The sequence below is a fragment of the Coenobita brevimanus genome, chromosome 50 (assembly GCF_032717465.1).
Source record: "Coenobita brevimanus isolate Jiangsu-jjx chromosome 50, ASM3271746v2, whole genome shotgun sequence".
NCBI lineage: Eukaryota > Metazoa > Arthropoda > Malacostraca > Decapoda > Coenobitidae > Coenobita > Coenobita brevimanus.
This window is the reverse complement of record NC_137003.1, coordinates 55105446-55177534: the sequence shown is the minus strand read 5'-3', so window position 1 is coordinate 55177534 and position 72089 is coordinate 55105446. Positions and strand designations below refer to the sequence as shown.

General features: G+C 42.2%; 4 protein-coding genes across 5 annotated transcripts in view; 2 read left to right on the top strand and 2 right to left on the bottom strand.

The window, feature by feature from the left end:
• The window catches only part of LOC145399801 (proton-coupled folate transporter-like), a 16557-nt gene extending 7499 nt beyond the window's left edge, over positions 1-9058 (bottom strand). The window contains exons 1-4 of the mRNA XM_080272350.1: positions 8773-9058; positions 4457-4667; positions 1526-1674; positions 945-1141 (exon numbers count right to left, since the gene is read on the bottom strand). Coding sequence (XP_080128476.1) covers positions 945-1141; positions 1526-1674; positions 4457-4667; positions 8773-8877 — 662 coding nt within the window. The 5' untranslated portion in view covers positions 8878-9058. The remainder of the gene's footprint in view (positions 1-944; positions 1142-1525; positions 1675-4456; positions 4668-8772) is intronic.
• Positions 9059-14081: 5023 nt separating this feature from the next.
• On the bottom strand, positions 14082-26703 carry LOC145399675 (facilitated trehalose transporter Tret1-2 homolog). Of its 2 annotated transcripts, none has more exons than XM_080272217.1 (9): positions 26656-26703; positions 23130-23236; positions 22674-22809; positions 22183-22391; positions 21687-21919; positions 19794-19899; positions 18413-18692; positions 17534-17733; positions 14082-16341 (listed from the first exon to the last, which is right to left on the bottom strand). In XM_080272217.1, exons 2-9 carry the CDS (start codon positions 23166-23168, stop codon positions 16090-16092), a joined length of 1455 nt encoding a protein of 484 aa, XP_080128343.1. In that variant the 5' UTR covers positions 23169-23236; positions 26656-26703; the 3' UTR covers positions 14082-16089. The 2 variants fall into 2 exon arrangements, with proteins under 2 accessions (XP_080128343.1, XP_080128344.1); XM_080272218.1 differs by having other exon boundaries at positions 23130-23209; positions 26656-26683.
• A 3247-nt stretch (positions 26704-29950) lies between these two features.
• On the top strand, positions 29951-34393 carry ND-PDSW (NADH dehydrogenase (ubiquinone) PDSW subunit). Its single transcript, XM_080272216.1, has 4 exons — positions 29951-30086; positions 31669-31804; positions 33242-33381; positions 34127-34393. The coding sequence occupies exons 1-4, from the start codon at positions 29999-30001 to the stop codon at positions 34243-34245; spliced, it is 483 nt and encodes a 160-aa protein (XP_080128342.1). The 5' UTR covers positions 29951-29998; the 3' UTR covers positions 34246-34393.
• An 8483-nt stretch (positions 34394-42876) lies between these two features.
• On the top strand, positions 42877-63462 carry Sse (extra spindle pole bodies like 1, separase). Its single transcript, XM_080272215.1, has 11 exons — positions 42877-42979; positions 46042-46168; positions 47025-47143; positions 49926-50059; positions 51658-51807; positions 53507-53668; positions 54974-55183; positions 56257-56352; positions 57671-57876; positions 59810-59977; positions 63153-63462. Exons 1-11 carry the CDS (start codon positions 42877-42879, stop codon positions 63388-63390), a joined length of 1713 nt encoding a protein of 570 aa, XP_080128341.1. The 3' UTR covers positions 63391-63462.
• The last annotated feature ends 8627 nt before the right edge of the window (positions 63463-72089 follow it).

The following is a 72089-nucleotide window of genomic DNA, read 5'->3' as shown; positions in this document are numbered from 1 at the left end:
CTGAGAGTGCAAGTGACTTCCAGTGTGATGTTACAGTGAATGGAGAGAGATAAACATGGTGAGAGAGTTCAAATAAGTGAGTACAGTGATAGAAAAGAGAGGAAAATGTGCAAAAGAAGTGGAAAGCAGAGTGACACACAGAAGGAAAGTATCTGGTTCAATGAAGGCCTTGATAAGAAACAGAGGCTTGAGTGTTCCAGCTGCACAAGGCTTACATGAAGGAGCGTTAGTGCCAACTTTAATATATGTATGTGAGACTATGGTGTGGCATGAAAATGAAAAGTCAAGAGCAAGAGCAGTGGAGATGGGACTGCTGAGGAATGTATGTGGAGTACAGAGAGTGGACAGGATATGAAATAATGTGATTCATGACATATATGGAGTGAGGAAGTCTGTGGATACCAGAATCGAAGAAAGTGTATTGAGATGGTATGGTCATGTGGAGGGAATGGATAACAATAGCGTGGTGAGAAAGGTATATCTTAGTGAATCTGAAGGAGGGGGAAGACGAGGTAGGCCAAGGAGAAGGTAGAGCGATATGTTGGATAAGTGTGTGCGGAAGAGAACTTTGGAAGTTGGTGAGGTTAGGAGACTGACAAGAGATCGAGTTGGCTGGATGAATATTGTGAGGAGAAGCCCATGATTAGGGATTTGGCACCCCTTTTTTACATGACAGCATCTGGACTGACTCTATTGGATACATTTATGTGAAGCTACAGTACTTGTTAAATGTTTTTGGTGTATCAGATTGAGCCAGGATTCCAGGGGCTTGAATGGTGAGTGAATGGAAGCGTGGCCCATTGGATTGGGCAAATTTGGGCTGTCTGGATGTTGCTACTCCTCATCCTGCCCCAGGATGGGAAAGGAGGACCTGATGATGATGATTTATGTTAGTTCAGAATAATTTGCAAGTACTGTAGAGTCCAATGATGCATCAAACTTACCGTGGGGGAATGTTGCGCACAAAGATGATAATAAACATAACTATAGCAGCATGGCATGACAGAATAACAGCAAAAGTGGCAGCTCGACCCCCACTCTTTGTAATCCATCCACCCAGCACTGGTCCCAGTGTGCCTCCTAAGTATGACATCCCCTCCAGCACCCCTACACGCATGGTCCGGCTCTCACTGCTGCTGGCCTGAGAGGGGAGGTACAGTGAAGTTATACAACATCAAATGAGGCAAAGAGCAATTAAATTAACTTACATTATACTTAAGACCTTTGCTATGAGGGGGTTTGTCTTTTCCCCCACCCTTGAATAAAATCATGTGGCAGTGAGAGCATTCTATACTGAATAAAATCAAGCAACAGCATTCCCATTCCCCTCAGGAGTACCACCCTGATTGGCTGGTGCTACAGCCTCCTCCCTATATTTACTTATTCATGTCTAAACTGTCATATTCCTTCATGATTCTGAACACTTCAATAAGGTCACCCCTTAACCTGCGATTCATTAGGCTACATAATTTGAGGAGGAGGAGGAGGAGGAGGATACTTTCAAACTGATGGGGATACTCCTGACCTGTGCCACATAACTCATACAGGTCAAGATGCATGATGAGAATCCACCACAGAGTCCAGCAATGAGGGATGCCAGTATAACCAGCGCCACATGGGTCTGGTGGAGCTGCCCTGCCATCACAACATACACCACGCTGGACAACAGGCCACCTGGGGGCAAGAAGCATTATTGCCATTATACTCCACTCAAACAGAATGGTCCAAAAGCTCCAACTCTGACATACTGAGAGACGAAGTAATATTTAAGCATGGTAGTGATATGAGTTAACATGATTCACTGTTTGTGCAGCCTGGCATGAGATACAGGGAAAATACCTGAAGACTGGCTTAATTCAGTTATGGTTCCTCTATCATTCTGTATACAATAATTCATTTGTATGATCAAGAAGAATTTAAGACATTTTTCAATATATGCTTGCATTTTCGCTTATACAATCATTACAATTACTGTATATATGAAACCTCACTAGTTGATGTACAACTGCCAACATGTACACTTACAACCATCTGTTTGTTCCAAGATGGCCTTTGAACTTTGTCACTACACTCAAGTCTCGAATAATGTGGTAATATAATTATAGACCTGACATGGGCCACAGTAATAAAAACTGTGTTACTCAAACAGGATGTTTACATGCATACTTACACAACTTATTCTGGCCACTTTCCAAACATCTCACTTTTACCCCATTTGCCCATCCTACTCCACATAAACGACCTGAGTGACACCCACCATCATCTAATCACTATAGCAACATGTGACAATTAAGGAACATTAACAGCTCAACAGTAACAGAAGTTAGGCTGCATACTGATTTGATGCTGCTGCATGTCTCCCAAGCACTCTCCCTCCACCCCCAACACCAATGTTGTTGTCACAGCATGGATGAGGGTCACTGACCTCTCTCAATACTTACAAACAAAAAAACACACACCACAATAACATAGCTAGACCTTGGTGAGACGTAAGGGGTGAAGAGAGAGTGAGAGTCCCAGGGCTGCTATTTTTCTGTCGTGTGTTATGACATCACATTCTGTACATTCTTCTGTGACGTCTGCTGACGTAGGAATATTATTATTGGTGGTAACTGGTGGTGACCATCACCCACTCACTTGATCTAGTGCTGCCTACTTCTTCCTCCACCTTTTTCATTTTTTTCTGTCTGTTCTCCTCTCTTCCAATTTCTCCCATCTTTCCTGTAACTTTTTTTTACTCTTCTTTCCTTTTCAGGTGGCTTTACATAGAGTGACAAGCCTAATGGCTTCCCATAAGCCAGGAAACCATTTACAACACTGGATGGTAACCATATAACCAACCCATATGTGCTCCCTACATGTCAACAAGTGGGTTGGTGGAGGGTTTGTGCCCCTCCCCATAAAACAAGTAACTCAAAGACAAATGGTCACCCCTTATGGGATCGTGGCACCTGGCTATAGATAGATAGATACTCGTATAGTAGTGTATCATAATGAATAGATAAGTAACACCACATTATTATTTTTTTCTTAAATTTGCTGGAATGAGACATTACCATTTCTAAATGTCATGTAATAATGAAAACTGATACGAGTATAAAAATAAACTGGTTTCTTCTCGTGCTGTTTACTAAGATTAATGACAATGACCCAATGAATATCCTGTGATTACTGTGCTGTTGGAAGTGGTTTGATACACTATGTTAATAACATAATAAGCAACTGTGGCATACACATGCTGGGAAAGTTAGGCTGGTGTGCATAAGAAACAAAAATATTGCTATTTTTACCTACCGTAAGTGCTCGTGAAGCCTTAGTATGACATACATGGTACAGTATATTAAGCTATTCCAACAGGTGGTGTGGATATTAATTCATGGTAATCATGCAACTGGGATTGTCCATGTACTGGGACTGTTAGTTACCTCTAAACATTTAAAGCAGAAAATATGCCATGACCAAACGATGCAGAGAAAATGTGTACACAGTAAACCAATGTATTATCATATGGAAATATCAGATGTTGTATGTATTGGACAATAAAGGTCAACAGCCAATGGACCTACCAAGATGTAGTGTGCAACAGCTCGTAGATCATCCAGGCACGGCTTCATAAACAACGTCTCAGGTAAGGCACTGTACTCTGCCATGGTACAGGCAGGAATGGCCTAGAATGGCCACCCTCTCCTCAACAGTTAAGCCACATAATTCACACACACTGAGTCACATGTCAATTACAGTGATGAATAAAAATACGCAAAAGCATATTATACTTTATTTACATTTATTACCATACACAATTAACTCCTACACAGGACCTCAGGAGAATATTTTGGAATTTTCCCGACTCCCTGGAGGACTGCACCATGGCATTCCACCTGTCATTGACTTTCATTTTTTTCCCAAGATGGAAGATGATAACCTACTAAATGGCAGCACTGAAGGGAACTAAAAAAAAAAAAAAAAAAGGGGGGGGGGGAGCAACTTCCAAGCAATTTATAGACATCACTCTAAGTTCAAGACTGTGGACACATCAGAGGTGGGAGGACACAGGTAGATGCAGGAAGGTTTTCATCACTGAAACTTGCAGAAGTGGCAACAAAGACAGCATGCAAGTGCAAGCAAGAATGCAAGCCTACATGGATCAGGTGCAGGATGGCTTTCCAACACTGAAACCTATAGTAGTGGTTACAAAGGCAGCAGACAAGTGCACTTGAGAACACAAGCCTGCAAGGGTCAATGTAAGATGATGTTTCAATTAGACACTATATTTGGGATGCATGCAATACCCAGCACCGCGATAAAGCATTTATTACACTGCAGTAGGAAAAGACTGGAGAAAAAAAATTAAAAATCCAACCACAGCATTTACTCAGGCTAGCCTCTGGAACCCAGTTGCCTCTGCCCACCAACTTTCTGCATGTCCACAACCAAATACATTTCAAAAACAACTTACCAACAGGAGGTAGTAACATGGGTATCTTGCGGCCATAGGTGTCACTCCAGGAGCCGAGGAACTGTGCTATGAGTATTGAGGGCAGAGCCAGAGTGAGGGTAGAGGCAAGAACCCAATGTGAGGCATTTGTCTGGGTGAAGTCGAGGGCTGCACTGTTCTCTGGGGCATAAAGGTTATCACACACTGCCATGCCATACTTTTCAAGGCACACCTGAGGACAAGAAAATATATACAAAAGCTACTTTGAAAAAAGATGTGCATAAACACATGAAAGTTCTGAAATAAATTCAGGCAAAAATAATTTACAATTAAAGAGGAATATTTTCTCTGATATACTGTAATGCAGTGCTTCTTAAACTATTTCGGTGTCATTCACCCTTGATTCTTTATCAAGATATTTAATTATTTCCTTATGTTTTTGGTCATTTTTGTCTTGCCTTCCCTTGTGTGCAAATTTATGTATGCTCCATTTTCTCTCAGGAGCACAAACAAAAAAGAAAGTGTATATTAACTCATTTCTTTAAGTTTTGGTTTATACAAGTTTTTAGTCATCCTAAAAATACACAAAGAAAACTACGAATGGCAAAAAATTTTTAACGCACAACAAAGTTCTTTTTTTTCGTCTGGTCTTCATAACAAGTCTTAAGACTTAGAGTCTTTAAAAAAAATGTTTTCTTATTGTGTATGTTTACCACACATCGTAAATGACATGCAAATTCTTTTACATTTATATGCACATTTTAGATCGTCAATGACTATGATTTTCCTGCACTTCTGTGACAAGCTTTTCAAAAGTAAGGTTCGGTTTCCCTCTCCAAAGCAACCTGCATTACTGAATCAACATAATGAAATTTCCAGCTCCACTGCCATTAAAAAGCAATAAGAGCTTCACCCCTCTCCTTTCATTCATCCCCATCATTATTTTGCTCACTCCTGGATGAACCACACACCAGTTTAAGAAGCACTGTTGTAATGTCTCGACTGCAATTTTTAGTTAACATTATATTATATGGCCATCGCCCCTTCTATGTGTTCACAACATATCCTTTTCTCTTATACAAGGCAGCCTCAATATGGACCAATTTTACTGGTCCCGCCTGCACGAGCTAAGCCCAGTGGAAAAAGGCTATGGCGTCATGGTAAATTAGCCTCATTCACAATCCACAATGCCATTAGCTAACCTCAAGTCTTGCATTATGTGGTACTGTACATGGAACTTGTGTCACCCAGCTTCACCATGTATATTTTGTGCAATCCCTGCTCTAGTGTTACTGAGGTGGGTTGGGTGTGTTATCCCATGTGCATTATGGTGTAGAGGAGTTGGAGGTCAGCCTCAGCCCCAACTCCTCAGCTTCAGCTATTCCCCTTAACACCAAGCCAGTCACCATCTGTCAAGGTTATGTGCCACAACTTGTTGCTTTAAGATCTCTAATGTCACCCTTTTATGTCCACTTTACCTTTCAAAAGAAGGTCCAGGTCTCCCTCATTAACGATGAGCGTAACGTTCCTAAGATGCTCTTGATATAGAAATCTTGCTGATACCGATTTTCTGATATTTACCTTCATGTACCGTACCGGTAATCATTATATAATTCTTACATGATGACTCATATGTTAACTTGATTAATAACTATTAAATATGCACTTCCTTCATATGTAGGTCCTTCAAAAAGATCCCTGCCTCACCCAGAAACAAGAGGAATAACCACAATTTTTGGGTATGACTGTATACTACAAAGCCTTATATGACTTTGTCTTTATTTGTTTGCAGGTGAGGCCCTTTGAAATTCAGCTGGTCAGAGCAAAACCCAAAAATGGACAAGAAAGAAGCCTGTGCTGTGATCTAATTTCTGAGGGAAAAAAAAAAAAGGGGGGGGTTATGACCCCTAAGGAAATCCATAAAGACATGGTCATCAATTCTGGTGACTCTCCTTGCTATTCCACCATAAAGAAGTGGGCTGATGATTTCAAGCAGGAAAGGGAAATCACTGAACATGACTCATGGTCAGGACACCCAGAATCATCGACCACAGATGATCAAGTGGAGGCCAGTCACCACATGGTCTTGAATGATGGACGTTTGTGCAACAGACAGCCAACATCATGAGCATCAATGTTGGTGCAGTGCACACTGTTCTGACTGACATCTTGGATATGGGTAAGATATCTGCAAGACCAGATGCTGACCAGATCTGAAACTTCAAGGACACTTTTGTCTCTTTTCCAGGCTGGTCCAGCCAATTTCTTCGAGATTTGTGGCCCAGGATGAGAAATGGGTTTGCCACTTTGAACCTGAATCAAATAATCAATGCAAGGAATGGAAAAGCCAATGTTCTCCACCTCCAAAAAATTTTTAAAAAGTGGTATCTGTTGACAAGGTGATGGCCTCAGTGTTTTGGGACACTAAGAGAATTCTCATGACTGACTACTTGCAAAAGGGTCAAACGATCAATGGGGCCTATTTTGCATCAGAATTGTGACAGCTGAATGAAGCAATCATAGAGAAATGGAAAGAAAGCTGGGAGCGGACATGCTGTTGCTCCAGGACAATGTTCCTGTCCACACGCCACAGGTGGTAGTGGCTCTTGAAGTCAACTGTGGCTTTGAACTGTTAACTCATGCTCCTCACGCACTTGACCTGACACCATCTGACTTCTAACTGTTCCCCAAACTGAAATCCTACCTCTGTGGTCACCATTTTCAGAGTGATGATGAAGTCATCCATGTTGATGAGGCATATTTCGAGGCTCAAGATGTGACCTTCTTCCGTGACAGAATATTAACCTTCAACATCAGTGGACCAAGTACACTGAACTTAGGGGATACCATGTTGTGAAATTTCTACAGGAACAATCTTATTCCTGGTGAGGTTGAGAACGTTTTGAAGGACCCACATACATAACATTCCCCCATAGGCCTGTATCATTCACACTGAATACTTGTTCAGGTACAGGCACTAAGAATAGTGTTATCTGATAAAGGTGAGAAAGATACACAGATGGAAATGAGTAGAGCCAAAAGCAGGCACCCAGCTACATACGAACGGTAACAATGGAGACAGACTGGTACTGCCTGGTGCATACTGTATTTAGGTAAAGAATTTATCGTTTTTCACAGAAGGAGCTACAAAGACTAAGAATTATTTTATTATTTATTAACAGTGATGAAAAGATGCATAAGTCTGATGGAAATGAGTAAAACTGGGCACAGTCAACTACTTATACATGTGCACAGATGCAAGGTGCACATTAATGTAAACATTTTATTATTTTTCATAGGAGCTACAGACACTAAGAATATTTTGGTATTAACTAAAAGTGAAAGTGAGATGCGTAAGTCAGATGGAAATGAGTAGAGCCAAAAGCAGTTGATTGTACCTTTTTTTCTCTAACTTGACCTAAAAATGTCCTCTCTCCATGTTATATGCAGAGATGTAACAATAAATCAATGTCAGAATGATGCTAGTCATGATAAGGTGCTATGAAAACAATGTAGACCACAGTACAGTACTGTCTTTGCCTGCCACTAAGCTACGTGAAATAAACTCTAAAAGGATGAAAATCTAGGCCATATTAGAGTAAAAACAGTATAGCTATATATGTATGGTAAGAAAGAAGACAAGCTGGCACTGACTGGTGCATATTCATATAAACAAGTTATTATATTCCACAGAACAAACTACAGACACTAAGACTATTTTGTTACATGTACATTAAAAGTGTAAGTGAGATGCATGGGTGGAAATGGGTAGAGCTGAAAGCAGGTGATTGGTGAGTTGGTGAGAAGACACTGCCTGTGCTAGCCTTGGAAATAACACACAAATAATTTCAGGCAGGGAAAAAATATATCTATCTGTAGATGAAACCACTGAATAAAATCCCATCAATAATATGGGAGTACTGTTTGTCTTTAGAGAGTGCATCAGCAAGCATGCTGGGGATATATATGGTTTATAATATGAAAATGGGGGTAAGGCTCTATATTAACAAAAAATCATTAATATAACCGATATAGGTAATGGGTTAAAGGGACCAAGTTGTATATTTTGTGCATAGGCTAAGTGGGGAGCCAAATTAACACATTACCAATGTAAATGTGGGGAATGACTATAATGGGTACAACTAACTCTGCAGAGTCTATCTATTTATTACCTAAAGTAACATGCTGTGCAGTCTGGCCTTGACAAAATGAATATGATGCAAAATTAACTCAATGGTAACCCCATTTTCCGCAACACAAAATCCTTCCTCACACAGCTACTGTTTCATTTCACTGAAACTTGCAGCGAGACCGCTAATGAAAAAGAGAAGCATTACCTTGACATATATAAGGTCCTGTAATGCTGGTAAGAGCATAAATGTAGAAAACATGAAGAGGAAGAGCACCGGCTCCACTGTCACTTTGTAGCTGCACCTCACCATCACGCCACTTTAGATGAACCGTCACTCCTGTCATATGCCAAGATATGAAACCACTCTGACCACCTGTAGCCTGGCCATGCATAAATCAAAACTATTTAAACCCCTTCACTACGCAAAACTGCCGACATAGTGAATAAAATCAATGTACAGTATCAAGCAAAAGGTGAAAAAAGAAAAAAAATACTGCAGTGGTTAATGGTGAAAGCTTCTATCACTTTGAGGGGTCTCTCTTAAACTGAATATTAAGTAAAGTGCACAGCATTCCATGAGGAAAATCTATTTTATCTACCTATCATCCAATCCTTGAGTGTTCCATCAAGAGCAATAGGGCACAGCACAGTAGTACTACGCTGCTTTAGTTCATAGTGCATTATTAGATAAAAGTTTTCATTCCACTGTTTTATTTCATAAGACCTGGAACTGAGTCACAGAACTTGCATCCTAGTCACATAACTCGCTACAGCCTGATGCTTCAATTCCAGAATCGGTAGAAACAAACAAACTTCCTCCATGTCACCTTGTTTTCTGTCATAAGGCTGCCCTCCCTCTACACTGCTTGATCTCTAGGAGTCACTCTATTAATTAATCAGTTGCCTTCCCCTGAGTGGAATAATGTGAACAATAAACTCCACATGGTCAAATCATCTCAGCGTACTTTTCTGATGTAACATCAACTTATTGCATCACAATGGCCCCAAAGTTCCTCATTGCCTCTCTCTCCAAATACCTCCACACTTTTCAGCACATCAATAACTATTTCATTATCTAGTTACCAACCAGTGCAATAAATACAGTGGTTTCCAAAGTTCTGGGAATCCATTTGATCGTCATTCAGTGTAGTCACGTAAAGATACCACAACACCAAGTGAAAGGATGGTGGGTGCCTCCACCGACTATTACTATCTATCTATTGCCAGACACCATAATCCCGCAAAGGGTGGCCATTTGACACTGAGTTAGTTGTTTTACAGGGAGGGGCACCAACCCTCCACCAACCCACTTGTTGACACGTAAGGAGCAACCTTGAAAAATCAAAATGCAGATACAGGACATATACACTGCCAGGACTGCCACCTAGGCCTACATGAAGACAGAAGGCCAATGCAATAACAGTGTATGCAATATTTTTTACACCGGCCACATAAACAGATACTTCACTTCCTTTTTCAGCATAATATTTAATTTCAGTGGACATAAATGCTTATGCTACTCCATCCACCTATTCTTGAATGTCTCCACACTGTTAGCACTAACAGTTTCTTGACTCAAGCTGTTCCATACTTCTGTGACTCTGGCAGGAAGGAAGTTTTCCTTGATCCTAGTTGAAGCTGTACCAGTACTTTGAGGTCATGGCCTCTGGTAGCAGTACTGAGTGATGGCTGGAACACTGCCTTGTCCCAATGGGTGAACTCCCTTCCGTAGTTGACCTCGTCGATGTTCTTCACAATCTTGATGGTTTGAATGACATCTGCTCATTGTCACTGAAACTGGAGTGTAGGGAGTTGGAGACTAGCGAGTCATTCAGAGTGGGGACGATGAGACAGGCTGCTTACCATTCTTGTTGCATGTCGTTGGACCTGTCCTAGGGTATCTCTATCCCTCTTGAGCCTTGGACACCAAACTAGAGAAGCGTCTTCTAGGTGAGGCTGAATTAAACTTTTACACAAATGAAGAAAAGCAGTCTTATCTATAGATGAATAGGTGTGTTTCAAGGCTCCCAAGACCTGGTTGGCCTTACTAACTTGTGCTTGTATGTGTTTAGAGAATTGCAGCTGCAGATCCACAATGACACACAGGTCTTTTTCTTTGTCTGCAACCAGCAGTGTGTGTGGTACGTTGTTGGCCACAGTCATGTTATAAAGGGGCTGAGGGCTGTCTGGGTCCAGATGCCTGACCTTGCATTTTTCTGGATGAAAGAGCATCTGCATGTTCTGTGCTCAGGACTGCAGTTTCTCAATGTCGCCCTGAAGACTGTTGTGTATACAGTTTCGTGCTCTTCTATGACTTTGTATATCTTGGTATCATCAGCAAACATTGATATAAAACTCTCCAGGAGGTCAGGAACACTCTCCCAAAAAAAGTATCGGCACTCTTACAGCACGTACCTATCATTCTGCAACATGGATGAAACATTGTGATATTTGGGGCATCCTGTAATTATGTGCAAACATTATCTTTGGAAATTATTAGAACTCAAAATTGCAGTATGCTTTGAGGCACCACATTTATAGACATGTGTGTCTGCGGAAGTTGCTCATTTTCAAAACCATTGTACCCAAAGGTGCCGAATAATCTTTGTGCGGGTGTACATCTGAGACAAATAGGATAAGAGCAGTGGTCCCAGGACTGAGCCCTGTGGGACGACACTGCTGACTTCAGATCACTCCGACACTCATCATTCATTTTCAGTCTGCCCTCCTCTCTTCCTATATCTCCCTTCTTTCCTGTCACTTTTTATTACCAGGTACTCTTCTTTCCTTTCCAGGTAGCTTTACACAGAGTGACAAGCCTAGTGGTTTCCTGTACGCCAGGAAATGATGAAACTATTTACAATGATGGGTGGTAACCATATAACCAACCCATATGTGTTATCTACATGTTAACAAGTGGGTTGGTGGAGGGTTAGTGCCTCTCCCTGTAAAACATCTAACTCAGAGTCAAACGGCCACCCGTTAGGGAATTATGGAATCTGGCTATAGATAGACAGATAGACTGCCACTTAACCATGAGAGACCCTGAATACCTGTCAGAGGCAAATACCAAACTGAGTCATAACTTATTAAATCTAATCTAATCAGAAATATCATAGCACATTCCAACATAACCCATCCTATCCTCATTTAATCAACTGGAATTATCCAAACTTATCCATAAAAAATTTGAGATTATGCAAAAAGCAGTAGTCCTTCTGGAGAGTTTGGAAGCAAGTTTTGCACTTGGTGGTAACTTCACTGGAATGATGGTATGTGTGATATGAACATATTTCACAGGTAAAATTTAAAAAGGCCTAGTATCTAAGGTACCATAATCTATGAAGCATTATAAGTAACCTGTGAAAGACATTTCATTAGGAAATGTGGAAAAGCCACACCCATGTGGCAAACTATTGATCCAATTCAACCCTAACTTCATCACACATGTGAAAATGGATGGTGTAAACTTGTAGATGAATAGTTCTCCCTCATCTGGGTTAAAGGAAGAAAAAAATGAAACAATCTATTGAAGAGATCTTGCTTAGAACAACATAAAATGTCATTATTCCTTCCAGCCTTCATTGCATGCGTGCAAATCCAAACAATACTGTAATTAGGCTATTTACTCTTACAGGGTTATATTACCACTTCATTATCTAGCGCTTGTATGTTATTTTCCAAGTTACCGTTGGACTGATGCTATCTGCGGTTAATAATTTGTCTAAATCAGCAGACGGTCTAATATACGTGGCTGAATTTCACATGAAAAATGAATTTTGACCTACTTACCTCAAATTAATACAACTGACAATAACCACAAAATATAGCATTGACATCACAATGACGGTAATAATTTTTCTTCACAATCTTGCGCAGTGCATCAGTGTCCCCATAACTGTATTTATCAGTTACCGTGGATTTGCTATTTTCTTTTGGACTGTCACTAGTGTATGTACAAGGGAATGCGATAAGGGTGAATTGTTGTCCATTACTTTTAATAAACACCTCAACACGGAAATCGAGATAATACAAAATTTGTTATGATCATCAACATGCCGTCTTCGTTTTAGGAGCGTCACATAATTCGCCATTTTCTTACAATCGTCTTCCTGTCTTTACTTTTCACAAAAAATACTACGTCTCCTATAATATTATGTTGCTTACTGCGTATAAATATACCTGTTGAAGATGTGTGTGTGTGTGTGTGACAAGACCCTATTGTATGTGTAGAGGCAAGTTTTGGCGGAAGAAAGTTTAATCTCGGATCGATCCCGGATCGAGATTAAGTCGATCCCAACAGCTGATCCTGTTTTGGCGCGGCACAGTCCTGCTCCTGGATTGGAGAGATGATCCCGGAAAGATCTGAGGCAGTCCACTCGGGGAGGTGGACTGAACTAGGCGATCCTGCATTGTGACGTCACACCAAAAATATAGCGTCAGCTCCTACATTGTAAGTGCTGTATTTGTTTTGTTTTGTTTTTTAATAATATCCCGATAAAATGCTACTGCCAGTTACTATGGTGGGTATGAGGGGCTCGGCCAAGGCCGTCTTGGCTCAACCGTGTCTGGTTGTATCAGTAATGGGACCGTAATGCTGAAAATGAGAGCAGAGTTACTGCTGACCGAATCATCCGTCTGAACTTTCATCCGCCATCGTTTTCTTTACAATCAGGTGGGGCACTGGGATGTCGCCATGGCAACTGGACTGGACTGTTTTGGTGTGACCCTTCTCAGCAATCTGCCTCGATCCTAATCCGATCCCATTGACCCCCCGTTTCACACACTCGGGCTTCAACAGCAGTAGTGCAGTGTAGTAAGGACGTTGCCCAGTGAGTTGTTCTTCCTGTGGTCAGCCTTTTGGTGTACAGCACACAAGATGAGCTCAGGCGTCGTAAATAAACACTGGCTTCTTAAGCGAAGCCAATAATCTTGAATTTGGCTGTCTGGTATCTTTATAGTTTTTTCTTGGAGGGAACAATCTCGCGAACTTCTGGCCTTCGGTTCCTTCTTCCTCGCATAAAAAAAAACTACGACACATTTAACTTTCCATTGAGGTTACTATACCCAGTGTTTTCATCTGACGGAACTAGACCACTGCCACGTCGTGGCTGCATAGCATTTGTTGAGCCTATAAGAGGGATTTAATCCCCGAGCTAGGCAACTATAGGCATATAGCCCCGCTAGGTTACAGGAACGCGCTACCACTCCCGGCACGGCAGTTCCGGGCGAGGCTCGAACTCGCAATCCCCCGATCACGACTCCGATGCTCTACCACTGAGCCACCGTGCCCCCTGAGCCTACAAGAGGCTGGAACGAGTTTCCATAGTAACTAGTCAAATAATTCCTCCAATCTGGTTACTCTTGGCTATTAGGTGAGCAGAAAAGGGGTTAGAGATCTTTGTCAGTCGAAGCAGGAGACGAAGAAGAAGTTGGAGGAGGAGACTTAGCACTTAGCATACGCTATTTCAGTACAATTCTCACTACAACAGTATTAATACAAAACATAGCGTAATGCATACCGGAAAAAGCTAAATGAGCATCAAAACAAAGAAATAATGTCATACCTTTATTGAACAATAAGCTAAAGTAATGGGAACAAAGGTGTCATTGCAAACTGTCATCTTCAACTACATCTGAATTTTGCTGCACAGTTATATTAGTTACAGCCACACTAATATTCACCTAGTTATATTTCTTGCAAGATTACATGTGCACCAAAAGGAAATATATATATACCGGTATATATATATTTTTTGTTTGAATTGAGAAGGAATGTTTTGTGAGGCCTAATATCCGTTCAGTCCGACTATACATTTTTCCTTTACATTTCATTTCTGCTGTCTCCAGGCGAAATTATTAACTTCAGAAGAGACGTCTATTAGGGAACAGATTAATAAAGTGTGTCTCACATCTACAATTTAAAGTCTCTTCTACAATGAACAAAATCGTCTGAAGGCAACATCAGTAAAATAAAGTCATATTAATGAAGGAGTTAACCTGTTCTACCCATTATGCCATGTCTGTTTTAACCCTTTCATCATGGTGCTTTTTTTTTTTTCTTTCTTTTTTTTTTTTTTACCATTATCATTTCCAGAACAATATTATGCAACTTTGTAGAGACATTTCGAATTAGTGGCGTGAGCTACAGCTTTCAATAACCCATTCAGTGCTGTGACGCTTTTCGGGGCTGATGAGAATCGTCTGGAAACGGCAAGAATAAAAAAAAATCAAGATAGTTTAATTGAGCTTTGGATGAGTTTCGAACGGGATGTGTTACATATGCCACTGATTAACTCCATCCCGAATAGTGTGCTCTCCTTGAATGAATAAATGCATCAGATGGTAGCAAGAATTATCTTTAAAAAAAAAGGGGGGAGGGAGCGGGAACCAATGAAATACGACACCGGAATGAAGGGGTTTAAATTTGAAAGAACGATATTGTACGTCTAAAGTTCAAAAGTGAGGAATAATAGGGTATGAAATGTGCAAATTTCTGTGCAATGGTGTATAGTATAGTCGTTTAGAGAGATCATTGATTTTAGTGTGCGCCAATCAGTCGTCCACAAGAAATTTTTTGTGAAATGTAGCAGTATGTTTAGTTTCTGAAAGTACATCTGTGGATTAATGTAGAATTATCATCAGTATAATAACCAGCAGGCTTATACTTCATGAAAGTAACTCAAGAAATGTAACAATGCAAAACATGATTACAATACGAAGCTCGTCAGTTATAGGCTACCACCATCGAAAAGCACTCCACACTTCTATGTTCTTTGTATCTTAGCATGTTTTATAATTCTGATAGTGTCTTGTATCGCTAATAACGAATACGGAGAAAGCTGTCCATAAAATCAGAGTTTTATTTCAGTATTTTCAGCGAGTTGTTATTTTGATTCTCGTCTTCATCATGATGGTTTTGGGTCACTCCGCTTTTTGTCGTGGCGGGGTGACTGACTTTCCGTTCAATGGGTGAATACACAGAACGTCATCCACTGAAGAGTATTGTGCTGGTGGACTCAACATGGAGGAAAATTAGCTAAAGGTAGAAGGCAGTACTGGATACCTGTACATAGTAGGAGGTTGTCTGAAGACTGAGAAGGAACAAGAGGCTGACAGTGAAGAAAATATCAGTAGGAAAAATTACTATTATTTGAAATATTATACAAAGATAAGTGAACTGTAAATGAGACAGAGGTGCCAGAAGACGACAAATTAGGTCCAAATGACGAGCAGGTTTTGAACGAAACAGGTTCAAGAGGTTAAGGCGTACATCATAATGCAAAAATATAGAAAGGAAGGTTCAGTAGCCGAAAAGGAGTAAGAGAGAGAGAGAGTTTGGGAATCCATATTATCTGGGCACAAACTTACAGTCATCTTCCTGTCATAACCCAGATTTTAATCTGCAGGAAGTACAGGAGATATAGGAAGGTTTTTCACTATCCTTTCCACGTCGTTGCTGGAAGACAAATCGCAAGTACAAAAGGGAGGTGACTATGTGTATGTGCGGGGCTCGGACCCCCTACATCACTTTCTCGGTAGAGGTGGAGGGGAAGGTGCTGCCGTAAGCTGGCGTGTACCCCTGGCGCGAGGCGTGGGACAGAGGCGTGGTGAGGGTCTCACCGCCCACGAAGGCGTGTTGCAGCTCCTCCAGGGTGCGGCCGCGGGTCTCAGGCAAGAAGAGGAAAGTAACGATAGCCAGAATCAGCTGGAAGACGCCAAACATGATGGTCGCATTCTGCAGCCCCATAGCCACGGTCATGTCGGGGAAGGCCTGGTGGAAGGAAGCCATCGTTACTCTCCTGGTTATCATCATCAATACCATAACTGTTATCATCATCCTAGCATTTACTGTAACCGCTATAATCATCACTGATATCGTCACCATCATCATAACTATCAATATCATAGTCATTAATTTCATCATCCACCCTGTTCCCACTATTATTCAACATAAGGCATCATCATCACCATTATCATCATCATCATCATCATCAATCCTATTAGAAATGCCATTTTAAGATATCATCTTAAACTATAATATACTGAGTGGTTAGGATCCTTTCAAGTCATTAGAGTATCCTCCGTATTCGTATACTGTGCACTTTCAAGATTTCAGTGAACCTTTGAGGTCACATTCGCCATCCTAAAGACCTGCGACAGAGATTAACAAAAATATAGTGTTCAAACTGCCCTTTTAAGTTTTTTATCCTTCCACCTGTGCTTTCATCTCGAGTTTCCTCTTTGGTTGTTCAATAGTCGCTACTGTAGACGGTCAGTGTTCCAAAGCTATCATTAGTGGTGTTCCTCAGGGTTCTGTCCCTTCACCAACTCTTGCTTTCCAGTTCAAGAATAACCTTTTGAGCTGTACATCATCCTTTTCACTCATACCCTGATGACTCCACCCTTCGGTTTTCCACCTGCTTCCCACAGCGTCCACTTGTACAATAACTTTAAGAATCACGGAACGATGCTTTGCCCCACTTGACCTCTTTACCCACTTATCTGTGACTGGAGCAAAAGAAGCCTTGTCATTTTTAAGATCTAGAAAACTCGATTCCTCCATCATTCAGCTCACGCAATCTTCCACATAAATATCCGTGTACTATTCAACAGCACAAAACTAAATAATTTGTCAACTGTGTAGTCGCGGTGTATCTTTTTTTTTTTTTGGGGGGGGGAGGGGATCAGGCTTAGATATTACTACATTACTATTCTTGCAAAATCAGCTTCTCAGAGGTCAGGTGTGTTGAGCAGACTCCATGTTTTCTTTAACTTTGCGTAGCAGCTGACTCTGAATGGGGGCTTTGTTGCAGCCTCACGTGTGGGGATTCATTACATCCTTCTCCAGCACTTCTGAATAAAGTAGACTCAGTGGCTTTTCACCTCATTCACTCCCTTCATTCTCTCTCTCTCTCTCTCTCTCTCTCTCTCTCAACCATCATTTCCACATTCCTCTGGCCTACCTGCGTGACGGTAAACAGAGTGATGACAAACGTGGTTGTAACAATGGAAGCGCCGATGCTCCTGACGGGTGTGGGCAGCAGTTCCCCCAGCAGGATCCACGGCACTGGCCCCGTTCCCAGGCCAAAGGACGCCACGTACACCACCACGGCCAGGAGCGGCACCCAACCAACACCCGTGTTGGCAGCGTAGAGCACCCCGCCTGTGGGTCCAAGGTGTTGAAAGAAAGTAGCATAATACCTCAGTCTGTGGGAGGGGTGGAGGACAGTAGGATCAGCAAACGTATGACAACGACTGGTGATACAGAAGGCTTCGTAGCACTTCTTTACAGATTATATTATATCACCACTGCCAGCAGCAGCACCCATCCCTTGCCTGTGTTGGCTACGTATAGCCAAGGCCAACAAGGTCTAATGAGATACCCTTTAGACCTTGAAGCCAGCACCCCGCCTGTGACAAACCGAACGGAGATGGGACACCTTCCGCCAGTGGTAACTGGACTGGGATTCTCAGTCAAGTTTACGACTGATTCTCTGTGGTAACTTAAATGTGTGCTTTCCAGCAAAAACTAGAGATAAGGAAGGATTTGCAGATCTGCAGTTTCCAGTAAAACCTAACGATAATTCGTATCTTATTTTTTTTTTTATATATTTTTTTTTTTAATGAGAAATATCTGCGGCGTGTATAGACACTTTCGGGGCGGGGACTCTGTTTATGTTTATGTCTATCTATCTATCTATCTATCTATCTATCTATATCACCACATCCTTTGTTGGTTACAATGACACACACACACACACACACACACACACACACACACACACACACACACACACACACACACACATCCAGCACCCTCCCCACCATCACCTGCAACTCACCGGTAACAAACAGCGCTGCCGAGCCGATCGTGGCTGAGATGATAAGCAAGGGTCTTCTGCCGACGCGATCAATGATGAAGGCGGAGATGAGGGTGAAAACCAGGCGGGACGCACCCAGGATGACGGAGCAGGTGAAGGGGTCAAGCATAACGCCGGCGCTCTCGAAGAAGTACACGGCGTACATAAAGATAGCCATGCTGCCGCCGAACTCCCTCAGGATGAAGATGCCCGTCACCAACACCACGGGACGGAAGTTGCCCCCCTCACGCAGCGACCTGCACTGTAGGAGGAAGGGGGGATGGTGAGGGAAGAAGAAGAAGATTCATGGTAGTACCTTACTTGACTCTGAGCTTTCCTATCGCATATACAGAGTCCTGTTCCACGATCATTATTTTGGTAGGATAATTAACCCTTGATCAGGTGACGGATTCCTTAGTTAATTCTTGCTACCTCCACATGATTTTAATTCAGCTTAGGAGGAATATTTCAAACTGAAATGTTATACAACGCCTTTCCTATACAGTCCCTGACTCCTTTCTTACATGAGGTGTTTCGCAAGAGTGAATAAAACCCGTTTGGTAACAGAGAATGAAAGATAAACACGTCTCAGGTCTAGGTCAAACGTTGACCTCACAAAATTAACCTTAAAAGTTGTTATCCAGTTTCGACCAAGCTTTGGGAAGTGCTTGAGGATAAAGTACGAATAAAGGGATTCAGCTTGAGAACAGTCAGTCAAAGGTTAAGGTCAGTGAGTAAAGTCAAAGTTTAAGGTAATTGGACAAAGTCAGATCAAACAATTCTGTTCTTGTTTGAACCAACATTGGTGGAAGTGTTTAAAATTAGGCAAAAAGGGAGTAATTCTGTTTTGAGAGTAATATGTCGAAGGTCAAGATTATAGGGCAAAGCAAAAAATTCGTCCCTTAGATCAATTGGTGGACGCGAGTGTTGCACTCTCTGTGTTACTTCCTGTTTTGCAATGTGTTTTCTGTAATGATGTCAACAACTGTGGGTTTGCTTTTCCATTTGCGATACTAGACCTAGTATGATCACTGACTTCCTGCCCCTCTACGTCTACCTCTTCCTTCCTGCCTTTTACCTGTCTACCTGCTTACCTATATACTTACATACCCACCCACCTCTTCCTAACCATCTACCCACCATCCGTACTACCTGTCTGTAGGCACTCACTCACATTATCATTTTCTTCTTAGCTCCCCCACTGTATCCCTCCCTTTCTTCCTACCTACGTTCCCATATACATACATACATACATGCATGCATACATACGTGCGTACATGCCTACATGCATGACATAACCTAGCCTAACCTACTGTAACCTAAACTAATAAAACTTCACCTAGTGGAAAGTAAGGCCACCCACCTGCTGCATGAAGGAGTTGGTGTGTCCGTGGCTGGTGATGGCGTCTCTTATATTGTTCAGTTCACCGTCCACGTCGTGTTCAGGGGCACGCAGCTGCATCAGGGACCTGGGGCGATGGGTGGGAGTGAAGGCTGTAAGGATAGGCTAAATCTAGGGCTGTGTGGGTACCACCAGGTAAACATCCTTGGGATGCTCAAAACGAGAGTATACCCTGTAGAGACTTTGACTTCCAACTGATTATTATCGATTATTCCCGACTCGATTCCCTTTATCTTTGCCTTACACTGAACTCTTCCACAAAATTTGGTCTAAATCGGATAAAACCTTTTAAGCCTGACCTTCTCGTGTGACTTTTGACCTTTGACCCATTGTTCTCAGAAACAAGTTCATCCTCAATCATTCCACCAAGTTTGGCTCAAATCGTTTTTTTTATTTTTTTTATTTTAGGAGGGGCTATTTTGTTCTCACACAAACACACGAATCGTATTTTGACCTTGCTCTGTGACCTTGATCTTTGACTGGTTCTTAAAATTAATCTCTTCGTTCTTTCCATATCCTCAACCCTTCCACTAATTTTGGTGCAGATTGGATAAAAATCTGTTTAATCTGACCTTGCTCCGGGGAAATATTGATGTCCTGACAGACCTTTAACTTTTTTTTTTTTTTTTTTTTTTTTTTAAGTTGTCCTTCAACGCTTGCACCTAGTCTGATTCAACACAAAATTTTGAGCGATTTTGTTCTCACACACACACACACACACACACACACACACACACACACACACACACACACACACTGGTGCAGTGGTAACGTTCCCGCTTGCCAACTGGTGGACGGGAGTTCGCGCCTCGCTCAGGTTGCGAAAAGTTTCACTGACGAAGTGGGTGGTTACTGTCCCCCTTGAGCAAGGGGACGGGTGTGTGCGTGTGTGAAGGTCACAGCCTTGCCCTTAGATCGGACTATATGAGCTTTCAGCTCCCTTCCGGGAGGGTAAAAGCTGACGATCACGACCATCAAGTGATCCTGACCGACCCGGTGAATTACACACACACACACACACACACACACACACACACACACACACACACACACACAAGGCGAGTAATACATAATACTCGCTCTTGCCTGGCGGGTGCTGGTATAATGATAATGATGATGATGATGATAATAATTAATAATAATAATAATAATAAATTCATACACATCTCAAGCTTCATCTGAGCTCATCTTGCTCCAAGTCTCGCACCAACAACTAGTATGAAGACTGGCACGGAGGAGGAGGAGGAAGAAGAAAGAGAAGATAAGGAGGAGGGGAAGAAAAAGAAGATAAGGAGGAGGGGAAGAAAAAGAAGATAAGGAGGAGGGGAAGAAAAAGAAGATAAGGAGGAGGGGAAGAAAAAGAAGATAAGGAGGAGGGGAAGAAAAAGAAGATAAGGAGGAGGGGAAGAAAAAGAAGATAAGGAGGAGGGGAAGAAAAAGAAGATAAGGAGGAGGGGAAGAAAAAGAAGATAAGGAGGAGGGGAAGAAAAAGAAGATAAGGAGGAGGGGAAGAAAAAGAAGATAAGGAGGAGGGGAAGAAGAAGAAAAAGAAGATAAGGAGGAGGGGAAGAAAAAGAAGATAAGGAGGAGGGGAAGAAAAAGAAGATAAGGAGGAGGGGAAGAAGAAGAAGATAAGGAGGAGGGGAAGAAAAAGAAGATAAGGAGGAGGGGAAGAAAAAGAAGATAAGGAGGAGGGGAAGAAAGAGAAGATAAGGAGGAGGGGAAGAAGAAGAAGATAAGGAGGAGGGGAAGAAAAAGAAGATAAGGAGGAGGGGAAGGAGGAGAAGAGGAAGAAGAAGAAGAAAATGAAGAAGAAGGAGGAGTTGGAGGAGAATAACTCCGGCTAAGGCTCACCTGAGGGCAGCCTTCTCCTTGCCTCTCCTCAGCAGCCAGTAAGGAGACTCAGGCACAAACAGGATGCCCACAATGACGGGGAAGAGGATGACGCCGCAAATGAGTGTGGTCACCTGCCAGGAGAGGAGGCGGGCTAGCAGGTAGACCGACAGCATGCCCACACTCACCAGCAGCTCCGGCAGAGTTGACAGCAGGCCCCTCACGTCTGCTTGTACCATCTCTGCTAGTAGGGGCTGTGTGTGGTAGGAGGGAGGGAGGAGGAGTTTTGCCATCTGCACACCAATAATGAGCTACAACAACAGATTAACACTAGAGTGGCATTAGTTATGATGAAAAGCCATGGAATGAAGATTAACAACTCTTTTTGACTTGTGATTTTTTACCCACATATCTTTTTTTTTTTTTTTCTACATTTTGACTTCATACTTCTAATCTCTCTCTCTCTCTCTCTCTCTCTCTCTCTCTCTCTCTCTCTCTCTCTCTCTCTCTCTCTCACCTGCACCACCGTGGTCACCATCAGTCCCACCGCCCCCGTCATCACCCTGCCCACGTATATCCAGGCTAGAGAGTCGGTGGCTGCCATCAGAATCCACCCTATAGCGGCGGGCACCAGGATGAAGGACATGAGGCGACAAGGACCAAGGGCTTCCACCATCGCTCCAGACGCTGCCGTGGAGAATATGGCCGCGATGCCTGCACTGGAGACTGATTGGGAGACGAAAATTGTGAGTGGGCAGAAGAGAAAGTGGAGTATAGAGGAGATAAGGGCTAGGGAGGAAAAATTAGATGGTGAGGTAAGAAGAGTAAATGAAGAGGAAGGAAAGAGAAAGAAGGGAAGGAGGGTAGATGGCACACACGCTCAAAGTCGCAAATACCCCACCCTCATCCAACCCTCACCAGCTCTAAGACAACGCCCCTACGCTGGCACCGACACACATTCTCACCCACAAATGCCCTTCCATCAAGCCGTCACAGAGGCACACCCACCTAGCCACTGCTGGTCGTCTTCCGTGACGTTGAATGTCCTGGTGGGGTCCTCCATGATGCGTGACACCTCCACAGACCAGCCCACCACCGTACCCGTCACCAACACCGACAGCACCAGCACGGACGAGGCACAGATCTGACGGAGGAAACACCAACAACATAAGGGAAGTTTGTACGTAAGGAGAGACTTTGTCTGATCAGTAAGAATTTAGTAAACCTAAGAAGTGATTAACCTCTTCACTCCGGCGACGTGATTTATTGATTTATTCTTGCTGCCTCCAGACCATTTTATTAAGAGTGGAGGAGACTTCTTTTGTAGTGAGAGGATAGATAAAGGCTATATCTACTGTAACCTCTCCAGATCAAAAAGCCTCTCCAAAACTTTGTAAAATCGTCTGAAAGTAAAAGGAACAGAAACCAAACACGCCACCCGACCGAGAGCACTTGCACCCTTACCTGCCTCCAGCGATATAAAAACCAGGACTTGAAGGCCATGTTTTCCTGCCCACGATGTGATGTGACGGCTTGTGGGGTTCCTCAAGGGGTGAAGCTCCTTTAGGGCTCTGGGGAGGAAAAGATGATTAGAAAAGGGCGATGTGGAGAGAGAGAGAGAGAGAGAGAGAGAGAGAGAGAGAGAGAGAGAGAGAGAGGATTAGATGAGTAAGCAAAGAGTGCCACAGGTCAGAGGGGGGGAGACAGGCAGGTTAGGAGGGACTGGGAGGGGAGGGAGGATGCGTGCTGAGGACCACAATACGAAGATCAGCAAAAGAAAGAGACAATGGAAGACAGTGCGATGGAGAGTCGTTCTTGCTGTACTCTGTTCACGTTAACTTGGCCTAAAATTACCCTCTTTCCCTCTTCAGTGCCAAGCTGTTACAAGAGTTAACATTATGGTGCTAGTCGCGAAGAAGTGCCATAGACAGGATGAGGAACAGTAGTATTGGGTATTGTCTATTTTGCCATTGATCAGTAACGTGTCATTAATATTATACTAGAATTTGATGCTAGTCACGAAGATGTATTGTGGAAATGATGACGAGATGTAATATTTTAATTTGGCTTATTTTGAGCTGTAGGTGCTAATCACGAAGAAGTGCCATGGAAAGGATTAAGAGTCGCAGTGTTGCCTTATTCTGCCACTGAACTACGGAAATGAAACTGTAAAAGGAGGAAATATTCTCGCCCAGCTATTCCCTTCACTCTTAGGTTCCACTTTATATACTATTCTTACTACGATTTGTTTAGTTCTGGAGAAACCTTTCGAGGTGGAGGTTTGTCATAGCCTCCAGTAGCTCCTCTTCACCAAGCTGAATAAATCCGTTTGATGGTAACAAGAATTAAGGATGCGGTACGTTATCGCAGTCAGGGGATTAAGGTGTACGGAATATAGTAATAGAAGTTTCCATTACTGTTTATCCACATATTCCCTTCCAGAATAACACTTTCTGGTTCCCATGATTCATCTTCAGTTGAATGAAATCGTCTGGTGTTAGCCTAATAGATCAGAAGAGTTGATGCGACCATGGCAGGGTTAATGGACGGCATCAACAGTCTATAGTATGGCTCCTATGTCTCACCTTCTACTGAATAATGATTAATAATAGGTTATATATATATATATATATATATATATATAGATAGATAGATAGATAGATAGATAGATACATAGATAGATAGATAGATATAGATATAGATAGATAGATAGATAGATATAGATATATATATATAGATAGATAGATAGATAGATATAGATATATATATATAGATAGATAGATATAGATAGATAGATAGATAGATAAAAGCTGGAAGAGTTGTCGCGACCACGACGAGGTTCTAATAACTATAATCCTGTGTGTGTGTGTGTGTGTGTGTGTGTGTGTGTGTGTGTGTGTGTGTGTGTTCCCAGAATATCTCGAAAAGTCGTGGACGAATATTCACCAAACCTTCAGGAAATTGCAACTACGTGGATGGACAGACGTGATCAACTGTTGGTGAGGATTTGATCAACGACGACCGAAGGCCAACAACCACATATCAAACTCCATTTTGGTCAATATCTCAGCAACGGATAGAGATATTTTCTTCAAATTTGGTTTGCAGGTAGCTTGTGGCAGGCGATTAGCATTCGGCCCCAGAATACTTTTGTTCCCTCGTTTAAAATGGATTGGCTGTTTGTGAAACATGGTGACTGAATTCCGTAGAGTTTTGCGAATTATCTTCAAATTTGGTTTGTAGGTACCTTGTACCTTAGCCAACAGCTTGTTTTGACGGGCGATTAGTATTTGGCCCCCGGATGATTTTGTTCGTTTTCCAGGTTTAGCTCCAGTTGTATAACTAAAGGATGACACACTGGTACCTCAGATCACGTCTACCATGCTCTAGGTTCGTGATCACAGACGGCCTCAAATTCGGTGTTCATTACAGCCGAATAGGTCAATACTCATGAAATGATGTAGGCACATCTTTCAGAAGTATAACTGCGCCACAACACCAGTAATCCGGGAAGAGAAATTTAACTACTTTCTGTCTGTGATTTGCCCAACACTTCGTTGGCGTGACAAGTAAGGGACTGAGGGAGACTGCGGGCATCAGTGGAAGGAAAGGAGCTAGACCATGTTTCATTCTTACGTTCACAGTTTATATGTAATTTATCAAAGGTACTGGTAAACCACACACCCCTTTGAAAGCCACATAAACCTGTTACCATCCATCATTAATATCCTCAAACAACAACTGGCAACACACCACCATACCCTCTCGCCCACCCGTCCACCCCCGTCTCCACTATGCCTGTTTCACATTGACTTGGCCCAGATTTTCGTCCATTTGCGGCATGTTTCTCATAGCTCAGTGGCAGAATAAGACAATACTAAGAGGTAGGTAGAGAGGTATGTATGTAATTAAGTAGGCAAGGAGATAGGTGGGTAGGTATGTAAGTTGGCAGGTAAGCAAATAGGCATGGAAGAAGGCAGGCATGGAAATACGTGGGAGGCAGGCAGGGAGGTCGGCAGAAAGGTAGGTAGAGGAGTAAGGAGGCAGTTAGGGAGTTCAGTGGATGGGTAGGTAGATAAGTAAGTAGAAATATAGGCAGCGATGTAGCCAGGAAGGTAGGGAGGGAGACAGGTAGGCAGAGAGTTCGACTGGGAAGTAGGCAGAGAGGTACGGTAGGTAGGAAGGTAAGTAGCTTATGAACAAGAAGTGCAGTTTAATTCTTCACATGCTGAAAGAATAAAATCCAGACTAACACCTCCCGGTTCAAGAATCGCAGTGTCTAACAGGGTGGCTGCAAAACTTGAGATCGTCGCATGACAAAGAAATTGCAGTGCACGGGAGGGATTATACGAGTCTTGGTCTTCGGGACTCAACATAGTAACACATAGCTGGTATCTGTCTTACGGCCGTATTATAGGTGGCAGGGGAAGCTTCGTGGCACCTTTTCTTATGCGATTTCAGTAGGCTCTTATAGCATTATATGCGGAATGAATTGCTTAGAAAAATGTGCTGGGAAATCTCCTGAGCCGTTTAGAATCTGGAAACGGAGGAAGACATAATGTACATTATTTCTCCCTCGCATGCCACAGAAAGTACATCTGCAGTCAATAAGTAGTTTGTACGCTTTGGAACTGTCAGAGCCCAGTGCGATCTTGCTTAACTAACCAGTGATACTGAAGAGAGTTGGAAACGTTGGAGTTTTGCTTCTTGAGTTAGGAACCTCGGGCGTGTAACTGCAAAATCAAGACTGCAACTTTAGTGCTGGGAGGTGTGGTTTGCCATATCCCCATACCAACACTAGCCACTCGTGAACTGTATCCTTACAGCTTCATACCATGGGATAAAGATGAGTAGACTAAAAAAAAAAAAATGGTATGATAACGGTACTGTACTCACCTGCCCCTTCTATTGCGAATTTATGAGGCACAAACACTCCAAAACAACACCGGCCATGCACAACATCGAGTTTTATTGTACGGATTTAACTCACGGTGGGAGAACAAGGGAACCAAAGGCGATGCTGGTCTGTCGGGCTCTGGCACCTCTGTCCTAGGAGGCACTGTAAGGTCGGATAGTGCCGAGTCAGTGTCACATGCCAGGCTTACAATGCCTGCTTATGGCTCTGCTCTCACTTCTGTGGTCACGCGCGTCTGTTCTGAACTGTAATCCCTCAGGACCCTCACGAGGTCCATCCCCTTTGCTGCTCTCCCTGGCTTGCCTCGAATACATACAAGTTTACGAGCAGTTGCCTTTCCGAACAGAGATATGCACGGGAAACTTAGGTACTCTCCTTGTCTTGTTCATCAGGGAAAAACTATAGGCAACTGACTGTGAGTCTGTGAATACGGGTCCATTGGCAAAACGGATTTCAAAGATTTCAAAGATATATTGAGGGCAATCCCAATCGACCCCTTTCGAGGCATGCGAGATACGATATTATGTATTAAGTACATAAAAGCAGTACAACATAGTACCACATATTATTCTTAACAAATACTTCAGAAAATATTTTGCATTAGACTAGAGAGATAAGCTATACTTTATACAGAAATACTGTCACAAGAAAAAGAGTTATCTTTGGCTATTGACACTGGAAATTAGGGATCACAGTGCAAGGGAGGGAAGTGAGAAATTGAGGCACCTACGATAGGTAATTCCTTTAACCCAATCTATCCATCTATCAGTTGCCTGACGCCGCATCCAGCGAAGTGGCTGACTTCGATCAGAGAACCTCCTGGCGATTGATTCTATTTGCCACTCCGAACCGACCCCTCATCCCATTATGGCCTTGCTTCTCACGACGCATCACCCTCCATTACATGCTCTCGCACCCATCTTCACAACGTTCTCGGTCTCGTCCTTCTCCTCCCAAGCCACCCGCCTCTCACACACCGTTTCTAGTCAGTTCTCTAACTTTCCATTCGCCTCACATGGGCAAACCACCATACAGTGTTTTTTTACTGCCCCCACATCTCCCTATGAAAATTAAGGAACATGGTTATAACATAGAAAGTGACTACACATTAAGACAACCAAACGTATTCCTACAGGGGGAAACATCAAGAAGATCAATTTGGTGACATTTTTTTCTACTCACACACACACACACACACACACACACACACACACACACACACACACACACACACACACACACACACACTTACAAATATACACTCGACAGCACAGTCGCTAAAGAAACCTAACTTTATCTTTCGATAAGATTTGGCTAATTTTCTCTCGCCGATATGGACCCAGCAGCAGTAGCCAAAAACGCAATGGGTCATTGTTTAGTTTTAGGCATATCTAGCACAGTGCCTAAGTCTAAGTTGGATCTGTCGTATGTCTTTAGAACAAGACTCCTAGACCAAATAGTACCAAACCCTGACTGAATGCAAAAAACATGGAGATCAATCATACAGACTGTAGCGCGCTTAATCTAATCTATCAGAAATCCCCAACTTCTTTCAGCTCTGCTGATGGCCGTACGCATTCAGACTGGGGAAAAAAAAAAAAAAAAACTGGCTAAAAAACAAAAATATTCATCCGTACTTCATAACCAAGCTTATCGAATTTCACGCACCCAAGACTTGATATTTAACCTGTACAAGTGGCCCAGTTCCCTGTCTTCTGCTTAGTTTACGAGGCTTTCAATCACCTCTCCTTTAAATATATACTTTGCATGTTATAGCTTATCATTTTCTTGTAAGTTATGTACCTCTTTTTATATAGGTACAGACCGCCCAGCGGTCCAGTGGACAGAAAGCCTCAGTTGGAACGGCTGCCTTACATAAATTCTATCCCTAAGAAGCGACTGGAAGTTTTTATCTCATGTAATCCGACCCAGAGAAGTAGGTTGGTTATTTTGCCCTTATTTTTATGTAAAATAGAATGTACAGAAACAAGTGAATTGGCGGAGGGTTAGTGCCCCTCCCCTTAAAACAACTAACTCAAAGACAAACGGCCACCCCTTACGAGATTGTGGTGTCTGGCTACAGATAGATAGATAGATAGATACATAGAAGGAACCAGAAGGTGGAAGCTCGCAAGATTGTTCTCTCCAGGGAATAGAGAGAGGGAGAGAGAGATCCGTTGCTTTCGAGATGCCTGGGCACATTGCATTTAAAAGACTGGAAGTCATAGGCAGAAGGAACTACAGATAGGCTACAGGAAGACAGTTCCAGAGGTGACCTGTTCCATACATGAAGGACTGAAAGTAACGGTTAACTCTTGCATTAGGGAACTGGATTGAAAAGGGATAAGAGTTTGTTGCCAGACGGGTGCTTCGCGCCCGCCGTACGCAAGCAGACAGTTCAGAAGAGCAGTGGCCACTGAATTAGCAATAGAAAAGAGATAAAGATGCAACAGTGCGACGAAGAGACAGGTTGAATTTTTTGCAAGAAGCAAGTCACGTGGTTGACAAACGACTTACTGGCATCCGTAAATTAACTAATACTCCTAGTGACCCCTAAGTCTACATCATTTACGCATACAGTAAATAAATAATAAACAACAAGGAACAGTGGACTGAGACCTTGTTATGAGCCCTGCATGTTACGAGTCTTCCAGTCTGTCTTAATTAACACCATTTTTATCACCCCTTCGTTTACGCCTCTTTAACTAGGATTCAGTTCATTTTGGTATATCCCCGCTTGCACCGTATGGTTCCACCCGTTTATATAGACGCCATTAATCCCGTAGGAGATGGCCGTTTGACCCATACTAACCCTCTGCCAACCCACATGACACGGAAGGAGCACGTATGGGTTGGTTATATGGACACCACCCAGCGTCGTAAATGATTTCCTGGCTTACAGGAAACCATTAGGCTTGTCACTGAGTGTAAAGCATCCTGAAAAGGAAAGAATAATGAAAAATTACAGAGAAGATGGAAGATATAGGAGGAGAGGAGCACAGACAGACAACGAATGATAAAGATAAAGGAAGTAGGCATCAAGTGAGTGGACGATGGATCGCCACAACCAACCACCAAATATACTTACGGTCCTACGGACGTTATACCTCTCATAAAATTAGTAAGTTACTGGAAGTTCCCTACATTCATTGGTATAGACTTCGGCTGGCAGATATATATTTGCTAAAATTTAGCAGCATTTAGGTGCGCAACTGCACAAAATATTTTTTGCCGGACACGGTTCTGCAATTACACTGGGACATTTATAGAGGCATATACTACATACATTCCGTTAGGATGTTTTAGCTGTGATACATTAGATACTAGCAACCACTGCTACAAAATAGCACTACGAAGGTAGCAGCTGCAATCCAGCTGGGCTGAACTTCTGTGTGTTTGTGTTTACAACTGCGGGAGAATGACTACTGATCGCTCTTCCAATCTTTTCCTGTCGTTTGCAGATGCTGTTGGAAGACTTCTTGATGGACCTGCTACGTGGTTCAGAGGTGAATACAGAAACAGGCTTTTAAAAAGTTGTGAAGTATGCCATGAGTAGAGTAACCGGCAAGGCAGTTGCTCTCCAGTGTTATATGACAGAGGTTTGTAGCAATGTACTATAGATATAGCTATAGACACACGTTTTATCAGTGGATCGATTTTCAGTGGCAATTATCTCAGAATAACATGTTCAGACGGTTATTTTAACATTTTACCCTACACAGCGGTAAATTAAGATTTTTCTCTTGTATTCGTTTTTTGTACATTCATTTCCGCCACAAATTGCCAGTTTATGAGATATCCTCCTTGCCTTCACCGTAAGTTAAGTACAAGTCATGTTAGGCATTTACCTACTGAGACTCCACTTATCCAGACCTAGACTTTGAGGAATCCTTGACTTAATTATCGACCTCGCATTCCTTAAAATATATATATACAGTATATGCTTTTTACCTTCACAGTCAGGACAAAATGAGTTGCCAGGCACTAACTTGGCTGGTGATTGAATAAATGACATGACTTGTTCTGAACACACTGAGGTGGTTTGGCCATGTGGAGAGGATGGAGGGTGAAAGACTGACGAAGAGAGTGTATGTGAGTGAGGTGGAGGGGGGAAGAGGGAGGGGGAGGCCGAGGATGAGATGGAGGGATGGGGTGGAGAGGTATATGAGAGAGGGGGGTGTGAGTTGGGAGCAGGGCAGTGAAATGGCGGGGGACAGGGGGACTTGGAGGCAATTTGTTTGTGGCCACCCCAAACGGGATCGAGGTGTCTGGCAATAGATAGATAGATAGATAGACTTGTTCTGACTGCCACTGTCTGCATGTAATAATGTTACGTCTCTTTTAGTTTTGATAAGTGTCATGGAAGAAAAGGTAGATTGTTAGGTTAACCATGGAAAGATCATGAAATATGGTAATGAGATGGAGAAGGCTATGGGCTGAAAGAAGATTAATACTAGCAAATCTATCTGCTTAGCCTATCTGTTTTTTGTTCAGATAGTAAATTATGATTTCAGTTAATCGCAAAGCAAGCTATAATGTGAAGAAAAAAAAATCCTGTTTTACACATTTTTTTTTAATATGTATTTTTGTTTAAAAACACTATTTTCACTTTACTCAGGAGGCTTTACTAGAACCTAACCTCCACAGATTATAACCCATGACTACATTGACATAAGCCTATTCAAGAACAGTAAAACGTGCAGTGATATTTGGTATAGAAAAACTGGAGATATTTTGGAAGGATCTTGGTTGATTACTTGCTTGTAGAGATAAAGATGCTTCAAATTGTTGTTGGTACAAGAGTATTGAGAGAGTGATATGGAGGTTTGTGTGATCACTTGATTGTTGAATGTAAAGTAAAACTGAAAAGTGTGTGGTGCATAAAGGGAAAGAGGGGTACTAAGAGTGAAATAGATAATTTTAGTTACATATTGTTTTGGAAAGTATTCTTGGTTATTTTTGCTCGACCTCAGTTCATCTGATCGAGCAGACCCATATCAGACACAGATGTTTCAGTTAAGAGATCATATTAAGTGCAAATCTTTTTTCTGGTTTGAGATGTTGCTGATAAATATTTTTACATTGCAGAGTCGGTTGTTGAGAAGAATCGGCCTGAGTATTACTGGTATCACAGGCAGTTCCGCCGGGTACCGACCATAGATGAGTGCTACACTGATGATATTGTGTGCTTTATTGAAGCCAATGAGCAGTTCAAAAGAGACAGGTGAAAGCTCCATTAACATGAAACTTGTTGTACTATTCATTCTTCATCCCAGAGATGAACAGCTCCATCTTGCATGTCACATCACATAAACTCAGAATCTTTGCAGTATGCTTTTGCTCCCACAGGCTACTGGTACCTTTAATTATGTGAAAAAGGCCCATCTTTAGTGTTAAGCTATTTCAGCAATTCAAATCAAAAGCCTTAATCATCAGTATCATTCATAACCTTCCCATATATCCAATTTTTGAAAGCTTCCCTCCTCAAGAAGTACAGTAAAAGAACCCAGCTAGTCTAGAATGTAACCGACATCCTTCTGATAACTGTGGGGATAGGTTTCAAGATGACCCCTAAAAGTACATACCCGGTAATTTTGTAAAATATCATGTCCATACAATGTACAGCAATCTCATGATTATCTTGATGGCCTTTACCTGGACATGTGATCTGGCTGTTTGAAACCATTATTCATACATTTCTTCATAATAGAGGCATACCCCGAGATCCAACGGTGTTGTGTACCAGTGGGGGTGTTCGGTTAGTGTGGTGTCCCAGATGATTGGCTGATGAGTTTAATTGTAAATGTGTACAAGAGGTAAGATGGGGCTGGAGTGTATTGGTGTTGTGATGAGGAGATGGGATTGAGATGGTTTGGGCATAAGGAGAGGATAGGGGATGATAGGTGGGTGCAGAAAGTGAGAAGTGTTAATGTTGTGGGTAGGGTAGCAAGAGGTAAACCGAAAAAGGCCTGGGACGAGGTAATTGAGTGTGACCTCGGGGTCAAGGGATTAAATAGGGAAGCTGCCAGAGATTGAACAGCATGGAGAGCTGCCATTAGGTGGCCAAGGCCAATGCATGTTGGAGCCTTTAGAACGAAAACGATATTTGGTATGTGTGCATCCTTGGTTGAAAGTCCTTGGGCAGACTGGAGACAAAGTCATGACCAACACAGGCAGAGACTTCAAAGAAGATACACCTTCAGCTTTACTGACCAAGCACTAGAGTCAACCACTGATTCCCAGTGGTTTGCTTTCCTGTTGCACTATCATTTAATGAAAAAGCCTAGTTTTATTTCACCCCTGGTTGTAGGACTTTTCACCATGGGTGTGCACATTTATGTGGTGTTATAACAAGCCATTGGTGAACTACAGGCAGCCAGTGATCCACTTTTCAGTGTGAACTTTAATTATAACATTGTTACATTTTATTCACTGTTTAAACTTACAGTATCTGTTTGTCAGTTACTTTCTGCTTCACATGGGTTACAGTGTATAACTTTGGACAAGCCTGGGCAAAAATATGTACAGTATTGGAGTAGTGATGGTTTCCCTTGTGATACAGGATATACGCAGTATGTATTTTTATGAATTTTTACCTCAGATATTTGACTTGCAGGATGTCCATTATTACATTGTTCTAATTATCATTTGTTATATTCAGGATGGTGGACAGTGAGATACTGAACATTTTACGTCAGCGAAAGGAGGATTGTATACTCTATGAGGGTGAAGATCACCGAGAGAAGTGTGCCAAAATTATAGAAGAGTACCAGAAGGGTGCAGAGAACTGGTTTATTAAGTGTAAGTTGTTCATTTAAAGTTGCTGCAATATAAAAAATTTTCTTGCAGAGGATGAGGTATGACGTTACTGCATGTGGTTTTTCACGTTTTAGGCTGGGTGTTAAATTATGACCTTCAGGAGCAAGAAGTATCGCAAAATTAACTAAGTTTTTCACATATAAGGCTTACATATATTAATTACCTTTTGTGAGGTAGTGCTCCATGTTGGTGTGGATCAGCCTGAAACCTGATCGCAGCCCTCTATATTGTATGATCTGTGCATCCTGTTCAGTATCTCTGATCATGAGGTCGACTCTCAGGAACTCATCCTACATTCTGGTCTGCCTGCAGGGGTTTTGCCCTGTAAGATAATAATGCAGCATCTCAAGTAATTCTCCCTTTCGTGTACCTTTTTATTACTCTTTTTATTCCTTTTCAGGTGGCTTACTTTGAGCAACAAACATAATTCGTTTCCTGTAAGCCAGGAAACCATTTACAGTGCTAGGTGGTAATCATATAAACAGCCCATACATGTTCCCTTTGTGTCAACAAGTGCCCCTCCCTGTAAAACAACTACTGTAACTCGAGGTCAAATGGCCACCCCTATGGGCTTATGATGTCTGGCTAGAGATAGATATCCTTAAATTTCTGGACTATGTAACTTAGCCCCCCCCTAGCCCATGATGGGAAATGAAGGGTTAGATAATAGATGGTAGATTTATTGCTTTTATTTGTTCATAAATATATATATATATATTTTTAACAGATGGTGACCTTGGAGCTTATGGGACAGTAAAGGATGCCTACATGAAACAGAAGCACCGTATGATTTGGGAGCGTCGTCATGGACCTGTTGGTGCTGGCATGAAGAATCCTCTTGCTTAAGCATGCATTAAGTCACCTTGGCTCTGATTTGGTGTGTTATTTTAAGAGCAGTGGACAACAGTTTGAGATTGTACAGTTTGGAGGAAGTCAGTGTAAGAGTGCTGTTTATCAGTTGTAAATAACTGTGTAATTATACAATTTAATTTACTACTGAGGAGTTCACTAATTATCCTTTCTGCAGAGGAGTTCATCAATTGTCCTCTCATTAATGTTTACTTATTATTAGTGCAGTTTGCTGAGAGGGGAATATACAGTATAAATTTTTGTTCCACATCTGTGTTAAGCTTTCCTGTTAATTCCATTTGAGATTTAATGAGTTGTTACTCGCATGTCACCACTTAACCTGTAGCATTCTCCCTGGTGCATGCTTAACTTTTAGTTGGTGTGTAAATGAGTGAGATGACCACAGAGCCCTGAAGTAGAAATATTGCATGCCCAGTGACCTGAGCTACAATCATTCACACATAATTCCTGCCCTGTTGCACGGTTTGGAATTACTGTATTTACAAGGTGTCTTCCAACACCATTCTTAGCCATTGCTTACTTCCAGTTTATTATTTCTTTAGCCAGCTGTTGCTGCCTTGTTTTGCATTAGTTAAATATGTGAAGATGTCTTAAGTAGAATACGTATGTCCTTTTCTTCATATGTTTATGCCATGGGTATACCTGCATTGCTTTACCGATCATTTTCTCTCTCATGTTGCTTAAAATTATCTACTGTACAGTCCATATCTTCAGTAATCATTTATCCCATTCAGTATGATTTTGTACATACAGTACGGTATATATATATATATATATATATATATATATATATATATATATATATATATATATATATATATATATATATATATATGTATACTGTATATATATATATATATATATATATATATATATATATATATATATTTTTTAATGGCTCCAACATGCTTGCATGCATCAACCTTTGTCACTTAATGACAGCTATCCATGCTGTGTGACTTCTGACAGCTTCTCTATTCAGTCCTCCTATCCTTGAGGTCACACTCAGTGACCTCGTCCCAGGTCATTTTCGGTCTACCTCTTGCTGTCCTACCCTGAACATTAACACTTCTCACTTTCTGCATCCAGTTATCATCCCTCATGTTCTCAGCATCCCCAAACCATCTCAATCTATCCCTCCTCATCACAACATCAAAACACTCCAGTCCCATCCTACTTCTCAACTTTTCCATTGTAAACCTAGCCCTACCAGGCCTCACACTTAGGGACGCATTGCACATCCACCTAATCATTGCCATTTCCGTACATTTGAACCTGTGAATATCTTCTTCCTTTACTGCTCAGGTCTCACTACCATACAGCATTACACTCCTGACACATGCCACATACAAAGAACCCTTAGCATGGAGGGAGAGCCCTCTCAGTGTCAGGTGAGGCAACAGCTCCCTGAACTTCTTCCAACTACTCGTCACTGCAGCCACAGAGCTAGATCCAGCCCCACCTCCAGCATATAACATCTCTCCCAAATAACGAAACTCTTCTACACAGTCAAGAAACTCAAGAGCAAGTTCAATCCTTTCACACCTGGGAATCTTCACAAGCTCTCCCCGACACACCACACATACGTAATCAGTGTTACCTCGCAGTCTACCTCTAATACCACTACATCTCTTATGCACCCACTTATCACAGATACTGCACAGGATGGAATTACTTCCCATGCCCTTGTGGCAAATTGTACATGGCCACTCCCCCTCTTCTTTGTCAGTACTGCCCCCAGCCCTAGTTACCATATCTTCTGCTTTATCAGCATTTACTCTTAAGTCCTTGTGCCCCATACCATATCTCCATTTCCTAAATCTTTTCTCTGCCTCCCATTCATTCTCTGCAACCAACACCAAATCATCAGCCTACATCTGCCATGGGAGTCCATTTCTGAAGTCGCTTGAGAAGGCTTCGAGTACCATGATAAACAACAAGGGACTCAATACTGACCCCTGATGCACACCAGCATTCATGGAAAACTCCTTTCTCAAAACTCCATTCACCCTTACCTGGGTGCGAGCACTCACATTCATGGCCATAACCACCCTAACCAGCCACTCCTCAATCCAGAGCATCTTTTACGGCTTGGTTTTTCAGCTTCCATATTTTCCTCCTAGATGCATAGGTCCTCTTTTTCGTCACATGCTCCTTAAGCACCATGTCACATACAAATAACTTGTATTGCTGCACACACTCCTCACTCCCTGTAACTTTAACATCCCTCACTAACTTCCTATCAGCCCTCCTGTCCAGGAAACAGTTTATCTGGCTGCAATATCCCTCAGACTTATACATAATCAGCCTACTTTCTTCCTAAAATGTGTGTTGGACACAGTCATGTTCATTGCCTCCCCAAACTTGAGTATCCTCCCCCATTCCTCATCTCTTGTACCATATGCTCATCCCCCTTGAACTCCTTCATATCCCTGAGCTGTTTCACCTACATGACCATTTAAGTTCCCTCCCAAAACTGCAATCTCATCATTCCCCATACCTCTTACTATATGTATTGGGTCATCCCAGAATCTATCCATCTTTATCTCATCCAAGCCTGCCTGTGGAGCATATTTCAATATAAATGCAAACATAATCCTACCGAACAAAATTTTCACCGTGATTATCCTTTCTCTGACTCTCATTACATTCACGATATATTCCACCCATTTCTCCCTAACCAGCACACCCACACCAACATATCCATCTGCCCTACCATGCCAATACAACTTGTAACGTGCATCCCTCCCAGCAGTCATTCTGGCTGATCCTCCTTTATACCTGACTTCCTGCACGCATCCCACATCCTACTAAATGCCTCAACTGCTTCCCCCTTCTCACAAACTGGACAGCAGAATATAGTCATTCCTTGCCTTACCATATACAACACCCCCCCCCCACCACACACACACACACACACACACACACACACACACACACACACACACACACACACACACACACACACACACACACACACACACACACACACACACACACACACACACACACACACACACACACACACACACACACACACACACACACACACACACACACACACACACACACACACACACACACACACACACACACACACACACACACACACACACACACACACACACACACACACACACACACACACACACACACACACACACACACACACACACACACACACACACACACACACACACACACACACACACACACACACACACACACACACACACACACACACACACACACACACACACACACACACACACACACACACACACACACACACACACACACACACACACACACACACACACACACACACACACACACACACACACACACACACACACACACACACACACACACACACACACACACACACACACACACACACACACACACACACACACACACACACACACACACACACACACACACACACACACACACACACACACACACACACACACACACACACACACACACACACACACACACACACACACACACACACACACACACACACACACACACACACACACACACACACACACACACACACACACACACACAAAATCCTTGGTGTAATATACATCATTGTCATTTAAACAGCACATCACAAACATTAAAAATAAATTAACACCTAGACTCAACAGCCTAAGGTCGCTTGCCTTTACAACATTTGGGCACAACAAAGAAACCACACCATAGTAGACAAACAATAGATATGTTCAGTAAAGAACAGTGCAAGCCCTGCTTGGGCTTGTAACCTCACTGAAACACACTACAACACCTTACAGCCCATGCAGAACAAGGCCCTAATAATAATTGCAGGCTGCATGGCTACTTCACGTACAGACCACCTACACCAAGAAACCAAGTCAAGGATCATCTAGACATGAGAGGCACACAAATTCTTGCTGCAGCCTCCACAAACCCACACCATCCACTATGTTACATGGCAGCACATCCACACACACCAAGGAACATAAAAACAACACCCAGCACATGATATCATGCACAAATACTGTCATCTCTACCCCCTCGCCCGCCTCCATCCAGCTTCCAGAAGCATATCCATGCTTAAATCACTCACCATTCCATTCAGTTACTCAAAGACAACACACAGTTGTGTGCACGGCCTCCTGATATCCACCCTTCTGAATCCGACCTCCCTCATGAGGACAGGGTCCACCTGGCCAAGCTGAGATGTGGGCATCATCCAGACCTCTTCAGTTATCAGAAGAGGCTAGATGACTCTGTTGCTGATGCCTGTCCAGGATGCAACACAGCACCCCATACTATGCACATTATGGAAGACTGCATTGCACACAATCGCCTGCACCAGCAACACGACATGCACTCCTTGAGAGCTGTGTGGGAAAGCCCAGTCTCGGCCACGGCTTTCCTTAGGGTCTTGGGGGCTGTTCGGCAAGGCTGCCTAGGGAACAACAACAACTGTCCTATTACTACTACTACTACTATTACTGGATAGTTCGTAGGAGCAATGACCATTGAAGTACCGATAGAAAAGATAAAGATGGAACAGTGCGGTGAAGAGACAGAGGTTGAAGGGAGCCAGTAAGAGGAGGAGTTCTATCTATCTATTGCTAGATGCCTCAATCCCATTTGGGGTGGCCACAAGCAAATTGCCTCCACGTCACTCTGTCCCCCACCATTTCACTGCGCTGCTCCCAACTCACACACCCCTCTCTCATATACCTCTCCACCCCATCCCTCCATCTCATCCTCGGCCTCCCCCTCCCTCTTCCCCCCTCCACCTTGAGACAAAAAGCCCATGACTCCACCTTGTTAAGAGCTGTATGTGGGGAGCCTTTCCACATGAGAGTTGTACTCAACAAAAGGGTGAATACAACCAGTGTATAAAGGCAATAACTGTGCAGGGGTAAGGAAGGAATGGAGTTGGCTTAGCACACCTAATCTCTTGTAAGCAGATTTTACAAGAGAGGTAATATGCTCTTTCCAAGGTAAATCTTGAGAGAATGAAACCCCAAGTATGTTTAAAGATGATGCAGGATTGAGTTGGATATTATTAAACAGTGTGTACTCCTGTGGAAGATTTTGAGGGGTTGATAGGGGTAAGAACGGAGTTTTTGACATTAAAAACAAGATTACCGTACTTTTACCCCAGTCAGACATATGACCCAAGTCAGACATTAGGTGTGCCATAGCCTCATCCCTTGTTTGTTGAAGTAATTGCTGATATTGGACACTGCAGGAAGCAAATGGAAAGGTGAAAGGTGGAATCATCAACTATGAGCGGATAGGATTAGATGTACGGCTTAGAAAGTCTATCTTTCTATCTATTGCCAGACGCCATAATCCCATAAGGGGTGGCCATTTGACTTTGAATTATTTGTTTTACGGGGAGGGGCACTAACCCTCCACCAACCCACTTGTTGACTAAAGTCATTGATGAATGAAATAAAGAGTTGATGATAGGACAGAGTCCTGATGACCACAGCTATTGACAGATCTAGGAGAAGAACGGTGGTCATCTACAACAGCAGCTATAGAATGATCAGGAAGCCAGAGATGAAGGCACAGATAGGATAAAAATCGTAGGAGGGCAATTTGCAAATTAAAGATTTATGCCATACTTGATCGAAAGCCTTTGCAATGTCAAGTGCAATTGCAAAGCTTTCGCCAACTCCCAAAAGGAGGATGACCAGGAGAGTGAAAGGTAGGTGAGAAGAACGCCTATGGAGTGTCCCTGACGGAACCCACACAGACGATTGGAAAGATGGTTGTGACTCGAAAACTTTTGAGACATAGGATATTAAAGCAATTGGGCGATAGAGGGTGAGGCCAGTGATAGCAGAAAATACATCGGTTGAAGAAATTGTAATGTCAGCAATAAAGTCAGAGGGGGGATAGTGATGGAGGAACAGCGCTAGAATAAAAGTCTGAGCGAAGGGATCTAGTTTATTAGTAGAAGGAATAGCTACCAAGCCATCAGTGTGGAAAACAGGAGGGAAGGATGATAAGGTGAAGTTGTTATTTTTATAATTTTATTTTATTTTATTATTTTGTGAGTGGGTGAGCTCAATCCGAGACGAAATTCAGCTTCGCTCTGGCATCATAATTTTTTTCCAGTTTATGCTCAGCAGCTGATGTATTGGGTGCACCTCTGTCCTTTTTGTATTGGCGATTACTGGGTTCAATATAATTCGTAACACATGGTGCTGTTTGCGCCGCCGCATCACAGGTACTGCCATCGGTGTTTATGATGTTCGTTTCTCGTGTTTGAGTTTGAGATTGTTCCTGAGGTCGAGAGACTATCACAGGCGCCAATCTGCCTCACGTACGATGCCGTAGCAGCCGTACTGTAGGTGTGAAATGTGTGATGGGTCGCGGGTGTGATCATAATAAGGGCGAGGCCCTCGGCGTTTACCGCGACGAATGCGTGTAAACATTTCCACGATCTGGTGATACCTTGGGCATTTCTACACCCAACGGCCGACCGGGCCCGGCTGGCACTGGAAAAATAAAATGTTAATCACCTGTGACATATCTACAACTAAACTTTCCGTAAAAACGTAGATATATATATATATATATATATATATATATATCTATATATATATATATATATATATATATATATATATATATAAAACCCCGGTCACCGGTGGCGAAGATTGTTTAGTTCCGAGTTTGCTATTGTATGTGTTGATATTCGAGGGTGTTTTGAATATTGTGGGCGTCTAGGCGACGGAGGTGAAGATAAAAAATTTTGTGTTCGCTTGTGATGAGGTACTGCTGATTGTTATGTAGTTTTCAATAGTTAATCTATTTAAGAGTACATAAAAGACATGTCTCCAGTAAATGTTGTTTGTCTTAGGTGCAACACAAAATATGTTCGGCATGAAAATGACAAATAGGACTAGATTTGGCGGTATTATTTCTGAATTACACGCAGTCAGCAGAACCTGGAGTTAATATGTTAACAAGATTATGCATTTTTAACCAGCGTCTCGTCCATTCATATTTGTCATTTATTACAGTTGGGGTATTTTAATTTGTTTCTTTCACTAGGTATAGGATTTACCTCTGTTTCGAATGATTTAGAGAGTAATTTCCATTGCAAATGATCTGTTTACCTTATTTGGGGTACCATATTTGGGGTTGAAGTCAAATACGGAATAAAATCCTAGAAATTGACCGACATACCTGTTTTCTTCTTTTAATTTTTTCACTGTGGGAAGAACTTACCCGTATTTCGAATGATTTTGAGACTAATTTCCACCAAAATTTTTTTTTTTTCTTTTTTATTAAATTTACCTGACCTAATGTAATCAAACTTAACCCCTAAACTTAGATACATTTCCAAAGGAAATGTTATAGAGAAGACCCTCCCTAATTTGAGAGTTTATGACAGAAAAGGCTGGAATGCCTGATGGGCTTGATTGTAATAAATGACAAGAATACCTTATCCTTTTTAGTACTTAGTAAGTATGGATTGGAAGGGTTATTGTCCTGCTCCAAGCAGTGCCCATCCTTGCATCTACATGAAATTATTTATGGTTAGATAAGGTCAAGTTAGGCTAGGTCAGTTCATTTGGTAAATGTTTACAAAACCATACCAGCTTCCTAAGAAATAGCTTACGTTAATCTGTTCATTGCAGTTCTGTCAACATTCTTCTGTGATGTGTCTTCGTTTTGTTTACGAAGGCTCTAACATGCTTGCATGCACTAGCCTTGGTCACCTGATGTTTATTGTGTCATATGCAAATTAAAAATAAGCAAGATATTGTGGGGTCTTTAATGTGGTGATAAGGCTTTGTAAAGATTAACCCCAACTTAGCTTCTTTCTCTCTTTTTTTTTTTTTTTTTCTTAATGGTGAAAATAGCCTAAACAAATGAATGGATATCAGTCCATTTTAGTTATCAGCCTACCCAAATGCCACTTAACCTGGATCTGTGTCATTCGAACGAGTGAATCTAATTTTCAATCTTATCCTAATCCATCTTCATAGTCCATCATGACTGATTTTAAATTTGAAAACATGTGACAGACCCACTTCCAGCTCTCTGATTGATTGAATCAAAATGATAATATCCCAACAAAAACAAAACCATACCACCCATGACCATAATACTGTACACGACGTTATTAAGAACAAAAATGCATCACTTATTATGGATGACATGTAAGCATGTTATTTGCAGGGATGTATTTTATGGCATATCAGTGTTCTGGTTTGACAAAATGCAGATGCAGTAATCATACTGTTCCCTACCCTGGCCTGGAATCAATGAGGTAAGGCAGGAGAATACAGTACAGATTAATAGGGAGGATGATGCTGTATGGGATGAAGGGTCATTATTAAGCTGGAAGGAGATGCATTGAGGGTCCGTTGTTGAGGCCTTCCTTCTGAGAGTCAATAGATAGATACTGTAGTACACAGCAGTACTGTACTTTATACCACAGTTCTGAATCATAGTTATATTTTCATTAATTTTAAGCACAGTATCATCTCTAATTTACAGGCTAACAAGACCAATTTATTGTATTTTCAGTAGTGTTCCTACTGTATTACTGGTACCCTTTTTTTTTTTTTCTTTTTTCTTTCCCAGATGGCTGTGTCTGTTGAGAGTTTAAGCCATGAAATTCTGGATAAGGCAGGAGTTAGGTCCCTCTCAGAACTGGCTTCAGTCTTCCCAAGTGCTCACACCACAGGTAAGATAGCTACCCATTACCAAGGTGTCAGTTTTGTGAATGCTTCTGTTTTAAACTATTGCGTTTTTTACATTATGATTTCACCTTGTGTGACGTCAGTATCTTCAGCCTTTCCAGATTAAATAATGAGAGGTACTGTACAACTGTAAATTAATTTTCATTCTTGATACCGCATGGTCTAGCGTTGAAGTTCTGCTGTTGGTGGTGAAAGTTATAATGTATCTGTAATGGTGTCATGGGTGTAGATCCTAGGGGGTGGGTGGATTGGGGAGATTAAATCCCCAACCTACAGTTGGGCTGGCAGGATATCCTTTGTAATTATTCCCCCCCTCCCCCATACAGTTGAAGTACAGTAATTAAGAGAGTTATCGACAGTTACACCCAGGGTACTTAAGTCTTCACAATGAAAAAGCAGTTACTGGGTACTTGAAAACAGGAAAACCGAAGTTGCAGAGAATTTAATAAAAAAAATGTAAGCTAATTTGGTGTAGCAAATTTAGCTTTGAAAATGAGCACCATCGTAATGAATGCAGTGGCATCGGATGTGGCAACAGATAACAAGCTGTGCTACATTTCCATTCCTTGTGCTTCATAAGTGACATTTTACCAGTTTTGATATAAATTATGTACAAGCTGCTGTACCACAGTTTTTTCAGCATCGGCCCTTTCATCTCGGTTGTTGATCTAAGGCTGTTTTCAGTGCCAGCCCTGAGTCCTCTGATTTGAAATGTACTGCTCTCATCTGTGATGTAGTGGAGATAGCAAATTTCCAAGAGTCATGTTACTTGATGTCATAAACGTTGTGTGAGTTTACACCTCTTTTTGCTTCTCCTGCAGGTAAAGTAAATACAGCTGATTATAATTACTGTACAGTACTTTGGAAAGGTTTTGACTACTTTTAGCTACATTGAAGAATTAATGAAGACAAACCAGTGACATGCACAATTTTTCATACTGATATTCAAAGGTAAGGTTGCCTTTACTTATGTTGATAGTAATGTTTTTGTTGTAGTTGGTAGCCACAGGCTCGCCTGTATGTAAGCCTGGTGGAGTGCATGCTGAAGTTGCCCTTCCCCTACAGTCTATCATCCTCCTTTCAGGGGACAGGAGGGAGTTGAAGGATGCAGTGATACAAATATAATTTTTTTGGTTGAGGTGGCATTCATGGATGTCTTCTAAAAAACACTTATATCCTATAATTCATCAGTTATAACTGCAAGCTTTGGCAGGAGTAGGTGTGTATCTTTATTACCCCTTCAGTACAGTGAAGGCCTCATGTTTTCATTCTGACAACCTCCAGATGATTTTATTTTGTTTAAAGGTTAGATCCCATTGGTTGACTGAGTTAGAAATATCATTAACTTGTTTAATCTTGGCAGATCTATTATATGCTGGATGACTCCATTGCTGATGCCTGTCCAGGATGCAACACAGCACCCCATACTATTAAGCACATTATGGAAGACTGCACTGCACACAATCGCCTGCACCAACAACACAACACACACTCCTTGAGAGCTTTGTAGGAAAGTCCAGTCTCGCCCGTGACCTTCCTTAGGGACTCGGGGGCTGTTCGGCTAGACTGCCTAGGGAACAACTACAGAACTATTACTCAGCCTAGGTCATCCCATTGACAGGCATCCAGCTACATCTACAATATCATTTTCCCAAGTAGATTAATACTGTTAGATTGATAGCCATCATAGATAGACTGTATACCTGTACAGGCCTGGAATGATTTTTGTTAAAATGATAATCAGCTGGAAATGTTGAAGATGATTGACTTCAGTTTTTACAGTGTCCTCTTATACAGGGCTAGCCACTTCACTGTGATGGCATAGTTTATGTATTGTTCGTGCTGTCTCCTGATAGTTTTGTCCACCGGGGAGAGACATTTTGAAGTAGAGGGGTTCAATAAAGCCATCGTTAACCCCTTCAGCGTACAAGATCACCCGTAAAACAATAAAAACTTCCAATAGCAACAAAAATAAACTTGTTCCATCTATCTCCTTATGTCTGTCTATTTATTGACATAATTTAAGCCCGTAAGGGGTGGCCATAAAAAAATTGCCTCCACGTACACTGTCCTATGCCATTTGGTTGCCTTCCCTCCAGTTCACCCCCCCCCCTCATGTATATCTCCACTCCATCCCTCCATCCCATCCTTGGTCTCCTCCTCCCCTTCTCCTCCACTTTACTCACATATGGTCCCCTAGTCAGCCCCTCATTCCCCATCCTCCTTAAATGGCTAAACAGTCTGTGTTTCTCTCTTGGTACTTTCAGTCACTGTCCATCCATCCATCATCAAATCGTACAGTAGGATCTCGCCAATAGTGTCTAATTGGTGCCAGAAAAATGCTGTTATTAGTGAAAATGTTATTTGCGTGCTACAATACATACTGTGGGTTTCCTGTCATCTCATCCAGTGTTGATTGGGCCACAGAATAATAAGAGTGGTATACACTGCCTCACTTTGATGTTATAGATCTTCTGTTCTTCCCCTCCCCCCTTCCTGCAAAATGGCCAAGTCACTGTACTTCAGGTAAAAGATGATGAAAGCTTCGGAGATGTTCTTGGTGTTTGCAAATGAAAGAATGAATTATTTTTCGTAGTTTTTAATGGTACCTCTACCATCAAAGAAGGAAAACTAGGGACTGATGAGTGAAATTCGTGAATTGGCCAGAGGTGCAAGGGTTGAAGCATCATTAATATTTCAAGTTATGGTAATGCTTCCAACACTTAGTTTCCTGCTCATAGAGTAAATTAGGGCTTAGATTTACTAAACATATGTAGCAGAATTATGAACAGTATTCTTCTAAATCTCACTTGCATAATGGAAAGAAAGTATGGGTAGTTTTTGGGTATGTGTTAATGATTGTGGTGCCCATTTTGCTTGGCATGATGCTTGATACCTGTGCTTTTGTGCTTTGTTTGTTTCTGGATCCTGACTCTTGCCATCTTATAGGTAGAAATAGGTTGGGTTGATGTAAGTGATGACAATAAAGTAGCTGCTGGTGGGATTAATAGCAGTTTCTGTCTGTGAATTTCATATGCTGGAACAGATGCACATATCGTTGAGGCAGACGTTGCCATTGATGCAGGCAGGACAGAAGATGCCTTTCATTTCCTGTCTCTCTCACATTCCACCCTCCTCCACCATCGCATGACACAGAAACTCTACAAGCCCAGGTTGGTATGAAAATCTGTCATGTAGTAATGTTCATTATCCATTATAAACTGTATAATAATAAGTGGGTTATTGGGTATATACCAGTATATGCATATATGTTAGGCTCATTATTATTTTAAATATGTCAAAATCTGGTAATACACCAGTCCTGTATGAGACAGCCCTAGCATGTATTTAATATGGACGATGGGTATTAATGCAGAAATGGTGCCATGTAGTGATGTAGGAGGACTACTGGGCCTTGGGGATATGCCCTGGGGATAGGTCCTGAAGCCTTTCCCCAGAGTCAAAAAAAAAAAAAAAAAAAAAAAAAAAAAAAAAAATTGCAGGGGTCCAGAGAGTCAAAAAATTCATCAGTATTAAGTGAGCAAGGGGGAGTTTATTCAGAGGGGAAGAAGGACTAACTCCTCTTCCTCACTGTCTCCTCTATCCTTGTGTGTTAATTAATGGTACTTGGATATTCATAACATGTACTGTGTATTTCATACATGCAGGGAAATTTAAAAGTTCAGGATGAGTGGGACTGAAAATCCACATAACAAGAAGCTATGCCCTCGTGACTTATTTCCCAAATGATTTTTCCAGATAAGTCAGGTTCGGCATATGCTGATTTACACATGATTTTTTCCTGGTTTTATAGATTACATTAGCAGAAGTTCCATTTTGCAGTTAATTAGGTTAGTCACTTCTCCCTCAGCCAGGTTTTTTCTCTCTCACACTTACCTCGCCCCATCCCTGAGTGGTAGAAGGTCGAGATGATGATGATGATGATGATGATGATGATGGTAGTGATGGTAGCTTGTTGCAACATATTCAGTATTAATGGTATGGATCCAATCTGTGTGGCCATTCCAGCAAAGATGTTGAGAGTGCTGGTGTCAGTATCCCCTACAACCTGCTGGAGGCTGAGAGAGCAACATTGGCCACTACAGGCAAGGAAGACACCCTCAACCTCGTACACTCACTTCCATCAGGTTGGTTTAAAAGGGATGAGCTTTTTTAAAATCTTATAATCGTAATTATAATAGGTGTTTGATGGTTTCATGACTACCATAATGCTGATTCAGCCAGATGTGGTCCATGAGTTCCAAATCTGAGTACAAAAGAAAGCAAACAGCAATAAACCAACTGGCCATTTTGAGGCTGTATGTTACAGAAAAGACTATGCCCTTGATCGTTGATTCTGTGAGGTGAAGTTAAGGATAGCAAAGCAGGAAGGCTTCCCCGCCCTACCCACCAAACCCTCCAGTCAGAGCTGGCAGATAAAAGTCAGGACTACCATGCAGCATAGAAAAACTGCCATTGAAATTTCACAGGAAAGATTGAAAAGAAAAAACTGTACTCTACACTGTGTTATCTGCAAGGACAAGTAACATTATCTGGTAACAATATTGTGCTGCTAGTGAAGTTTACCTTATTCCTTGGCAATTTGGTCTATGGGTTGACAACTTTATTGAACAAAAGTATTTTGCATCATTTGATTGGAAACATTTGTCTATAATTTTATAACCATTACTGTTAGCATAAAACGACCTCTCTAATGTGAAAACTTATCAATCACCATATTATCATGTCCTTTAAAATTTTTACATAGGAGGAGGCTGTAGCACCAGCTGATCAGGGTGGTGCTCCCAAGGGGAATGGAAATGCTGGTGATAGGGAGAGCTTGAGCTTCTGTTTCACTAGCTACCTAACTGTCCCCCTTTGCTGACCTTTTCTGTGTGACACTATGATAGAGAGTAGACACGCATACTCTCCCAAACGCTTCCTCATACTATCTCATACACTACACCACATGCATATCACACAGCGTACCGCACTATGTCTCGGGGATTGACCCCAGCAAGGGCTTGCAGCCAGAAAACTTTGCCCCCGCTACCTGGTGGTGGACCTTTTGAGGGGAGGCGTGACTGGGGCTTTGCCAGCACAGGTCGTGGGGCCAGGGTGAGTTGAGGCTTGAACCTGTGCTTGAGGGTACAGGTATACCTTGATATACAATACACCTAGATGTGATACCCCGCCTTAATGATGGGAGTAGAAATACAGTACCGCCATACCCCGCCTAACGATGGGTTTTTATTTTTTTTACTGATTTTTATTATATTTTAGACTAAAATTGTGTGTTTAGGTTGATTTATGAACTGTTTATAGCCTTAGAGTAATGTGTTTCAGCCATAGGTGGGGTGAACATTGTCATTCTGGGGTACAGTTTACTACCAACAAGTAAAATCTGAAAATCGTCAAATATAAGTCTGGGAATAATCCATCCATCCATCCATCCATCCATCCATCATCCAATCCTATGTTGCCCCATGAGAAGAATAGGAGCCCGGGGCTAGGCAAGTTGGTCTTGACATTTAAGATGAGAGTGACCAACCTCACTCATCCCTGAGTGGCATTATGTGAGCAATAAACCCCAACCATCCCTTGGATATAAACCTACATTGGCTCAGTCCGATTGGAGCGCCTCAGTTACCCACTAAACCACCAGGCACCATAATTTGGTTTTATGGTTACCACCGAGCATAGTAAATGGTTTCCTGGTGTACAAGCCAAGTGGTTTCCTGTACACCAGAAAAATTTAGGCTTTTGGTCTGAACTAAAAAACAATTTGGTGTACAGCTTTAGGATTGTGCATTGTTACATGGATTAAATAGAGGTATTTTCCTAAAAATTTTCAAGAGAATTCATGACAAGAACTGGGAAGCTTTAGATGGGTTGGTATGGAATAACCCTTGTGTCATTGAACCAGCTGTTGGTAGTTGTCTCACTTTTGTATTTTCTCTTGTCTTCCAATCTTTCCTCACCCCATCTTTAGGTGGGAAAAGGGGTGATGGCGATGATGATGTTGATGATTGAATAAGTGAGATGGATCTACAGTGCACTCACTAGTTTCGCGCCTAATTGGTACCACAATTGCATCACGAAACTAAAACTCGCGAAACTTGTGCGTATACTTTACATGTAGGGTAATAAGTGGTAATTGGTACTGGGGTCAGCCACCTCATTCTCCTTTAGCTACCCATTAATGACACAATACCCCTACAATAAACTGTATACAGTTAATCAAAAATATATTGTATTACTGAACCATAATACTAGAGACACTGCTAATTTTGACACATAAGCAGAACTGCTTGATGAGGCTTGAAGATGAGTTCCGAGGCTGGGAGCGGTGGTTAGTTACCACCTGCCGGTAAACATATGCTTTATTTGAGGTAGTAGAAGCACCTTAGCAAATCATTTCTTCTTCTTGATGGTCTGTTATATTTTTCTGAACATTTCTGGCATGGTAAATAAATGTTTCATGCGAAATTTGTTTCTCCCATTGTTTTTAGCTGTTCTGCTATGTCAGCTTGTTTGACTGGTCAGCTTTAATGGCTGTAGGACTGTCCAAACCTAAGTGTTTAACTAAATTAACCAAACCTTGCCTAACTGTACCTAATAATTAATTAACCTAACTTAACCAAACTCAACCTAACCTAACCTAACCTGGCATCCAGTTGGGAAGTTGGGAAATGAAATCCACCTTTCAATACATTGAGTAAGAAAGTAGTAAAATATATACATATATATATATATTTCTTTGCAACAGTTGCTACATGGTTGAAATATGGTTGAAATTATGCATAGTTAGATGAAAGCAGACCTTTGAGTGTTCATTTTCATATTCCATTGTTGTTAATACAGAACTATTTATTTATGTTTAATACAGCATATATGTACTGACAAGTTTATTTATTTATTTTTCAATAGACTGGACTGTTGTGCAGATTACTGCCCAAAGATTAGGGCAGAACTACTTCAGGAAATCTGGTAGTTCCATCCAGACCCCTGGTTTATACATATCCTGGTGCAAGTGTGGACCTGAAGCAAGTATCATTGTCAAGGTATGTTGGAAGGTAGAATAAGGCACAAGTTATGTGGTTGTGGCTACTTCATAACAAGGGCTCATGTTGGTTTTAGACCATTCATAAATACTTTGACTGTTTAGATTTCTGTTGACTGAGCAGATGTGTGTGTTGTTTGCTTAAGTATAATTTGTCAGTGTACTAGTAGGAGAGAAAGGGTTAAATAACATAGTCTAGAGTGCCCATAACTGCTAGGATTTCTCTCTGTTGATAGTCTGATATCCATAAAAAATAAACCATGAATGCCAGCTTTAGCAGTAGGATTAAAAGAGCCATAAGAAGGTTAGTGTTTTAGGTTGCTTTAAATCGATAATAATAGCACCTTTTGTTGTAATTTTTATCATGAAAGTCAAGGTGCTTCAAACAGTGAAGCAGAACAAAGCAAGTGAGTGTGTGAAATACAGGCAGACCTTGTTATTAGTAACCTTTTTACATCCTCTTTTTTTTTTTCTTTCTTTCTTTTTCATTAAGACATTATTAAATTAAAGAAAAAACACCTTCAGTTTTCAGTAGCAAGGCTGCCTGTATATGTACAGTCAGGGACAAAATTTTGCTTGCTATTCTACTGCATCTACTTCACACTTTTGGCCTGTCTGTCATTCTGGTCATGAGCTTTCTCGTGGTCTTCTCAGAATTTCCATACGGCCAATAGTAGTCGAATAAATCACAAAAAACTTTGAAAACTCATGAGTTAGTGCTATCACCATGGAAGTGGGTAAGGACTGAGGGAGTGAGGGGGGAGCCAGGAGAGTATGGAGGAGGAACGAGAGGGGAGGGAGAGGCGAGGCAGTGGGCAGGGTTCTCCCCTTTTTGTCAACAGGCAGACAGGTGCTTTTGCTGCACATTTACTTGTGGCCTGCAGTCTGTTAGACGCCAAGTGGCCATGCAGAAACACAACCCACCGTGACCGGGGGACTTTCGACCTTCGATAGGGAGGTGGACGGCCGCAGTCACCGAACACGTACTCGTGGCTTGTGGTCTGTGTTCGATGGAGGTGGCGGTTGGGAAAGACTAGCCCCCATGGCCACACGATATTAGGCATTCGGTGGGAAATGCGCACGGACATTTCGACACTGCTTGCAGGTTACAATCATATTACTCGGGTACTGGGGGTTCATTGTTAGTGATAGGACAAGCGCGCAATTTTGACCATTCAGTACAGGGGCAGACGGCCATTTTAGCTTTGGTTTTGGGATACAGACTACTTCCCACCCATGGCTGAAGCCCAGCAGCCATGATACTGAATGTTTGGACATGTCGGCTGGCCGACCGAAGTTCTCGGGCACTTTTACGTCCAGATAATAGCAAGTAAATTCGGATAATGGTTTAATATTGCCGAGATCAAGTGTCCGGATACTGAGCATGTCCGGATAATGAGCATCCGGATAATTGAGGGATCAAGAGTCTGAGTCATGTATATTGATGGCATCATTAGGCTGCTTCACCATATTTGATATACTCGTACACATTTTTTTCTCTTAACTGATATTAGATGAAGCCAGCTTGACAGTGATGGGTTTAGATGTTAGTAGCTTCTTGTTTTGAAAAAATATAAGTTAATTATTGTGTTTTTTCAGTGTGTTGCATCACCATGTAGCCAGGATGTGCGAGGCATCATACAAGAGTTGCAGCTAATCAATGAGGAGAAGCGAATACTGTACAAAGAACACAAGGGCAAGTACCAGACTCAGAGCAGCATGCTGGAAGACTTGCAGGACAGACTCAAGGTTTGCCGTTACGACACTGTTCACAGTAAGACATTGCCATATACTGTAGGGTGATGACATATCGTATATCCTGCTACATACATTATTGTCGTTACCAGTATCTCTACAGCTTCGCTTCATCTTTGAAATCCCCCCCAAGTTAAGAAATGGTATTGATAGATGTTATCATTCCTCTTCCACCCCAGTGTACTAATGCTTTATTTTCTTTTGTACAACATGCAGCTTGCTTCTAATAGTGCTGTCTGTCTCACTTTCTATGACTTATTTCCTAATTTAATTACAACCTCATAGGGACGTTCTCTTAATATTTTCATCAAGCCATATCTCACTGGTATATCCTTTTCTTTCATTTTAAAGTTTCATTGTTACTTGCACAGTCCATCATGTTTATTATGTTTATGCCTACAGCCATTCTGAGAAGTTATTTCTGTGGGCTGTGACCTACATAGTTCCCTTTCATTGACTAGCCATACCAGAATCAGCACACTTTCACACAGCCCCGTTGAGGATCTCCTCCACTTTCATGGTGGGCTTTTCATCTGCCACAATCTTTGTTGAAGTGGGAGAGACACATCGAATACAGGGAGATAGTCCAAACTTTTTCATATCATCATCATCATCATCATCATCTAATCCTACGTTGCCCCATGAGGAGCGTAGGAGCCCGGGGCTAGGCAAATTGGTCCTGACATTTAAGATGAGAGTGATGAGCCTCACTCATCCCTGAGTGGCATTACGTGAGCAGTAACTCCAACCATCCCTTGGATGTAAACCTTCACCAGCTTAATCCGATTGGACTGCTGCAATTACCCACTAAACCACCAGGTTCCATAATTTGGTTATATGGTTACCACCCAACACAGTAAATGGTTTCCTGGTGTACAGGAAACCATTCGGCTTGTCACTCATTGTAGAGTCACCCACAGGCAGAAGGAAGAGGAAAGAATGATGGAAAGAAAGACAGAAGAGGGAGTGTAAATTCACCCGTGGGGAGAAGGACGAGCAAAGAATGAAGGAAAGAAAGACAGGTGAGGATTGAAGGAAAGATGGATGGAGGAGAGGAAATGGCAGACACCCGAGGGCAGCACTACATCGGGTGAGTGGATGGTGAGCGCCCCCACCTACCACTAGCTGTATATCATCATCATCATCATCATCATCATCATCATCATCCGGACCTCCTTTCCCACCCAGGGATAGGATGAGGAGTAGGAATGTCCAGACAGCCCAGATTTGCCCAATCCAATGGGCCATGCTTCCTTTCACACATCATGCAAGCCCCCGGAATCCTGGCTCTATCAGATATGCCAAAAACATTCACCACGTTCTGTAGCTTCACATAAACCTATCCGATTGAGTCAGTCCAGACGTTGCCACATTAAAAAGGGGTGCCAAAATCCCTGATCATGCACTTGTCTCACAACATTCATCCAGACAGATCGATCTCTTGTCAGTTCCCTAGCCTCACCGACTTCCAAACCTCTTTTCCTCACACACTCATCCACCATATCTCTTCACCTTCTCCTTGGCTTACCTCTTCTCCTCCCTCCTTCGGATTCGCTCAGATATACCTTTTTAACCACCCTATTGGTATATATATATATATATATATATATATATATATATATACTGTATATATATATATATATATACTGTATTGTAACGTGGCTTTAAGTTACAGTGTTTTGCTGTGTTGCAGAGTGTGGTACATAGTATGGGAGAAGTTTGGCTACGTCACTGGTGCTGTCTTCTGGTGGGCTCACTACCACCTGACCTTGAACATCAGCTGGACCAAGTGGCATCACGTATCCTTGCTCACCACTCACCCTCTCTTACCCCCGCACAAACGCGGCTACTCAAGGTTATACGTAGCTCTGCATTGTGATTGATATACTGGTTTTGGTATACATTGTCTGATATTGAAGTTAGATCATTAGCAGGGCATAATGTTTTACTCAATTTTTGTTTATTTTTTGTATCATATGGTAAATTCTTCATTCATTATTTCATCTGTTTTTTATGAATAAAGGATTCAGTTTCTGTCTTTATACTCCTGTTTGATGAACTCTGTGCTTTTGCAACCACAGTTATGATTCTGCAGATGATGCTGTGTTGCATGCTGTTTGTGAACTGGATCTTTGCAGACTTGTTAAGAGTTTTGTGAATGTTTGCAAGGAGTATGATTTGAAAGCAAATATTAATGACAGTAATGTGATATTTTTTGAGTTTAAGAGTGATTCTTGGTGTGATGTGCTGGTGAATGAAGAGACTTAGATTGCAAAATGAGAACAAGTCCATCTGTGCAGTGATACAAAACAGGAGGTAAATGTGGAATGGAACTGGAGAACTGTTGTTGTTGAGCAACCCATCACCTGCAGCCAAGCAGTTGCCCCAGCAATAACTGGAGAGTAAAGTGACCAAGGAAGACAGGTGGCTGGTCCTGATAAGAAACACAGGACCACATTTAGTGGATGCAAGAGAATTGAACGAAGGTGTTAGTGCTTATATTAATGCACTAATGTGTTAATGCATGGTATGACATAAGTGTGAAAAGTCAAGTGCAAGAGCTGTTAGCATGAGAGTGTTAAGGAATGTGTGCAGTTGGACAGAAACAGTTTTTCATGAGAGATTTAGAGTAAGGAAGTCTTCTGATAACAGGTTAAAAGAGAGTGTGATTAGAGGACCAACTTGCCTAGCCCCAGGCTCCTATGCTTCTCATGGGGCAACGTAGAATTGGATGATGGATGGATGAGATGGTTTAGTCATATGGAAAGGATGGGCATAGATGGGTTGTTATTGTTGATGTGGCCCCAGGCTTAGCTGAAGTTACCAATACACTCCAGCCCCATCCTTCCCCTTAACTCTTCCATCTTAAGCCTAACCCCTGTAGGCCTCGCATTCGAGGATGCACTGCACATCCACCTAATCATTGCTATTTCTGTATGTTTGAGCCTGTGAATATCCTCTTCCTTTACAGCCCAGGTCTCACTACCATACAGCATTACACTCCTAACACATGCTGCATACATGTGGTGTTTCCAGATTTCTTGTTTTGATTGTGCATATCAACTGCTTTCATTCTTTCCTTTAATGATATGACAGCTTTTGTCCTTTTTGAGGAGAAGATAAGTTTCTTAATTGTGATATTCTTGGCATGACTATTTAGCTGCTGATGAGTTGTCCAGAAGGAGCAGAGAGGAGTGAAGGATGGCCGTCTGGAGGTCTCAACATCCGTGCTGGTGTGGCTTCAGTCTTAGGAGAGTCTGTGAGGAGTTCAGTTGTGAAGGACCTGTGTGCTGCCATTGAAAAGGAGGAACAAGCACTATCAGTAATACGACACACTCAGCGTGGTCCTGTCATACTTATACTAGATAAGGTTGGTCATTCTTCGCTAATGTCTTAGTTTAGTCAGTCTGTTTTCACCTGATGAACTAGACCACACCTATAATGTCAATACTGTGTCATGGTTACTTCAGTTCGGTGAACATAAGTTGTGAGACAGGAATGAACCTCCTTGATTCCTACAGTTTAACCTTTATAAAGATGAGTAATTGGGGAAAGGGGAAAGGGTATGGAAAGCATTAGGAGAAATACATTGAGGTGGTTTGGCCATGTGGAGAGGATGGAGAGTGAGATACTAATGAGGAAAGTGTATGTGAGTGAGATGCAGGGGGAGTGGGGAAGCCAAGGATGAGATGGAGGGATGGAGTGGAGAGGTATATGAGAGGGGGGATGTGAGCTGGGAGCAGGGCAGTGCATTGGCGGGGGACCGGGGGACATGGAGGCGATTTGTTTGTGGCCACCCCTTACGGGATTAAGGCGTCAGGCAATAGATAGATAGATAGATAAATAGTATGATGGTAGGAAGACTTGGTCACATAATATCCCTAGTGGGATGTAGGGACTCAAGGCCAGACTACTATAGTTTAAAACAAAAGCTTAAGTGACTAATCTGTGCCCCTGGGGCCATTACGTGCTTTTAAAACCTCCAGCTGCCCCTGGGAAATATGAACTGATGCACACAGCACCTATCCTCCACATTGACTGGCACATTAGGGTGCTCTACCACCATGCATTTAGCTCACTCAGACTATTGTTTCTGATGTCTGCATTACCCATGTAATATCACTTTACGGTTTCATACTTTCACCTTGCAGCAGTGCTTATCACACAGTCGTTTTCTCTCACAATGATCTCAGATTCATCCAGTCATCGGCCAGAAAAACTGTAGCATTATCAAGGAGTATTGCCAACACCTCTTACTCTCCTTTCTTCCAACAGAAATTTTACTCCTTGCTTTACTTATCTTCACAACTCTGATTTTAGTAGCTATCATCTACCACATAGCAATACAGTACGTTAAGGATGCATTTCACAAGATTGTGATTATATGATTTTATACCTACAATGGCATTATTTCCAGATCTTTTATAATTCTCATGTTGTCAGATTGTTGAATCATTGCCATGGGAGATGGTGTGGGTGATGAGGAACCAACCAGTCACCAGGATGCCTAGCCTTCGTATGCTAACACTTCTTTATCAGGTATTATCACCTTAGCTTCTCGCATAGATCACCACACCTTTTTTGTTTTTTTTCCCAGAACATCAGCACTTCATTGTTCTCATTTCTGCTAAGGAGTGGTTGGAAGAAATTTAGGGAGCTAGTACCTCAAATGATACTTAGAAAGCTTCTGCTCTGTGCTGAGGGGTCCTTGTATGCAGCATACGTTAGGAATGTAATGTCATACAGTAAGGAGAATTGGGCAGTGAAGGAGGAAAATATTTGTTGACTCAAAGCTACCGAGATGATGATGATTAGAAGAATGCATAGCACATCTTTGAATGACAGGCATAGGGGGTTAGAATTGTGAATGAAGAACTGAGAGGAAGTAAGGAACGTGAATGTACTGTATTAGTATTGTGATGAGGAAGGGTACTGGTAGATTGAGATGGTTTGGGCATGTGGAGAGGATAGAGGATGCCAACTGGACGCAGAGGGTGAGAGGTGTGAATATTGAGGGTAGAGTTGCAAAAGCAGACCAAAAAAGAGGATGAGGTCATAGAATGTGACCTTAGGGATAAGGGACAGAACAGAATGGATGCAAGAGATCAAGCAGGCTCCTGGCCTTTGGTTCCTTTTTCCTTGCATTAAAAAAAAAAAAAAAAAAAAAATGTGGAAGGCTGCCATTATGTGACCAAGGCTTAGGTATGCAGGCGTGTTGGAACCTTTATACATGTAAGTGAAACAAAACAAAGTAAAACCAAACGATTGGTGGTACCCTCCATAAAGATGCTTGGGAATCAGACGTGTACAGCTTGTACACAAATACAGTAGATCCTTGCTATAACGGACCCCATCATGGTGGATATCAGATTTGCCAAGAAGCTCACCAAACTTTGATCAACCATGATGAGCAGTGTCTGTTAAATGGGGTGCAGTGGGTCACAGTACATGTGTCCTACCCATTTTCCTCCAACCTGGCATGAAATTACCCTTTCCCCATCATAATTGCTGAGTTGTAATAATTGATTATATGAGGGAGGGGGGGGTGAGTTGGGGGGAGGGTAGTCAAATGGTGGGTGACAGAACGACTTGGAGGCGTTTTGTCTGCGGCCACCTTTTGCGGGATTAGAGCGTCAGGCTATAGATAGATAGTAATACAGTACTGTACAGTAGAGTTTCCATGAAGCACAAGAATGCAGAACCTTGTGCTGAATCAGGTTAGTGCTAGAACATGGCAAATATTTGCATATAAAATAGGGGGTTAGGGTCTGGAACCCCATATATTTCTTTTAAAATGTATTTTAAAAATTGGTTATGACTGCATGAATATAAGATTACTGATCGTTTTCTTTTGCAGCACCATTCAGGTCTAAGTGGCAGTGTTCTCACAGGATGTGTGAATGCAGCTCGAGGCTTCTATGTTTTAGACCCAGAAAACAACCTGCCAAGGACCGTGGAGCGCCTTAGATCAGTGTTCAGTGAGACTGGGTGGCCAGGCACTGTGGCAAGCAAACCCACCCATGACGAGCTGAAGGAAGCCATCTCAACCAAGGATGTATTTGTGTCAGTGTATTGCTTTTCACTGTTGATTGTTATTTTTTCTCTGTGTGCTGTACATAGCTGTTATTGGTAAATATACATTTTATAGGATTTTGCACACTTGGAAGCCAACTTTTTCCCCATTTTGAAGTTGTGGAAGCACCTTAAAGGAATTGGGCAAGGCCTTTGCCATTTCAGTTGTACATTTTATGTATTTATTTGTTTATTTATTTATTTGATTTTAATGCAGAGAAGAAGGAACCAAAGACAAGAAGCCAGCAGTAAGTTGTTTCCTGCAAGAAAAAAAATAATAATAAGAGAGGGGTCGAAATTCAAGATCTTTTTGTTTCAAGAGGCCTGGACACATTGCATTTAGAATTTAAGTAATAGGCAGAGGGAATGACAGACAGTGGGAGACAGTTCCAGAGTTAACCTGTTGTTGTTGATCAACCACAGTCTGTCTGGTGGAACAGACCCATCGGCCACAGGCAAGCAACTGCCCTTACAGGGCTATCCCATGCACTGAACCAATGCTCCCTTGCAGTTGTCAGCGCCTTGCTGAAGCAAGGAGCAGGGAAAAATGTGGAGATTTGGTTCCTGGGTGGATGTTTCATGTGCATCTTTCCACTCACTTAACAGGGCAACATAGTAAGCTCCTTTTCATTGTGTGATATGGTTACATGGTAACCACCCCGGCTTCGGAAATAGTTTCCTTGGTTACAGGAAACCATTAGACCTATCTTACAATGTAGAGCCTGCTAAAGTGGAAAGAAGAGCAATAAAAGGCGACAAGAAGGAAAGGGAGAAGTAGGGAGAGAAGAGGGCAAACACAGATACAGAATGATAATGATGAAGGAGATCCGTTGCATATATGAAAAACTGAGAGTATTGGTCAACTCATGTATTAGAGAGCCGGATAGAAAAGGGGTGAGAGTGCACTGCCAGGTGGGTGCTATGTGCCAGCTGTAATGGAAGCGGGATGCAAGCAGACAGTTCAGAAGAGCAGTGACCACCGAAATATCAGTTGTAAAGAGACAAATATGAAACAGTGCATTGATGAGAGAGAGGTTGAAGGGAGTCAGTAAGAGGAAAGTTGATGAGATGAAAGCTTTATGACTCAACCAAGAACTGTATTTGGAGAGCCTCCCAACTCATGAGAGTTTTACTCCACACGGGCAAATAAAACCCCCGTATAAAATTAATAGCTGAGTGAGGTTAACATAGCACACCTAATCTCTTGGATACTGGTTTTGCAAGGGAGGTAATGTGAATTTTCCAAGACAAATCCAGAGAAAATGACACCCCAAGAATATTGAGTGATGATGCAGGATTGAGTTGTTGAATATTAAAGGGTACTGGTACTTTTGTGCAAAATTTTGTTGTGTTGAAAGATGTACAAACCTAGCATTTGGTGCATTAAAACAACAGGGTTACTTCTACCCCAGTCAGAGATACTATAATAGCCAAGTCAGAAATTAGGTATGCCATAGCCTCATCCCTTGATTGTTGAAGTAATTACTGTGATGGATGGTGTGAGAAACGGATGGAAAGGTGAAGAGTGGAGTCATCAGCATATGAGCGGATAGGGTTAGATGTGCAGCTCAGGTCAGTGGTGGGTAGAAGGAAGAGAGCTGGTGACAGGACAAAACCCATACGGACACTACTGTCATTAGATCAAGGAAGCTAGAAATGAAGGTGCAGTTAACCATCTTGGGAACGATGACTCAATTTGCAATTTGATTCTGTAAGCTTCATCACTGTATCTCTTACTGGGTGTGGTTCATGATTATTACTGGTACGTTGTTTATGGGTTCTTTCAGAATTTGGAAAAATAAAAAACAGTAAAGTTAAAGACACAATATTTACAGTAGTTTTAGCAGTCTTCTGGGAATTCTTAAAGTTACACTGTACAAGAGGTGTTAGTTTAAACTTTGGTTTAATTAAAACACTTCCACAGGTATGCAGGTCATGGATCAGGTAGCCAGTACTTTCCCGGTGAAATTGTGGAAAGTGCCAGGTGCCGAGCACTTGTGCTGCTCTTCGGATGCCGCTCAGTACACCTTGCTCCTCGTGGTCGTCTTGCTGATCCTTGGGGTGTCGTTTTGAACTACCTTGTTGCTTATTGGTAATTATAGTTTTATATACATATAGATAGATAGATAGATATTTGTTTATTTATTTATCATTCATCATTATCGTCATCCAGACATTTCCCACCCTAGGGCAGGGTGAGGAGTAGCACATCCAGACAGCCTAAGTTTGCCCAGTCCAATGAGCCATGCTTCCAATTCATTCATCATTCAAGCCTCCGGAATCCTGGCTCTATCTGATACGCCAGGAAGATTCACCACATTCTGTAGCTTCACACAAACGTATCCGATAGAGTCAGTCTGGACGGTGTCACGTGGAAAAGGGGTGCCAAATCCCTGATCATACACTTCTTCTCACAACATTCATCCAGCCAGCTCAATCTCTTGTCAGTCCCCTATCCTCACCGACTTCCATACCTCCCTTCCTCACACACTCATCCACCATATCCTTCCACCTTCTCCTTGGCCTACCTCACGTCCTTCCTCCTTGAAATTCGCTCAGATACACATTTTTCACCACCCTATTGTTATCCATTCTCTCCACAAGACCATACCATCTCAGCACACTCTCTTCGATTCTGGTGTCCACAGACTTCCTTACTCCACATCTTTCACGAATCACATTATTTCATATCCTATCCACTCTCTGTACTCCACATACATTCCTCAGCAGTCCCATCTCCACTGCTCTTACTCTTGACTTTTCATTTTCATGCCACACCAGTCTTACATCCATATGTTAAAGTTGGCACTAACACTCCTTTATGTAAGCCTCGTGCAGCTGCAACACTCAAGCCTCAGTTTCTTATCAAGGCCTTCATAGCACCAACTGCTTTCCCTCTTTGTGTCACCCTACTTTCCACATCTTTTGCACATTTTCCTCTCTTTTCTGTCACTGTACCCAGGTATTTGAACCCTCTCACCAATGCCATATCTCTCTCCATTCACTGTAACATCACACTGGGATTCACCTTCTCTCCCAATAACCATCACTTTACTCTTTTCTTCATTTACTCTCAAGGCACGACGCTCACAGACGTTAGCAAAACTCTGCACTAGTCTACCAAGTTCTTGTGCGATATTTGCAAGTACCTGTGTACTGCATCATCAGCATACAGCTAATTTGAGATGTTCCATCCATCACCATTCAGTACCAGCACCATCCCTCTCTCCATTACTCGTGTTTTTACTTCTCTCATCACCCTATCCATATACAGTATACAGTATATTGAACAACCATGGGAATATCACACAACCTTGTCGCATGCCCACACCGATCGTGAACCATTAACTTAGATACCCATTTACCCTTACATGTGCTTCACTACCGTCATAAAAACTCTTGACAGCACCTAGCAGCTTACCATCTACACTGTACATGCGCAAATCCTTCTACAATCCTTCTCTGTCTACTTTGTCATTTGCTTTTTACAGATCCATGAATGCCATGAACACTTTATGGTCCTTCTCACAAGCCTTCTCCACTATTTGTCTTACCGCAAATATTTCATCCACACATCCTTTACCACTCCTAATGCCACCCTGTTCATCACTCACTAGGACTTCTGATAGCTGTCTTACTTTCTGTATAATAATTCCTCTATATACCTTCCCTGCCACACTCAGTAGACTTATGTCACGATAATTCTTGCACTCCTTTCACTCACCTTTATTTTTATACTTCGGTACAATCATTGCCTTTTTCCACTTTACTGCATGCATCCATGCCTTTTTACATACCTCCAACAAGCACTTCATTCCATTCTCTCTACTATGCTTAATCATCTCTGCATACACCTCATCAACCCCCGTTGCTTTCCCATTTATCGGCCACCTCTTCACACTCTTTCATCTTTGTTTCACACATTGCCATCACTACTTATCTCACACTTTTGAACACATTCACCACTTCCACCCCCTTGCTCTCCTCATTCACACCTCTCACATTCCACGTGGTCATATGAATCTGCCCATTTGGCTGGGGCCCTGGGCAGGTATTGGGCCCTCCAAGGCTCTCCGAAACATTTGCCATGAATAAGCGATTTTAGATAGGAGAATCTGGGTGACACATAACCCGGCCAGAAACCCATGTTTTGTGGTTATATCCAGCATAGTAAATGGTTTCCTGGGTACAGGAAACCATTTGGCTTGCCACTCAGTGTAGAGACCATACGGCATCCCTACATTGAGTGAGTGGATGATGGGCGCCCCCATCTATTTATGTTTATTTATTTTTTTATTTATTTTATGTTTTAGGAGATGTACTGATTTTAGAAGTAGGCTGCAAAAATGTTGGTTGGGTGTGTGGCAAAGGAAAGCATACAGAAACAGAGAGGTGGGAATATATTAATCTTGTTAGAGAGTCTCTAGAATGTGTGGAGGAGTTTTGTTAATTGGAGGACATGAAATAACTGGAGGTGGGGCTGGAGCTAGCTTGGTAGCAAGGGTAAGGAGTGGTTGGAAATTTAGGGAGTTTCTGGTACTTCCTTTCCTGACATTGAGAGAGCTTTTCCTCAATGCTGAGGGGTTTTTGTGTGCAGCATGTATGGAGTGTAATGCTGTATGGTACTGAGACTTGTGCAGTGAATGAAGAGAATATTTGTAGGCTCAAACTTACAGAGATGAGAATGATCAGATGGAAGTGTAGTGTGTCCATGTCTCCTTGAATGACAGAGGGGATTAGAACTGCGAATGAAGAGTTGACAGGAAGGCTGGGACTGGAATGCATTAGTTATGTGATTTGTTGGGGCAGGGTGGTAGACAGATGATTTGGACATGTGAGGACGATGGAGGATGAATACTGGGTGCAGAGAGTGAGAGGTCTGAATGTTTAGGGTAGAGCTGCAAGAAGCATACCGAAAAAGACTTGGGATTAGGTCATACAGTGTAACCTAAGGGATAAGGGACTAATTGTGAGGCTGCCAGAGATCAAGGAGCATGGATAGCCACCATCAGGTGACCAGGGCTGACACATGCATTCATGTTGGAGCCTTTATAAATGAAACTAAGCGAATCATAATACTGTAGCTGAGTTGTAGATGTTTTGGTTGCAGCCACTCGTGTGAAGATAATGGCCTGTTTATGGATAACCTAATGTGATTTGTGTGCTATCATGTTCCAGTGAACATTTATATTACTGCACAGTACATTGACAGCTGATCCAGTTTTATGTAATGACTATTTTTAACAATAAGGTTTGTGTACTTGCAGCCCATGTGTGGTTGGGATGCTGTGGGATGTGACTGATAAGGACACAGATCTGTTAACTGTAGATCTTCTGCGTGGCCTTCAAGGACGCAATGGACCCCCTGGCTCTCCTCTGGCGAATCCCCCTTCTGATGTGGCCCTACTTGTAGCTTACTCCCGCTCCCTGTGCCGCTCACCACTAACCACTGCTGCCCTTGCAGTCTATGGTCTTCCACTGCACCTTTGTAGCCAATCTTCCTAGTCCCTAAGTAGCTTATTGCTGGTTATTTCTTGTGTTTTAATTCTTCCCATTCCACATTTATAAGCTGTCTTTGCAATTACCTCAATTGTAGCTGCACATTAGATTTATTTAGTAGAGTTCATGAAAGTCTTAGTTCATTGGGAATATTTAAATTTGTTGTTCCATCAGACCTTTCTAGTTAGCCTACTATAGTAATACCCTTTATTGATATTATTACAATGATTAACTGCAGATAGAGAAGGTAAGACTATTATTGTCTTCCCTGTCTTTTGTACATCATGCAGTACAAATCCATTCCATGATTTATCGTCTGATATGCACGTGAGTATAGTTTAGGAAACTGTATATTTTGATTTGTTTTTAAATTTCTGTTTATGGGTTTCAGTGATATTTGTATTCAGATATTTCTGTTTACTGTGCTGCCATTGAGGATTATATATGTAGTCAGTATATCTGTTTATTTAACTATAATATTAGAAGTAGAAAAAAATAGTTTCTATCATAGTTTGTAAATACTGGATTGTATATTGCGGTTGTAATAAGGAAGATTTACTTGTGTGCTTTGTCATTGCTGTTTCTGGGTCATATCTACCCCATTTACTTAGTGGGACGTTGTGATCAAAATAATGATGATGATTGAATGAATCCTAATACTATGTGAAGATATCCTCCACAGATAGTTAGTGTGTATTTATTTGCATCCCTGTACTGTGCTGTATTCAAATGATTTCTTCCTGCTAAGTAACAAGTTTATGCTGTAGTGGATATGATTGTTTTCCTAATTGCCTGGTATTACGATAATGAGTAGAGTAAAATATATATACAGCCACTGTTTACATAATGCGGGAATATTGTTCCTGGCAGGTCCCACTTTATGAAAATTCCATGTTATACTGCCATATGTTTACATGTTAAAGGGTTTCATGGTACCCAAATCAGCCCCAACTTCACCATTTGGGGCAATTTTCTGGGATTTTTCCCAGGACATTTACCTACCTAAAAATGACTTCAGTACATACAAACACTGGAGGACTCCACACCTTGAAGAGTTTGTGGGCTTCCTGGGGGGAGGGGGAGTGGGGTTCCAAGGCAGAGCAGGACTCCTACTGGTCCCCAGCACGGTCCTCTGGCCACGCCGGCTCCGCAGGGTCCTTCGTACATTTGTAGAGTCAATTGGAACTCCTTCCCTCTCCCGTCGGATGCAGTACTTGACCAGGTACCTTTCCATCATAACAAGTGCTGGGTCAGACACTTGACATCTCTTGTCCAGGGCAGATCCCCCATAGGCCCACACTGTCTTCAATATGGCGTCCTTCTTGCCCAGGGTCATATGAATAGTTGACTCGTTGACCTGGTATGCTTTGGCGATGGCACAATTACATTCTCCTCTCTCCTTCTGCTTGATTGCATCAAGCTTCTGTTCCTGGATCAGACTCTTCTGCTGTTTTGCTGAGTCACGGTGGGGTGGCATGGTCAAGCTGGGTCAGGTGGCCAAAAAAAAGAGCAAAGTTAACACACAGCAAGTGTGGAGGCAGAGAGCGGGGAGAGGGTTGAGTGGAGTGGCCCGGGAATGCTTAGTATACCGTGACAACACTCTGCAAAGACATATGACATGCATTCGTCACGGGCAGATGCGTGCGTGCTGTGACAATATCTGCCCGCGGTTTGTCTGTTTTTTACCACGTTTTGAACAGTTTTCTCGCAGAATGATTAAATATTCCAAAATTTTGGGCCTCAGGCCGCGTTTTTACTGTTGTAGCAGCGTAGTACGTTTTTTTAAGATGTGGACAATTTCTCCACCTGCGTAATATGTCAAAATTGCGTTTTGACCGTTTCTTGGACTAAAAGATATAAAGGCCGCGTTATGACTAGTTTTGCACTCTCTGATTGCTCGTTATGTGAGTAGTGACATAAAAGGGAATCATATACAGTAGCACCCATCTAGCTGCAAACTCTCATTCCTTTTCTGTCCAGCTTTCTAATGAAAGAGTTAACCATTACTTTCAGTCCTTCATACATGCAATAGACCAAATCTGGAACAGTCTTCCTGTTAGTATTTCCCTCTGCCTATGATCTCCAGTCTTTTAAAGGCAGTGTGTCTGGGCATCTCGAAATGAACGGATTTTGAATTTGGTTCTCTGTTACAGTGCTTTTGTTATACTAGGATTTTCCTAGTCCACTGGAGTCCTTCTAAACAGGGAGGTCAGCAAAGCAGGACTCAGTACAACTTAAAGAGTACAGGGTAAACATAGACACACAAGATGGCAAGGCGAAAGATTTATTATTACACTAGCAATTACACACAGCTTAACATCCGAGATCGCGAGATCTGTCTGGAGGAAATGGTCATTTGGAGCGGAGGGTAATTGGGGAGGGGGGAAACCTGGAGGGAGATGTCCCAGATATGACACACTCGCCGCCGGGTTATTCTCAGGAAAAGGAAGGGAGGCCGGGGTTTAACTCAACTTTTGTGCGGGTGTTGTAGTGTGGTGAATTAGTGGTGATAAGGCTAAAGGGGAGGTAGGTTACGACTTTGGCTCCGGAAAAGTGAAGGCCTGAAGTCTCGCTCTTTCTTCCTAATAGTCTGGCGATGGGGTTATGCGATTTGTGCCCAGAGTGGGTCTAGCAGTGAAGCTAGAAGGGACCAGAGACAGTCAGGACAACAAGTTTATGTCACCAAGCCCAGGCTTCCTTATCCAGGGGTAGGAAGGCACTCTCTACCTGTGGGAGGGGATGTGTGTGTGTGGGGGGGGGGACTGGCTCCATCTTCGGCATTACGCTGGGGAAGCCTGTCGACTCTGGGGAGTGCATGGTCTGGAACCACTTCTGCGTTGCCAAGCCACCTCTAGCAAGCTTGGGGGTGCCGCATCTGGCAAGCACACTGGAACACAGGAACTCCTGCGTTGCCAAGCCGCATCTAGCAAGTCTGGTTGTGCTGCCTTTAGCAAGCACTAAGTTGACAAGCCCTTGCCGCTGCTGGTACTGGTGGTTTGATCAGTGATATGGGCGGTGTGGTGATTCCAGGCTAGTGGGACTTATGGCCGCGGGGTGCACCAGCTCCCTGTGTCCTTCTTAGGGGGACACTCGTACCTCCGCAACTCGGTTGTGGCTGCACGTATTTTCTCCTGCCACCATTTTAGCTGGAACTGCGGTAGATCTTTCGACCTATTGTGGTGGGGCCCCGGGTATTTTAATTTTGTTTTTATTATTATTATTATTTTTTTTTTGGGGGGGGAACAGTATTGTAAGCGTCTGGTCTTTGGTTCCCTTTTCCTTGCATGAAAAAAAGTTATGAAGTTTCCTGCTGTGATCAGTGGAAATCCCATACTCCATCTGTACATGAAATGGATCCAGCCTTGAGGTCTACAAGAAGGCTATGATAAACCCCCTACCAAAACCAGCAAAACCACCAGAATACACAAATATCTCAAACATCTTGGCCTGTATTCTCGTCAGTGAAGAAAACTCTTACATCTAAGCAGTTTATTTTTGGATATGGTTCATTAATATCCTTTGGAATGTCATTTATACAGTGTTTGATAATATTGGAAGGATTTATGTAACAATATAGGACATCAAGGTGCAAGAAGCAAAATAAATCATCTGGGAAAAGGTGTTAGGGTGCTTCCTTAACTGACGAGAATACGGGCCCATATCTACGCAAGTTCTTCCATTTGAGTTAATCTCAACAGGTTTCTGTGTGTGCATTTGTGTGTGTGTGTGTGTGTGTGCTGGAGGAGTTTGCTTTAAGGGCTTGTGCTCTACGGGGGCTTTTGTTGGTTGAGCTTTGTCCGAGAGGGCGTGAGGTGCAAGTTTCTCAAGCCCTTTCATGAAAAAATTTGGAGTTTCTCATCTACTGCTATCACCACCACCATTAAGTGCGCTCTCTTTACCTGTTCTAAGAACATTTTTAATAACATAAACACTCTATATAGTAAAAGAATGCCAAAGGTTACCCCAGACACCAAGAAATAGCCCAGTGGTCTCACTACTGCTCTAAATATAGCCACAAAACACACCACGAAAATCTTCATAATTTTATATATATATATATATATGTGTGTGTGTGTGTATATATATATATATATATATATATATATATATATATATATATATATATATATATAATCAAATTCCGCTAACTTTAGCGCGTTTTCACCGAATCCTGTTTTTTTTTAACAGTTAAACATTTTTTACTGTTGTTCAGATAAATAGATGTGTATGAACCTATATGGTGATAAAAATTATATTTTTGAATTATAAGTGCCGATTCGGTCATTTGTCGCACTGGTATATACGCCACTGATGTGAGGAAATTAAATATTTTTTACTCCGCCCCCTGGAGCAGGACTGACCCTCTCCATCACAAACATATTCGGGGAGGCGGGAGTTCAAGTTCGCAGTTGAAAGACCAGCAGTCCATTGCTTAAGAAATGTTACACCAGCTATTGAGCAGACGTATCTTCAGATGCTGCAGTAGGTTAGTTGATTTTTTTCCTTTTTTCACAATATATACGGTCTGCTCTAATGGCACCACTTCTGTCTTGGGGGATAATGAAATGTTTGTACGTCACTGATGACTGTTTAGATGGCATTTCATAATTTCGGGATGGTTAAATGAATCGTGATGTTCCTCAGAAAGATGCCAGCAGTCAATCTCTGGGTTTAAATTGGAGAGAATAAACACTAAAATAATAACACGATTGTCCATGCACAGGTAGAATCGACTCCTAACACATTGGCTACGTCCATCATCTTAAAAGTAATTATTTGAAATCAGTAATGTTACATCCCCGTCCCACACTGTCACAGGCTCCAACAGCAGTAGTTCAGTATAGGAAGGACGTTGCCCAGTGCGTTGTTTTTGTGGTCAGCCTTTCGGTGTACAGTACACAGGATCAGCACAGGCATGGTGAATGAACTTTGGCATCCTAAGTTTCCCATTAATTTGTGTGTGTGTGTGATAGGACGCCATCGTACTGCCAGTGCCACGAAACTGGAATTCGTATTATGAATGAAAAATATTTCTCACACTATGTTGGTGTAATCGTAAAACCATCAGAGAATTATGCACCTTCCATTTTTCTGTAGTCAACAAGGTCTTTCGAAGAGCTGTCTAATCCATCCCTCTTACAAGGTCCAGTTCCTCATTACTAACATCGATTGTTGTGGCCCCAGTTTCATCTGCACATGAAACAAAAAGATGTGGAAATCAAACCACCTTCATTAGGTCCTCTTAGAGAACTTTTGTTGGGTTTATGTGCAGACAAAACGGTGGAGCCTTCTGAGAGCACAAAAGAAGTATAATTGTTGAACAGGTTTTTAGCAAAGTAAGAAGAAAAAAAAAAAGAGAAGTTAGAGTAGATGAGAGATCAGAGGGTGATGTGGTGTGCGGGGTGTCAGGTAAGAGGGTCGTGTGGAGTGTGAAGTGACAGGTGTGAGGTGTGTGGCTGGTGTGGGGTGTGAGGTGAGAGGGTGGTGTGGGGTGTGAGGTGAGAGGATGATGTGGGGTGTGAGGTGGGAAGATAGTGTGGGGTGTGAACGTGATGTGGAGTGTGGGATGTGCTGGTGGTGTGGGATGTGAGGGTGGTGAGAAGTGTGAGGGTAGTGCACCCGTGTTGTCAAAGGTGTTTATGTGGATGATGCAAGGCCCATTGTGGCGAGCAGAAGAATCAGGCATTCCATCATCAGCAAACTAGAATATATTTATGAGCCGTATTCTTGGTGTCATATGAAACTTGGCAGTACATTTTCCTTGTCATGTTGTATATTACATTTCAACATTCTCTCGTATATCTATATCGTTTTTATATCAACATAATTCGCATCATTTCCATACAGGAGGATATTGAGGTGCAATGTGCAGAATATATTACTTGAGGTATTAGACATCTCCATAACCTCATAGAGAACTACCTTGTGTCAAACGTGAACCTGGATAGTCTCTATAGAGTTTAGTTGGTATTCGTGCTTTATCGGATGATTATTGGATGGAAACATCTTCGTGCCATAATGCCGTCAAGAATGACCATTTAGCTATGGTGTTCGTAACATTGCCAGTCATTGTTTCAGTACACTGTATCTAAGGAAAAATGTCAGACATTGTGGTAGGAGCAGTGTTATTGGATGTCAGTTTCAGGTCCTGGGCATTCATGGGTCATATTCATATTCAAACCACTACACATTTATTATCATGGGTTGTCATTGCCAGTCTTATGAGGGTAGCCTATCAGGGCCAGAGTCTTGGCCATTCTTGTGCACGTTAAGTTGTATTACTGGGGTGCCATTGTGTCAGGCAGTGTCATGGGGTGTCATATAGGCAGTCTTGGTGTGCTTAGACATTTATGAGATGCCATAGTGCCATGGTGCCAAGCACTGTCATGGAGTGTGGTAGGCACTGAAATTGGGTGTCATATGGGTAGTGTCATGCCTAGTGTTATTGGGTGTCACAAGCAGTGTCATGGAGGTGTCGGGCAGTTTTATGGGGTGTCATATGTAGTGTCATGAGGACATCATGAGGTGTTATATGGACAGTGTCATGGGGTGTCATGGGCAGTAACATGAGCAGAGTCATGGGGTGTCATGGGCAGTGTCGTGTCTAGAGTCTGGCGCCAACTGAATTGATTTTACCGAAAGCCGCGCCACCCGCCACCTGCATGCCTGTCTGTCCGTCTCTCTCTCTCTCTCTCTCTCTCTCTCTCTAACACAAAAATCTTGCTTAACTAAATCTTTTCACTTTATAGACACAGCAACTTTGTTGTCTTTGTAATACTATGCCTGTTTCATATCTATGTCTGTACAGTATGTGTGTGTGTGTGTGTGTGTTTTCTTTTGCCCCAGTGTCCAGTACCTACTGTATATCAGTACGTGTCTTTCTACATGTCTCACGTTTTCCTTGTCTGTTGTGTGTGTTGTCACTGTCTCATTGATAGTTCTCCGTGTGTCAGTACAGTTTATGGATATTGTCTGCTGCCTGCGTCTCTCTCACTGTCTACTCTCCGCCTCGACGTGTCTCCCATTGTCTGTCTGTCTAAAGTTTCCATGTATCATGTCAGTGACCTGTTTCTCTGTCTCATGTCTATTTCCGCCCGTCAGCAAGTAAGTCTTTCTGTCCGTCTGCTTTGTTGTCTGGCTTTCTGTTTAGTATTGTGTCTGTCGGTAACACTGTTGCTGCCTGTCTATCTGTCTATACATATATCTGTGTCCATCAGTGCGTCTCTGTCTCTGCCTGTCTGTCTCATAGCTGTCTGTTTTACGTCATTCTTGTATTGTGCTTTTCTGTCTGCCAGCGTGTTTCTATGTACAGTACCTACGAATTCTTTGTCAGTCGGGGAATGTCTCCGTGCTGTATCTACAGTATGTATGTGTGTGCTGTGCCGGTACTTCTATCTATCTATCTATTGCCAGACGCCTCAATCCCATTTGGGGTGGCCACAAACAAATCGCCTCCAAGTCGCCCTGTCCCCCGCCATTTCACTGCCCTGCTCCCAACTCACACCCCCCTCTCTCATATACCTCTCCACCCCATCCCTCCATCTCATCCTCGGCCTCCCCCTCCCTCTTCCCCCCTCCACCTCACTCACATATACTCTCTTCGTCAGTCTCTCACCCTCCATCCTCTCCACATGGCCAAACCACCTCAGTGTGTTCCTCATAATGCTTCCTATCACATCCACATCCACACCACAACGCTCCTTTATATCCTCATTCGTCAGCCTGTCTCTCCACGTGACTCCACAGGCTCCTCTTAAATAACTTATTTCCACTGCTCTCACTCTTGACTTGTGTCCTTCCAACAATGTCCAAGCTTCACTTCCGTACGTTAGAGTTGGTATCACAATACTGTCATGTAGTAACTTTTTCACTTCCATGCTCACTTCCCTGTTTCTTACCACTGCTTTCAAGGAACCAGCAACCTTTCTTCCCTGCTGTACCCTTTCAAGCACTTCACCCTCCAAACCTCCATCCTTACTCATCACACTACCCAAATACTTAAACGTACTCACATTTTCCAATTCCTCACCGGTACTTGCGATATATATATATATATATATATATATATATATATATATATATATATATATATATATATATATATATATATATATATATATATATATATATATATTAGAGTGTGCGTTTCGTACACGGGTGAACAAGGGTTCACGCCCCGCCAGGGTAATAAACTTTGGGAGTGTTCACCCGGCCACGTACTGCATTGGCGGACACAAGGGGTGCTGTGGTTGAACCAGTGTCGCTTACTATAAAGTATACTTGCACCCAGTCGGCTTGCGCGGGCCGATTGCACTTGATTTACTGACTACACACACATCCAGAGCCACTCCAGCACTACAGTTACACTTACAAGCACTTCTCGTCCTACATACAATCTCTACCAGACAGCCTAAACCACTTGGTAAAGATACATTGACTGTATCGTCCCGACTTCGGTGGGGATAGGCCGGTCCTGCAGTGGATACTCAAACGGCTGATGATGAGGATGATGATGATCATGATGATTTATATATATATATATATATATATATATATATATATATATATATATATATATATATATATATATATATATATATATGAATGCATGAGTATTTGAATGAGTATTTCATGTAACTGAATCTCGTATAGCTCAGTGTCTGTATGAATATATGATGCACAGTGCATATCTAAGTACTGTATAT

Excerpts from the sequence above, each read along its gene's own strand:
- LOC145399675 (XM_080272217.1), bottom strand. The coding sequence starts at position 23,168 with ATGGCCTTCAAGTCCTGGTTTTTATATCGCTGGAGGCAG. Across the intron at positions 22,392-22,673 it reads AGACGACCAGCAGTGGCTAG|TCTCCAGTGCAGGCATCGCG; the intron begins GTGGGTGTGCCT and ends TCTCCCAATCAG. Across the intron at positions 19,900-21,686 it reads AAGGAGAAGGCTGCCCTCAG|GTCCCTGATGCAGCTGCGTG; the intron begins GTGAGCCTTAGC and ends CCATCGCCCCAG.
- ND-PDSW (XM_080272216.1), top strand. The coding sequence starts at position 29,999 with ATGACTACTGATCGCTCTTCCAATCTTTTCCTGTCGTTTGCAGATGCT. Across the intron at positions 31,805-33,241 it reads GAGCAGTTCAAAAGAGACAG|GATGGTGGACAGTGAGATAC; the intron begins GTGAAAGCTCCA and ends TGTTATATTCAG. Across the intron at positions 33,382-34,126 it reads AGAGAACTGGTTTATTAAGT|ATGGTGACCTTGGAGCTTAT; the intron begins GTAAGTTGTTCA and ends TATTTTTAACAG.
- Sse (XM_080272215.1), top strand. The coding sequence starts at position 42,877 with ATGGCTGTGTCTGTTGAGAGTTTAAGCCATGAAATTCTGGATAAGGCA. Across the intron at positions 50,060-51,657 it reads AAGCAAGTATCATTGTCAAG|TGTGTTGCATCACCATGTAG; the intron begins GTATGTTGGAAG and ends GTGTTTTTTCAG. Across the intron at positions 57,877-59,809 it reads TCAACCAAGGATGTATTTGT|GTATGCAGGTCATGGATCAG; the intron begins GTCAGTGTATTG and ends ACACTTCCACAG.